This window comes from Poecilia mexicana, unplaced genomic scaffold (assembly GCF_051168715.1).
Source record: "Poecilia mexicana isolate PSO_F unplaced genomic scaffold, ASM5116871v1 scaffold_20, whole genome shotgun sequence".
NCBI lineage: Eukaryota > Metazoa > Chordata > Actinopteri > Cyprinodontiformes > Poeciliidae > Poecilia > Poecilia mexicana.
This window is the reverse complement of record NW_028263389.1, coordinates 9,634,073-9,695,020: the sequence shown is the minus strand read 5'-3', so window position 1 is coordinate 9,695,020 and position 60,948 is coordinate 9,634,073. Positions and strand designations below refer to the sequence as shown.

The 60,948-nt window shown below is 41.0% G+C and overlaps 5 protein-coding genes and 3 long non-coding RNA genes across 8 annotated transcripts in view; 3 read left to right on the top strand and 5 right to left on the bottom strand.

The window, feature by feature from the left end:
- Window positions 1-230: 230 nt before the first annotated feature.
- On the bottom strand, window positions 231-8,369 carry arxa (aristaless related homeobox a). Its single transcript, XM_014983513.2, has 5 exons — window positions 7,926-8,369; window positions 7,057-7,627; window positions 5,743-5,788; window positions 3,991-4,322; window positions 231-2,003 (listed from the first exon to the last, which is right to left on the bottom strand). Exons 1-5 carry the CDS (start codon window positions 8,113-8,115, stop codon window positions 1,733-1,735), a joined length of 1,410 nt encoding a protein of 469 aa, XP_014838999.1. The 5' UTR covers window positions 8,116-8,369; the 3' UTR covers window positions 231-1,732.
- An 11,164-nt stretch (window positions 8,370-19,533) lies between these two features.
- LOC148153372 (uncharacterized) lies at window positions 19,534-20,007 on the bottom strand. The gene is made up of 2 exons (XR_015761636.1): window positions 19,862-20,007; window positions 19,534-19,783 (listed from the first exon to the last, which is right to left on the bottom strand). It is a non-coding gene; the product is annotated as an uncharacterized LOC148153372 (long non-coding RNA).
- A 575-nt stretch (window positions 20,008-20,582) lies between these two features.
- LOC148153370 (uncharacterized) lies at window positions 20,583-24,853 on the top strand. Its single transcript, XR_015761634.1, has 3 exons — window positions 20,583-23,008; window positions 23,158-23,329; window positions 24,155-24,853. It is a non-coding gene; the product is annotated as an uncharacterized LOC148153370 (long non-coding RNA).
- On the bottom strand, window positions 23,557-24,001 carry LOC148153371 (uncharacterized). Its single transcript, XR_015761635.1, has 2 exons — window positions 23,879-24,001; window positions 23,557-23,800 (listed from the first exon to the last, which is right to left on the bottom strand). It is a non-coding gene; the product is annotated as an uncharacterized LOC148153371 (long non-coding RNA).
- Window positions 24,854-28,801: 3,948 nt separating the features above from the next.
- Window positions 28,802-37,668, top strand: hgd (homogentisate 1,2-dioxygenase). The gene is made up of 14 exons (XM_014983514.2): window positions 28,802-28,955; window positions 30,005-30,076; window positions 30,413-30,501; window positions 31,002-31,107; window positions 31,263-31,322; window positions 31,590-31,681; window positions 31,809-31,843; window positions 31,925-32,004; window positions 32,310-32,409; window positions 34,071-34,195; window positions 35,963-36,067; window positions 36,154-36,280; window positions 36,642-36,823; window positions 37,405-37,668. The coding sequence occupies exons 1-14, from the start codon at window positions 28,941-28,943 to the stop codon at window positions 37,546-37,548; spliced, it is 1,332 nt and encodes a 443-aa protein (XP_014839000.1). The 5' UTR covers window positions 28,802-28,940; the 3' UTR covers window positions 37,549-37,668.
- Window positions 37,669-37,973: 305 nt separating this feature from the next.
- ndufb4 (NADH:ubiquinone oxidoreductase subunit B4) lies at window positions 37,974-41,794 on the bottom strand. The gene is made up of 3 exons (XM_014983516.2): window positions 41,583-41,794; window positions 39,097-39,240; window positions 37,974-38,127 (listed from the first exon to the last, which is right to left on the bottom strand). The coding sequence occupies exons 1-3, from the start codon at window positions 41,757-41,759 to the stop codon at window positions 38,065-38,067; spliced, it is 384 nt and encodes a 127-aa protein (XP_014839002.2). The 5' UTR covers window positions 41,760-41,794; the 3' UTR covers window positions 37,974-38,064.
- A 3-nt stretch (window positions 41,795-41,797) lies between these two features.
- Window positions 41,798-43,352, top strand: LOC106915725 (sperm-associated antigen 16 protein-like). Its single transcript, XM_014983515.2, has one exon. The coding sequence runs from the start codon at window positions 41,879-41,881 to the stop codon at window positions 42,602-42,604; it is 726 nt and encodes a 241-aa protein (XP_014839001.1). The 5' UTR covers window positions 41,798-41,878; the 3' UTR covers window positions 42,605-43,352.
- A 17,193-nt stretch (window positions 43,353-60,545) lies between these two features.
- Window positions 60,546-60,948, bottom strand: part of LOC148153369 (uncharacterized) — a 5,027-nt gene continuing 4,624 nt past the window's right edge. Inside the window, exon 6 of the mRNA XM_088001380.1 lies at window positions 60,546-60,948. This exon is cut by the window's right edge and continues 90 nt beyond it. The gene's annotated coding sequence lies outside the window, so the exon portion shown is untranslated.

Here is a 60,948-nt window from a genome sequence, read left to right as displayed (position 1 = left end):
ATATGGTTAGTATTTTGTCAACTGAACTGCGGCGGATTAAACACCTACTAATATATTTTGGCTTTTGGGAAAATATTCCTCTTTTGAGCACCTGTCATTGCAAGGTAAGACAGAAAGCACATATTTTTTCTTTGCACCTTTTATTAATTGTTTTATATACTTTTAAAATATTTTTTTTCCCTGGAAGTAAGCCTCTAATTATCGAGGGAATTTAAAATAATAATACTAACTCATTTTACCAATGTCATTTATTCAAATTAATGTTATTAAGCCAGGAAATTACAATCACTTAATATGAAAAACAAATATCCTTCACTCATTTCCTCTGGGAAAAGTTTTGACATAAATAATTATCTAAAAACCTAATAATTCATAAACACAGGTGGAAATCTACACAGGGCGACATTCATTACACACTACACCGAGTGCAAATTGATCAAAACAGGGTCTCTTAAAATATACACGACCTTGTTTTGAAAATGATCCTTTTTCTCTTACCTTTCAAGATTTTTCTCTCTCTCTCTCACTTTTTTTTTTTTTTTTTTTTTTTAACACAATATTTACAATTTTTCTCTCACACAGTCAGATCTCGTTGCTCGTATGTCCTGGAGTGTCAGAGTCAGCTGAAATGCCACTGCTGTAAAAATCTAATTTAACCAAATACAGAAACGTAGATGATCTAGAAGGTAAATTTTAATTAGATATACATTCGCAGTGGTGCGGCTGAGTGTGACAGATGGACAAGCGAGCAGTGGAGAGGAGTCAGGCTTGCAGAGAAGGCTATGGAAGGTCTATGGACAAGTTTTCCTTTGGTTCAGGGTGTGTGTGTGTGTGTGTGTGTGGGTGTGTGTGGGTGTGTGTGGGTGAGGGTGTGGGGGGTGGTGGGGTGGACCTCCTCCGACTTGCCTTTGTTAAACATGCAGACTGGCTCAGCCCACATAATAATGCATACAGATTAAGCAGAGTTAATGTCGAGCACTCGTGTTGTCCACATCCGAGGAACTCTGTTCTATAAAAGTCTGGGTTCCCCTGCCGGTTTTTCAGCTCTGTTCCAGGGGTGAGTGTGTGTGTCTCGACTTCAGGAAAGGAAATGAAACCATGAAAAAAAAAAAAGTCCTGGTTGTTAAACGTAAACCACCAAAAAGCTGTTTGTATACCTCATGTTTGAAAGATTATAAACTGTTTTTTTTTTTTATTAAAAGCTCATTTATTTGTTACATTCCGCCTCTAGTGACTTGTTTGCTTTATATTTTATTAAGCATATATGTATATGTATGCACTGTAAACAATCCACAATGCACTTTTGAGTGACTGTGGAAGGAGCAATAAGTATTTGAAATAGATAGCTATATAAATGTATTTAATCTTTGGATGTTTTACAAAATATTCTTTTTAACCCAAAGCTCTCATGATAGTGAGTTTAATGTTATGTGTTTCTGGAAACTACGTGAAAGAATGGCAACGATCCTTATCAGAGACACACAGACACCCATTCTCAGCCAGTGCTCTTCTGCATTTGGTCGTGCTATTTTGTTGGGGAAACATGAGGTAACTGGGAAGGTTTAACAAGGGGCATCGGGGGTTCATCATCAGGACGACAGCCTCCAGAGGTATGAATGTTTTGCTTTTCTTGTTTTTTTTTGTTGTTTTGTTTTTTTCTCAGAGGGTGCGGGGTGTCATGGAATGGGGCGTAAGCCCAGGACGGGGAGGGGCGAGAGCTGCTGCTGAGTGTTCAGCACACCTCCTTCCCCGCGGCTCCCGCTGGCAGGATGTTAAGTTGGGTGAGCTGAGCCGAGTGTTCCTTGGCCTTGAGGCGCAGCGCGGCAATACTTGAGGCCCTGCGGTCCGCTGCCGCCGCCGAGGAGGATGAGGAAGAGGAAGAAGAGGAAGGGTCGGGCAGGACAGAGCCTGCGTGGGAGGGGTTCTCCACTGGGGGCGCGGGCTGACGGAGGAGGGCTGCAGCAGTGGAAGCACTTGTCAGGGGACCCATACTGGAGAACAGCCTGAAGGAAGACCAGAGTTCAACCATCTAAATTAAGATAAACATGTTTAGGTTGATTTATGCATTGTCAGATAGCACATCAGGGTGGTTATTTTGAAGCTAAAGGTGTTTGGCTCTTATATTAGAGTGAAGTGTGACAGTTGCAGAAGAGGAACTCTCTTTTACACTCTCAGAGAAATGATCAATGATGGGACTAGATCTTCAGAATTTAGATCCTGGCAATATATTTGTACATTGTAATATTATTTTTTTAACTGTAGTACTATTTGATTAATCCAGTGTAAAAGTTTAAAATATATCGAGTTGCCTGTGCATTTGATATTTTTTAATTTATTCCACCTTAATACGTGTTTTCATTTGCATAAAAAAGATATGTAGAATAAATAATTGAATATAAATATTTAAATTATTTCTTATTTCTAACCTTACTGTGTTCAGAGGAAGTATAAATGCAGCGAACACGGTTCTTAGCATTCTATATCGGTAAAGCTAATTGTGTCACACGGTGTTGGGGTGGGGGGCATCACCCACTCCTCACAGCTTGATTTCCAGGTTCACACATTTGGTTAATTTATTAACACATTTAACAGGTTGATTAGGCCAAACTGTGAATGGCTAGCAGTGTAGCACATTTATAATCAGACACTGAGATAAACATAGACAAGAGTGTGACTGAAGACCACCTCCCATTAGAGCTGCACTGTGCAGTGGGAGTTTATCCTAAGCCGACTTGCTGCTGGGGTCTTTTCTGCACAATGGTTGTGATTTACTTTAAAATACAGGGATGAATGTGAGGGTCGTATTTTATGGGAGGCCTGCTGCAAAGATAGGCAGCTTGGGACGTAAACAGGAGCAAATAGCAAATATTAGAGCTGCGGGAGGTGCTGTGCATCAGATCAACTGGGGCTTAGCAATTACTTTATCTTTTGGTGTTATTGTTTAAAAAATTTATCATGACAAGAATTAATCACACTATGATAATGACAACACAAACTACTCGAGGATGTTTGCAAAAACCAGAAATAAGTAGCAATGTTGGAATCAGTCGTCAATTTGTGTCATTATGGCTCACTGTCCAGGGTGGCACAACATATGGGGTACCATGTTAGTTGCCCTGTGAGGTTTTTTTTTATTGCTTATTTATAAGCCCAATCAATGGGGAATGGGCACGCACCTGTACTGTGTACAGCATACACTGTAAGAAAATATTATCATAAATTGCAGGTGGTAAAGTTAATGTCTAATTCTCAAGATCTAGTTCGGAGCCAAATCAAAGAAATGTCTCACTGGTTTTACTGAATCAAGCCTGCATTTGATAATCTCCAGTTTAAATTACAAAATACTGAGACCAAACAGACCAGAACTGGATTTAAAGAAATTTTCAAAGCACAATGTAAGATTCATGAAACCTTTTTCTCTTTGTAAAAAAAAAAATTAAAAAAAAATGGCATCACAAATACACTTTAGATTTAGACAAATGTTAAAAACACAATATGAAGACTGGCTAAGCCTGAACTGAATTTTTCTATGGTGGGTGTTTTGATGATTTATGATTTATGAAACATCATTCAGTTTATTAAAACGGACTAAAAGTAATGTCATTGCTAGGTTGCTCTTTCGTTCTGGTTAAACAGATGGAAGGGCTGCTGCACCCAGATTGGTATTTATACCATAACAGCCAGTAAAAAAAACAGTTGGTATTTACTTTCTCTGTTTTCTAATTTGTTTCAGAGTTGGTTCTAGAAGAGTTTCAGCAATCACTGCATTTATGTTTCAAAAATATGTCTGAATATAATTAGTACTACTGGATGATAAAGTCTTTTTCATCATGGACAACTTTTATCTTGGGTTATGACTGTATGCAGTTTACACAATACATGAATGAAGTTATACTTTGAATTGTTACCATTTCAATAAATGTCATTACAATAAACGCCTCAAATGGAGATTAACTCTTAAAAGTTCATATCCCTACAGGAGCAACTCACCTGCCAAAAGTGGGTCCGATAAAGGCAGGGTGGCGAAACATGGCAGCAGTGCCCAGGAAGGTGCCCAGTCCCAGAGGGGTAGCCAAGGGTGGAGCAGAGCTGTTATGAGGCGGTGGGGCCAGGCCTGGGAAGGCAGCGGCTGCAGCTGCAGCAGCTGTCCAGGCGGACTCCAAGGCTGGATGCGGGTGAGGAGGGAATGGCCCTCCTTCTAGGTAGTGGCTGAGAGGATGGCCTGCAGCAAGGGGGCCTGGGAAAGGCAGGCCTGATGGGTGGGCCTGCACCCCTGCCTTCTCACGCTTCCTCCACTTGGCCCTGCGGTTCTGAAACCAAACCTAAAGACGGAAAGGCTGATGAAGGTCTTCCACAGTATGAAATCATTACAGGGATTAGTAATTTAGCTTTACTGTCATCAACGCGACGAGTCTCTGTTGCACTGTCAGTGCTGTCTAGTGGCCAACAGGCGGAAAGTCAGCAATAATTACATGCACGGTAAACCCCGCCGCTCACGGCTCCTTAAATCTACTTTCTGTCTAATTAAACTCCCTCCCTTTTAGACGGGCTTCTGGGGGGTGGAGGGGAGGAGATAATTAAGAGCGTTGATAACAAAAGATCCAGAAAATTACCGCTGAACTGGCTCCAATAACAATTAATGCGCTTTAAATTAAATTCTTAAGAGCCGCAGAACTTCCACGCAGGAGAGTATTTAACTTTCCCACGCATCCGCCGCTGCACAGTTTGCTCTGCAGACGCTGCAGAGGAACCTCTCTCACAATGAGCAAAATGTCAACATGTGGAAAGTGACAGGGACGTAACGTGCATTATTCCCCGAGGGGGCTGTTTAGCATTACACAGCCCCTCGGGAATTTATGAGTTTTTATCACCTCCTGATGGCGCCCGTTAAGTGATTTGTTCACCTACAGCCCTCCCCACCACCCTCAACCCCTCCACCACCACCCCTCTTCGCCTCCCCTTAAAGAGACATCTGTTGTTTTACCGTCGGCCATAACCTCTTGGAGTTTCCATCGTGTTTGAACTGTCTCTGTGGTTATGAGTCCGGCCTTTGGACATGCAAGACACGCTTTCAGAGCCAAACCGTGGACAGGCGGGGAGAGTGGGGAGGGGGTGCAAACACCTTTAATGGTCTCTCATTCGCTCCCAAGTGCAAAGCATCGGATCAATGCAGGTCTATTGCAATCACATAATGGGAAATCAAATAGCATTATCCCTCCCCTCTTTTTCTCCCTCGCTCTCTCTCTCTCTCTCACACACACACACCCCCACACGCACGCACGCACACCCACACACACATTCCGGCCTCGCCCCCCTCTATCTGCCCCCATCTGATGGGAATTCAAACACCAACTCATCCCGGGAATACAGACACTGTTTGCTCCTGCACTAAGTGAGTCTTTTATGAATCGCCGGCGTCGGCTTAATTGCCACTAAAACGTTCCCCAGTTCGCGTGTAATAACATTCAATAACAGGAAGGACCTTCCCCGCACAGCGACTGGGGGCCATTTAACACATTTTACTGTAATAAATTATTGCCTCAAATTGGCCCATAATAGTTGATCCTCAATCAGTGACGCATATCAGCAGGTTATTATCCAGGGGACATTTCACAGAGGACTGATAAAGCATTAGAGGATGTTGTTCTCCCCCCTCCTCCTCCCCCCCACACACTCTCCCCCTCCCTCTCTTTCGATTTGCATTACTGCATGATTCACTTTATAGATGAAGGAAGCACTCACCTGAACGCGGGCCTCGGTGAGATCCAGACGCATTGCGAGCTCCTCTCTGCAAAGAATAATAATAAAAAAATAATAGGAAGAAAGAGTGGAAAGGAAGGAGTCGAGGTTACAGGCCATCGTTTGGAAGCACATAGAATTGCTGTTTTGTCCCCTCCTGTTGTTAACTGTCAACAATAGACGACCAAAATAGGTTGGATAATTTTTTTTTTGTGTGTGCAAAAAGACGCCATACCCATATTCTATTTTCCCCTGTCACGCGTGGGTAGAAATAGGCCTAGTGATTGTTAGATTTTTCTTAGCCAAGGCCTGTCACTGTAACAACATAATGGTTGGAATAATGACATCTAAACTAGCCTGACACAAAGCAATTGGCGCTCCCTCCAGATTTAGCAGCGAGATGGGGGCCCGCAGTCCAAATTAGACCGACTCTCTTTAAAGTAAATCGACTGGAAAATATGAATAATCCTGCGCCGATAGAGGAAATGTGGAAATACATAGGGTAAAGAAAAGACTTTATAGAAAGAATATCCTTAAGACCGTATAATTCTTTTTGAGTTTGTTTCGTTTTGCACGTAAGTGCTGATCTTGTAAATCCAAAATAACGAAAAACAAAAACAAATAAAATGCAACGTTGCTCTTCTTTCCAATAATTCAGACATGTGCCTGAATTGGTCTGTAAGCCCATCGGTTCTTTAGTCTGATCCAATTTCTCCTCCTGACAGTAACACGTTTTACGGGTTCGGGTTTTCATCAAACGTCCCGAAACGAGCAGCAAAGACAGGGCTAAACATGCAAGAAACCTGTTTACTATGGGCAGTTTTATGACGTGATCCGCACAGAAAAGTAGGATGGATTTTTTTAAAAAATTGCTTTGTTAGAAAGTGATGATTTTTTTAATGAATAAATGCAATTAATTAAAAACTTTAGTTAATAAAAATATAAACATAAATTCCAGAGATTTTCTGTGGGTTTTTACGTAATAGGAAAATGTTTTAATACATTAATAATAATAATAATAATAATAATAATAATAATAATAATAATAATAATATATTATTATTATTATTATTATATTATAAAGTTAAATTGTAATATTTTATAATTAATAATATTAGTAATGCTACTACTGTTGATTCTTTTAGATTTTTTTAAATAGCAGGCAGTACCCTATACCGTGGAGCTGGAAAAATTAAGTAAAATTTTTAATTTACAGATATTAAACACGTACTGCTATATAGATTATCCTCTTTAAATTTTGCATTTTTTTAACCATTAATTAATTGAATTAATATTTATTCGTTTGTATTTTCTAACCTTGTGAACACGTCGGGGTAGTGCGTCTTCTGGAAAGCCCTCTCCAGCTCCTCCAGCTGGTAGCTAGTGAACGTAGTCCTGTATCTTCTCTGCTTCCTTTTCAGCATCCCCTCCTCGGAGTCGCTGCCCGCCGACAGACACACGCTGTCCTCCCCGTCCCTCACGTCCCCGTCTCCGGCGTTCAAGCTCTCCTCCCTCTCCTCGTCCTTCGGGGACAGCGCGGCCGCGTCCGCGCAGCTCCCCTCCTCCTCCTTTCCGCCGTCCTCCTCGAACTTGAGGGGCCCGAGCTCCACCAGTCCGAGTGCGCCGTCCTCCGAGGCCTCCCCTGGACTCTGCTCGCCCTCTCCCCGGTGAAGTGAGGCGTTCTCCCTGTAGGACTTGCTGCGGCTGATGCTCACCTGCGGCGCCTGGCTGATTTTGAGGCTCTCGCTGGCCTGCTCCAGGAGCAGCCTCTCTCTTTCCAGCTTCTCTGCGTGGTCATGTAGGTATTTCCCCCCCGGTCCATACAGCCGACGGAGTTTGGGAGGCAGGTGCAAGTCAGCGCCGAGAGAAAGGGGCTCTTTCGTTGGCCCTGAAGAAATTGGAGTGCGGGAAACATAGTAGAAGAAAAAAAATATTTACACAAAACTGTATCCAGGCAGGAATTCATTTGTTAATACCTCGTTAGGAACATAAAATCGAATAATTTCACAGGGGAGTAAGCAATTCGTCCTGCTTAGTAGAAACAACTCAAATTTAATCATGTAACATGCGCACTTACCTGATACAATTTAACAACTTAAGCAGACATATGGGCTTACTGTTTACACAAGTCACCAATTCCACCCTGACTCTCCAAAGTATCTTGTTAAAGTTTAGATTCAGCTTACCGTCAGTCGTCTTGTCAAACTCTCCTCTGCCGGGCAGACCGGTCAAACTTTGCGCCCCAATCAGTCTGACCTTACAGGGACTGCGGCGGCCCAGAATGCTGTCTATGCAGTAAGAAGAAAGCAACGTCGGGGATTTACTGCTCTTTCTCTCACCCCGGTCTAGAATATCTTCCTCAAACTGAGCGCTCATGTTGACGCCTGGCTTCTGTCAGTCTCCCACTTCTCTCGGGGTGCTTCTGCTCCCTCTTCCCCTGTCCTCTCGCTCTGTGTGGGTGTGGGTGCGTGTCCTCTACTCCTCTCTTCTCTCTGTCGCTGCTCTGTCACTCTCTGAGCTAATGACAGGCAGCGGTTCGTCCGTCTCGCGCTGCACTCTGCTCCTGTACCGCGCGCTCATTCAACATGCGTGGAGGCTGTAACCGCGCGCCTGATTGGCTCGTGTGTGTGTCCGCCTGAAGAGAGACAGCACGGAGCTGCTTTATATATTTTACGATTAAAGTTAATTTGAGGGAAAGGTGACAAAACCCGACATGGAATACGCAGTTTTCCTCCGCGGAACGAACTCGGCGAATGAACATGCAGAAGGGAAGAGCATTTTACAGTCAGCGGGATTTCAGTTTGATCAAAAATAACACTTATTTATTTAACAGATTTTCACCAACGCGCAGGATAAAGGTAAACATCATTGTTGAAGTTCTACAATGTCAGGAAAACACAATGACTTAATCAGTAATGCCTGCTGGCATAAGAGTTCATAACAGGTGTAAACAACAACCATTGTGCCTGAACTCCACTCAGCTCTCTCAACGCTATTATTTACGTTATAAAGAACACCTGTGCTTTTAGTCTAATTACCACAGCCCAAAATACCCGACTTATTGGGCCTGTTCAGTTTGAGAGCTCCTGTAATAAACATGTGCTTTGAGATATGTTTTCTTCTTGTTAATGTTTCAAATGTGAATCATAAGTAGATTGTTTCTGAAATGCTAAAACGTCAGATACTATGTTACAAAAGTCAATTGGAAGTTGATTCATATTTTTGATTCACACAATTAGTGGAAATAGCAAGGCTGTAGTAACCACAGCACTGTTGCAGAAGACCTGAAGATGTTTTAAAAAGTTTCCAAAAGAATAGAAATGTCCCTATAAGCTAATGAAATGCCTTATTTATTTATTTATTTATATATTTATTTATTTATTTATTTATTTATTTATTTCAGGTTTTTGTTTTCCATAGCATACTATTTTTGTCCACCTCTCCATATAACAGCAGCAACATAACACTCCCAGTAGCACTGATGTTGCATACCAGCAGGCATTATCTTCTGGTAACCCCTTTTTCATAACATTTTGGAGTCACCCCTACTTCAAAACCCCTACAAGTACCACACAATGCCTGTACAAAGATGTTGAGCTAGCTAAGCCGTTTCAGTGTTATTTCAGTGCATATGCTCTGCTTAAAAATATAAATATTTGACATTTGAGTTTTACAGTGTGTATGAATTCATTTATTTATTTCACATATATGTAGACCATACTAATCCATGGACATCAATCTATAAGAATGTATGCTTTTTTTTTTTTTTTTTTTTTTTTTAAAGAGAGGATATGCATGATTTCCTCCAGCTCTCATTGAACTAATGGTCTGACTGTAAATGAATGCAGAGAAACACCATGAATTTTTAAATGAAAAAAAAAAATCATATTGGACACATAAGTGATTTCTTGCAGAAATACAGCAAGTGGGTTGTATGTATATATATATATCTATATATATATATATATATATATATATATATATATATATATATATATATATATATATATATATATATATATATATATATATATATATATATATATAGATAGATAGATAGATAGATAGATAGATAGATAGATAGATAGATAGATAGATAGATAGATAGATAGATAGATAGATTCAAAAATCAGCTTTATTCAAAAAGGTTGAACATAACTATTTTTTCTTTGAATCCTTGTGCCAATTGCATTAAAATTCTGGAACGGAGTTTATGTTCAACCTCAGAAAAGCACCTGCAAAAAAGCCATGTTGGCCACATAGAAATAGAAACATCTATCTATCTATCTATCTATCTATCTATCTATCTATCTATCTATCTATCTATCTATCTATCTATCTATCTATCTATCTATCTATCTATCTATCTATCTATCTATCTATCTATCTATCTATCTATCTATCTATCTATCTATGTTTTTGCTTTCTTTCCATCTGCCTGAGCCCTGCTGGAGCCTGGGATTGGGGGTGAGGGTGGCGGTGATGAGACAGCGCACGGGGTGGCCGGGGGGATAGAGCGCAGGGACTCCGCTGTGGAGAGGAGGGAGAGACGGAGAGATGGACCGAGAATGTAATTTTAAATGAAAGTCTATTTAACCCGCTGTGAATGGCATGACCCCCATCCTCGCCTCAGAGCCCATCACTGTTAAAAGGATCATTTTCAGAATTCAATCCAAAAACTTCAGCAAGCTGCAATTTACACTCTCCTCTCCTGTCTTCGCTCTCTCTCTCTCTCTCTCTCTCTCTCTCTCTCTCCTCTGTTCTCTCCGTTATGTATCAGCCCAGAGGTTCGCAGCAAAAGCGAACAATAACAATGAAATATATCTCCAGAAAAATTGCACAAGTTGTCCCCTTATCCCTTTCGTTTCTTCTATTTTAAAGAAACACTGTAGCTGGAATCGTTGCTTGATTGATCTCCAAAGTTTAGTTAAAACGAGGATGTTCCAGTAATATTGGCGCCACATTTTTAGATTAACATTTGGTGCTTTATCATTAAAAAAAAAAAGCAATAACATCTTTATTTATAACATCTCACACTTCCTCCAAGACCTTTTCCGCATTTGTAACAGTTCTATCACAGTATCACCTCCACAAATGGTGTCAGGTTGAATCCGTCCTTAACTTTTTTTTTCCTTTGTGGTGCCACAAACTTCCCAAACTTGTTTATTTGCGCGCAAATCAGCACTATAATGAGAGTAATAACAATATAAAATGTTATGCCTTTTTTTCCCCCTGCACGGTCACAAACAGACGCGCGTAATACAGACGGGTATTTAGAGTCGCTCTGTAATTTGGGGGCCACAATTTGATTCATTTATCCGCACTCTGTTATTAACCCCGCGAAAAAAGAGATGTCAGCCGCCATTTCAGCCAGCAGGACATCCGCGCTTTGTTTAAATGCACTAATTACGCGCATACATTACGGGAGGGAGGAGATAGCCATGAGCGCAATTTTCACATTTCCAATTTTCCGTCTGTTTGACGTGCAGGTGAAGAGATGGCGCTTTTCGTTGCAGCACCATCATCAGCGCCTTCTTTGTATTTTCATAACATCATAACTTGATAATATCCAGGGGAAACACCGGGCTGTGGAGAGTTCATTATTTGTTCTAGGCGCAGACTGTTGATAGCGGCCTTTCTCTGTTTTCTAATATTTTATTTTACTCTGGTCCTTTGTTTTTAGCATTTTACTATAAAAAATAATTTACTCACGGATCCACATATCTTGTGATACAGGTTGCATGCCGTATTTACAAGTATAGGTTATCATTTGCTGTAAAGGCCTTCAAGCCTTTAAGCTCCAATGAAGTTCATTATCAAGGACCAGCAGGATGGGCCTTAATGGCTTGGAGGTCATTCCACTGGCGCCATCTCCTGGACAGATAAGCACACTGCTCAAATAGATGCACAGACAGTTTTATACACTGACAGTGAACTAGTAACAATGTACCTCTTCCATCAACTGTAAGATTTCTTGAGCCAGGACCGGCTCAACATTGTTTTTAGCCTTGAGCAGAATTTGATTTGGGCCCCCATTTCAAGTGTTCTTAACCTCCCACCAGCCACCACAGCACCAGGTATTCAATACCTACCAGTCAAACAACGGTTTATTAGTAAGAAAACTCTTAAACTGACTTAAAGATATTGTTCAAGATCTTTTTTTTAAATGAAGCTCTGTTAAAAGTTTACAAACGGTTAATATCTTATGTGCGGTAGATAATGCTTAACATTCAGAATAGTTGGTTCCAACTACTCTGTTGATAGGCTGATAAGAGCCACAAACAAAATCATCTTAAAAAAATTACAATCTGAAAGTAATTTCATATTGTTTAGCACAAATGCTATTTTATGAGCTTTTAACCATTGTCAGTTGTTGCGTTATAGTTATTTGAAGAAAATTTGATAACTATTTACATTGACAAACAAGGTAAGATGCAAAGCAAACAATCTCTTCCACTATCAAACACATACTGGTATTAAGGCAATGTAAAAAATAAAAATATATTTTTTACGATTTAGGTGCACAGTGCTTTGTTGATTTTTACAGTCTTACTTTTGTATATGATTAAACATGACCCAGTGTTTTTGTTCTCAGTTGGTGTTTCAAGAGGAAGATTACTAGTGTAGCACCACCTCCAACCTCCATTTTCTCAATTTTTGTTTCTTTCTGAATTATATTGACTACTTTTTTGTCTTGAAATAAAGACTTTTAATTCAGATTTATCTAAATAACCCCCTAAAGCAAATATGATGATAGCTGAAAGGTTTATAAAATAGTTATTTTATGACATACATGTTGAAGCCAGCTTTGGTCTCGGCCCATCTCGGACTAGGTGTTAGCTTTATACTCCGGGACAAGCTAATCTGGATTCATACTGAAGAGTTACAAAGAAATTCAACTGATGTTACAATATTAACTGGCTGGAAACTTGTAAAAGAAATCCACTTTGAACTATTTCTGAACTATCACTTCAAATTATTTATTAAATAAGTAACACTAAGTGAACTGGGAAGACAAATTAATATCCGACTCACTCATTTGATCTGGCACTGGTGTCTGGAGTGCAACATGTCAATATTTATCTAATTTAATTATTTCCACAGCCAACAGTCAGAGGACAGCACTCAAACAAAAACAAGCCACATTAGCAACAATAATAAATAGATGCACATTATAACTTAGATATAGACTGAAAATAGGGAAACAAACATCACAAACTGCCATCCATGTTCTGACTGAGTGATATCTTTTGCAACTTTTGTCACTCTTGATCCCCACACCACCAGACACATGACTCAGATTTTGATGATCACAGAAATAAAATATAGAGTAAATACTAATCATTTCCAATTGACGTAATCATTGACATATTCAACAATGACATCATAATATGTGTTTGCCTATAATTGTGCAAGCCCTGTTTCAAATTTGCAATCCATAAGCCTTTCAAGCAGATTTAACCAATAACATTCATTCCTTGCTGATTTGAAGTTTCCACATCTGCGTTTAGCATGAGGAGCAGAGTGCTCTTGTGGGCCCTCTGCTGCTCTGGAGGTTGTAAGCAAGTGGCTTATTTCGCTTATTCCTACATCTGGCTATCTCATGAAGCGCCTGCTGCGTTGACCACAATTAACCGTAGCGTGAATACGGGCTCTGAAGAAATGTGACTTCGCGATAATCTGACGTTTAGCTAACAGTAAGGTTAAACTGACTATTTTGCCGAGTTCCTGTGTACCAAACTTAGTGGCCTTAATGGCCTATCCTGCATCCGTCCTCGCGCGCTGCCATAATTGGACACTTGCTTTGCTTGAGAGGCCAAGCAGCAGAATAATAAGAAGAAAGTGGGGAGAGAGAGAGGGAAGAAGAGGAGGGAAGCTTTTAAGGCGCGCGTAAGCAAAGTTAATTAGCGGTTATTAACAGCCGGCATAATGGGAGCGAGAGGGAGTCAATTTAATGACTTTGTTAGCGCGGGTTCAGAGCGACAGGCAATGATCGAAACAACAAAGGCGAGCGCGCACGCAGCCATCATCCGTAATTTCCAGCGGTAATACGGTCTGATCTGAAACAAAGGGTTCTAATTTCGTTCAACTGACTCGATAATTTGTCCTTATGTAAGGAAAATAATTAATGACTTAATGCTTCAGCAGAAGTAGCTTTTCTTTAAAGAGGGGAGGGGGGATTTCGGAGGCCGCGTTTTGCCGGAGAAGGTGGAAGCCTATAAGGAAATCAATTTTCCAACCCTGTAATTATTTGCATCATGAATTTAAAACGCGGACGTGCGCCCTTGCTCCCCGGTTAATGTGCAAACAAGTGAGTCTGTTAGGGAGAGGAGGAGTTCCAGATCTTCATCCTCCAGCCAGACTGGATGATCTGCGTAAACACACAAGACACAATATGCTGAATTAGAAACGTCAAGCCTGCAGTCAAATCCAACGACAATTAAATTTTTTTTAGGTAATTTCACATATCTGACAATACTTTGAATTTCACATCTTGACTATTTTCCCATTTTGTCCCGTTGAAGCAACAAACAAAGCGTTTTATTTGGATTTCACGTGATAGGCGGCACAAAGCAACACATTTGTGATGTAGATGAAAAAGAGACATCGATCTTTTCCCAATGAAAATCTGAAAAGTGTGCCTGGAATATGTATTCATTACCCATGAGTCAATACTTGGTAAAACCACATTTTGAGACTAAACTTTCTGTCAGTTCTTCTTTGTAAATTGCTCGACCTCAGAAAAAAATATGAAAATGTCTTTGAACAACACTTTTCATGTCTTGTTATATATGATTGGTTGGATTTGCGACTGGACTTTGACTAGACTCCTCCACCAAATGAATATATTTAATTGAAACTTCATCCTATTGTCTGTCCAGAGTTTAGAGTTGTTCTTGTACCTCAGCCTGCCCAAGGCATGGGTGAACAAAGCCGCTGTGTAGGGCCCGAAACATCTGTTTATTAAGAATGAGAACATTATTACATTTTATTTGATGGTTTCAGCACAGATAAACTAAAATATTTGGAATAAAAATATTCATTTTTGGTTGTGTTTAAATTACAATCTGATGCTTCAAGTTCAATGTCTTTGAGTTTGAACTAGATTTGTTCACTTGGCCCATTCTCCCAAATCCACCAACTCTGTATTCAAACTCTACCACTTTCCTTCTTGAAGGTGGAAGTCCTTAGAGTCTTAATCTATCTACAACCAGGTTTTTTTTGGTTTGTTTGTTTTTACTCAGGGTGTCCCTGGATGTAGCTCTACCCTACTTCTTCTTTTCCACAAAGACCAGATGTGTGAAATGCACAGCCAACCGAGTCTCCCACCTTAGATCGCTGTAGTTCCTCCAAGGTTAGCCCCTTGGCTGCAAGGTAGCCATGTCTTGGTTGGTTTGAATGATTTAAAGTTGTGCAATCCTCTCTCCGGTTATGTTTCTGAGCTATTCGAGGCAAAAAAATAAAATAAAATAAATAAATAAAAAAATACTGCTTCATAGCAAGACAACCTTTAAACTTGACATCTTTATCCCATAGTCTTTACTGTATTTTTCCTCTAAAGTTCTCCAATAAGCCTATGAAGTCTTCACAGAACACTTGTATTTATACTGAGATAAAAGAATAACTTTGCTATAATAAAACATTAAAACATTTCATTGGGGGTGCACTTAGTGTTCTTATTTTTTGTGACGGTCCCCGTGTATCCATTTATAGAAGCTGAAATGTGAAGTTATCCCTGAGACCATGCGGATCTTTACGCACGATTCCCTACATGGTTTTCGAGTCAAAAGATACTAAACGCGAGCGCTGCTATCGATTTAGAAGAGGTCGGCGGGGAGGCCTGAGACGCCTGTCGGCCACTCGTGGATTCATAACAGGTGGATAGGTCACCCACACAAGAGCGGCAATTTAACGGCCCCCATTGTCTCCTCTGATTACTGCCGCGATCACAGGAATCAAGAGCCCGGCACTCTTCGTGAAACCAACCGCAAGGTCCGGCTTTGGCTCCTGAGCTGAAGAGGTCATAATCATCATCACGGCCACCGCCATCTGCCGAATCATCACCACCATCATCTTCATCAGCGGTTGACCATTTATATATAGACACACACCAACCTGGAGTGCGGTTGTGTTCTCACCGCCGCGATGCCCTTTTATTGATTGCGTGCCTTAATTTTAATTCGATTGCGCGAGTGTCAAAAATCCCGCAAGAATCATCCTGGTAATGAGATAATCAAAGTAATATATGCTAATCAGTTATGTTGCCAGCTTATCAAAACCCGAGTGCCCCCCCCTTGAGTCTGAAGAAGTCCATTTATTCAGTTAGTGGCAATACCTTGCGCAAATGGCGCGATGCAAATGATAGTTGATTAGACTAAATTAAGAACCTCGTTTGTTCCTGACCTTGTCTGAGTTTTATGTAAATTCTTCTCTTTTTTTCCCTCCATGCTTTAATATCATAAAAATGCATTTTTCATTCTGGCCTTTGTAAACCTGAACAGCACTCCTGTTAAGGGGGGGAACAATGGTTCTCAGTGCAGCTCAGATGTTATTCGGGTTGGATGAGGCTCGTCTGTCTGTCACAGATCTCAGCTGACCCCGGCGCAGCTCCCACAGTGTTACAGAGTGAGCTGTTATAACTTCCTCGCTGTTAGGGGGAGTGCGCCTTCGAGATAGACTGGTGCCTCCGAGTGCGCCTTCATATGTGTGCGTGTGTGGGTATTACGCGATTATGTTGTACTCATCTGAGTCCCGTAACTCGCTGTCTGGGTGAGGGGGGACAGGGAGAGAGAAAGAGAGATAGATAGAGAGAGAGAGAGAGAGAGAGAGAGGAGTTAGGACTTCCTCTCTGTGGGGTTTGCGGGGCCTGTAGATGGGAAAGGAATAAATCCAATATAGATTGCAGGGCTGCGCTGCCTCCCGCTGGGGACCTGCAGACTTGGAGGGGCTGGATCGAAGTGCTTTTTCTGCACCTAAATTGGCCCAAGAGGCCGCTGGAGCGGCCGCGCTGCAGCCTCCCAAACAGCCGGGGCTGCCTGCGACCTAATGATGGTGCTCCACACGGACCAACATCTACACATGGATGCGCACTGAGAGGGATGTACGCGCATCAGAACCCACACGTAATCATTCCCAGATTGATATAACGCCAGTCACACTCCTGCAGCAGTCAAACACACTTTGATAAGAAAACCACACGGATATAAACACACCCTCCTTTTTTCCCCCTTTTCTCCTCTGATGCTGAACACACTTATTCTTTGTCCAGAGACCATTCACCTTAAGCCTCCTCTTCAAGCTTACCTCACCAAACTACAGCTCTGGAGGATGCAGTGCCTGTCCTCCAGAAAGAGGAGTGAATATTGTAACTGGCACCATATCAAGTATTTGAGCTGATATGCCTGCCTTTTGGTTCTTCTACATGGAAAGTACAGCAGCCCTCAAGTATCATTATATTTGGTTGCGGGGAAAGCAGGTGTTGGTATTTGTGTTCTGTCCAGGACGTTAATTATGTTTATCATGAGGTGATGTACAGATTTGGTCAGTAGCTCACATATCCTAAAGGTTTGGATAAGGTGGACCTTTTCCCCTAACACTATTCATGAGTTCAATGTTCAGTGTACTATGTGGATTTGGTACTATAGCCAAAACATCTTTAAAAAAGTGAAGGATTTTGTTTTAATTCTGTATTTAAAAAAGACAACAACTTCATAACGTACGGTAAGACTTTAATTGACTCAAACAACTTGTCCATTAAATATGAATTTTTATGACCAATTCTTTGTATTTTGCAAGTACAGGTGACTTCACCGAACATCACTTCCAAAAGTCTGAACGACTCACATGCATATAGAGTTACCATCTTACCATTTCTTGTTTCATCCCGTTGAAGAGGTTCAGTGAAGAGAATCCGACTGTAAAGCTCCAAATGGCAGCCTTAGAAGACTCCTTCTGGCCTTCTTTTCTCCAACCCAACAAAATGGCATTTTGTATTCCAGTGTTCTGTTAAGCTGCTCAACACTTTCCCTACCGTACAAAACCCAACATCTGGGTTACAGAAATATCGCAGTAGTTCTTAAGAGTGTATTGGTTTCAACTGTGAAGCTAATTTTCTTCTCATCTCCGTCCCGTCTGCCTTTGGTTCGCGCCCGTTCTCTTCACTCCTCCATCTTCGTGTTTTCCTTTGTGTATTAAATTATGTTTCATTCTTTCAACCTCATTCTCCGTGGGCATCTTTCACATTTCACTTAACAATGGCTGTACAAAAAAGCAACATCTGATTCAGAGCTCATCATTTATATGTGTAGGATCTCTTCAGCCATGATTTAGCGCAGCAGACACAATGCATACTAAATACCCACAATGCAAAGAGAAACCCAAGTAGCACATAAACATAGGCCACAAAACACATACACACACGCACAACAAAATCCTTTTGACATCAATAATTGGTAAATCCTCTGATTAACTTGTAAGAATTGTCCTTAGAGTGCTTAAGTAATTGTGTTTGTGTGTGTCCTTCTTTTTATTGCATGCACCCCCCTCTCTTTAAAGCACATCTTTATAACCAAGCAATTCCAAAGCAATTTTCTCTGTGGGAGGAGAGTGTAATTTTCTATTCTGTGACACTGTGATGTGTAAGAAACTGGGAGCTGGCGCTAAAAGGTGTCTGCAGTTGTGTGTCTTGGTGTGGGTGTGAGCTGCTTTAATGGCCAACGCGGGGCGGGCGGCGATGGCGCTGAGCGGGTGCATGTCAGGAAGGCCATCATTTAATGACTCCCAAATAGTGCCCTCCTCGTTAGAGCTATCGTCCTGGAAACAGGAGGCTGTGAACCAAGAGAGCGCCACACGCTGCAACAGTCTTTTATCTTCATATTAAACCATTTGCATAACATTACGGCGATAGATAAGATTCAGGAGATACTCAAGCTACTCAGGGGAGAGACAGAGAGAGAGTCGACGGAGGAGACACAGAGAGGGTATACTACATGTCCTTGCAAATCTAATCAGCGTTAAATGGAGCTGTCAAATTTGTGTGTGTGTGTAGGTGTGTGTGTGTGTGTGTGTGCTTGTGGCACTGGCTGGCTCATGTCAGGAGTCATTTAGCCTTAAACTGCAACTTACTGTGGAACAGGGTTGTAATTATAAAACACAAGAATCCAAGCCGCTGCTCGTTTGACGTGGCATATAAATGCAGCGGGTAGTAATGATGCAGGTGACATGCATGCTTGTAGATTCCCATCACATTTGCTTTATTTTAAATTTTTTTTCCTTAATGTGTTGTAATTTTTACACTTCTTCCAGCAGCTCTGCAGCACACAAAGCATTACCCAATTAGAGCAAATTACATTGGAGCCGTTTCTTGATGTATTTTTGCGCCAGTGTTTGGATCACTCTTACGATCTCACACCAACAAGAAGATCGATTTCACGTTTAAACACCAAAAACCATTTTACATGCCCTGTGTGATAAAGGGAAGTTTGAATTGCTCTCCCTAGAAACATGGCAATATTTTCATGCCGTAAGAAGCCTGTTGCGAGAACTGCACTCTGCAGAAATACAACAGCAAACAATGAGCAAGTGCATGCTAATTAGCTGTCACTTGATGCTACTGCCTGATTAATTTAATCAAAAAGTTGTTTTTTTAAATTATAATTTAGAAATGTTTAAAGTAATTTAATCAGTTTTAAACCTCCTAAAATATTTTTTTTCCAATGTAACATACATTCCTTTAATTTAGCAATATTAGATGTTTTTGACACGAGTAGGCACCGATGGACGCAGGGACTGAACAGAGAATACAAATCGGTTGTTTATTAAGGAGTACACCAGTTCTTAGTCAGACAGGCCGGGGTCAAAACCAGGGAATCCAAGTCGGGGTCGGGCGGTTCCAGATCTCAGGGTCAGACAGACAGGGGTCAGCGCCGGCGGGTCCAAATCCAGGTCAAAACAGGTACCAGATCTCAGAGTCAGACAGACGGGGGTCAAAGCCAGGAGGTCCAAATCCAGTGGAGAGGGTCAGGATCGGGGACAGGAGAGGCAACTGGGCAAAAGGAAGAGACAGACAGGTTAGTACTGGGCAATTTAGCTCAAGTCTTTACAGCAGGCCTGAAGGTGTTACCGCTGAGGGTTTAACAACAATCTGACGCCGTGCAGGGGGAAGATCCATCCTTATATGGCAGCAGCTGGAGATCAGGGAGATGATGTTCAGGTGTGAGTGGTCACAGCTCAGCCGCAGCTGTGACAGGTCCCCCCCCTTAAGGCGCCCCTCAGGACAGCCGACGGTCCCCTCGCCGACAATTGAAGTCACGGATGAGCTGAGGATCCAGGATGGCAGAACGCGCCACCCAGCTCCGCTCTTCAGGGCCATACCCTTCCCAGTCCACCAGGTACTGCAGTCCCCGCCCCCGGCGGCGCACATCCAGGAGACGGCGAACAGCGTAAACAGGGCCCCCGTCAACAATCCTAGGGGGAGGTGGAGGGGGGTCGGGTGGACAAAGGCGACTAGAGACAACAGGTTTAATCTGGGACACGTGAAATGAGGGGTGGATCTTCATATTTTGAGGAAGGTCAAGGCGAACAGTCACTGGATTGATAATCTTAGTAATTGTGAATGGGCCAATAAAACGAGGAGAGAGTTTCTTACAGTCTGTTTTTAGAGGAATGTTCCTTGTGGACAACCAAACCTCTTGACCAGGTTGGTAACTGGGAGCTGGGGTTCTGTGACGATCAGCCAGTAGACGATTGCGGTCGGCCGTCCGGGAGAGGGCTGCACGAGTCCGTCGCCACAACCGATGACATCGACGAAGGTGATGCTGCACCGATGGTACAGAGTCTCCGGTTCAAACTGACGAGAGAGTGCGTCGGGTTTGCAGTTCTTGGAGCCAGGTCTGTAAGTTAAGACAAAGTTGAATCTTGAGAAAAACAATGACCACCTAGCATGGCGTGGAGTTAACCTCTTTGCAGACTGAATGTAGGATAGGTTTTTGTGATCAGTCCAGACTATAAATGGTTGAGTGGACCCCTCCAGCCAATGACGCCACTCCTCCAGAGCCAGCTTAACTGCTAGCAGCTCCCGGTCCCCCACACAGTAGTTTAGTTCCGGAGGGCTGAGTCTCCTGGAAAAGAAGGCACAAGGCAGTAGCTTGTGTGCAGGGCCCGAATGCTGGGACAGAACTGCCCCTACCCCAGTGGCTGACGCATCCACTTCTACAACAAACTGTTTCTCAGGATCAGGGTGAATGAGAACTGGTGGGGAGGAAAACAGTTGTTTGAGCTCCTTAAAGGCCACTGCTGCTTCTGGTGGCCATGAGAAGGGCTGCTTAATGGAAGTGAGGCGAGTTAATGGCTGGGCAACAATGCTGTAGTTCTTAATGAACTTACGATAAAAGTTTGCAAAACCCAGGAAACGCTGAAGTTGCTTACGGGTACTGGGTTCTGGCCACTCCACCACTGCCTTAGTCTTGGCAGGATCAGCTCTGATCTGTCCATTCTCAATGACAAACCCCAGGAAGTCAACTGTGGAAAGATGAAAACGGCACTTTTCAGCTTTAACAAACAGTTTGTTCTCCAGCAGCCTCTGGAGAACCTGACGAACATGGCTGACATGCTCCTCCTTGGTCCGTGAGAAAATAAGTATGTCATCCAAATAAACGAATACAAAATGATTTAAGAAATCCCTCAGAACGTCATTAACGAAGGCCTGGAAAACAGCAGGGGCATTGGTTAGGCCAAAAGGCATCACCAAGTATTCGAAGTGGCCGATAGAGGTCTTAAAAGCCGTCTTCCATTCATCTCCCTCCCTTATCCTGACTAGATGATAGGCATTTCGTAAATCCAATTTGGAGAAAATGGTTGCCCCTTGCAGCAGTTCAAAAGCTGTGGACATCAGGGGTAATGGGTATTTATTCCTGATGGTGATTTCATTTAACCCCCGATAGTCAATGCATGGGCGTAATGTACCATCCTTTTTTCCTACAAAGAAGAAACTGGCACTTAGTGGGGATGACGAGCGGCGGATGATACCAGCTGCTACAGAGTCATTGATGTAGGCCTCCATGGCCTCATGTTCCTGCTTGGACAGGCTGAACAAGCGACTGTTAGGCAGCGGAGCATCAGGCAGGAGCTCTATCGCACAGTCGTACGGTCGATGAGGGGGGAGTGAGAGGGCTCGGGACTTACTGAAAACGGCAGCTAGGTTGTGGTACTCAGGAGGAACCAATGACAGATCAGGGGGGTCCGGGCTGTCACAAAGACTCCCGCAGTTAGGCTGGGCAGCACGAAGACAGTTATTAGAACAGGACAGACTCCAGCTAACTATCCTTCCTGTGACCCAATCAATATGGGGATTATGAAGTCTCAACCATGGATGACCCAACACCATGGAAAAACTGGAGGATGGGATAACCTTAAATTGGAGAACCTCCCTGTGGTTACCTGATGTGATCAGCAGAGGGGGTGTCTGACATGTGACTGAAAACAAGAGAGCACCATTAAGACCATTAGCAGATAACGGTGAGCTGAGGGGTTCACTGGGAATGTTCAGTTCTTTAATCAAGCCTTCATCAATAAAGTTATCCTCAGCCCCAGAATCAATCAAGGCAGTTAATGAGTGGGAAGTAGACTGGTGACAAAGCTTAACATCAATTAGTAGGCGACTAGTAGAGAGTTGGGGACTTCCCGTGCTGCTCACTAGAGTCCCCACCTCTAATGAGCTTTGTCTTTTGGCCGAACAGGGCAGTTGGAGATTCTGTGCCCAGGCTTACCGCAATAGAGGCAGTCACCAGTTTGGAGACGCCTCTGTCTTTCTGTGGCAGTCAGGTGTGTTCTACCTATTTGCATGGGTTCGTCATCAGGGGGCGCTGGAGCCTGTGACTGGACCGGCGGAAAAACAGGGGTGGCGCTGCTGCGCTCCACAGCAGGCGGAAACAGCCGAGGAAGCGCTGAGGCAGGCTGGCCGGGCCGCTCCCGGCGTCGCTCACGAAGCCTGTTGTCAAGACGGATAGACATTGTGATTAGTGAGTTCAAGTCCTTGGCATCATCACTGACGGACAGGCCGTCCTTTAAGGTTTCATTTAAGGCGTGATAATACACTCCTTTGAGCGCTTCGTCGTTCCATTTTGTGTCAGCAGCCAGTGTGCGAAACTCCACTGAGAACTCGGCTGCACTACGGGAGCCTTGGCGAAGTTTCAGCAGGCGTTTGGAGGCATCCCCAACATGATCCGGGTGATCAAACACAGTGCTTAATTCTTCAGAGAACCGTTTAAAGGTAAGGGAGGTTAACGGTGTAGTTGTGTCAAACGCCAGCGCCCAGGCTAAAGCCTGGTCCCTCAGCAATCCCATGACATAATATATCTTGGATAAATCGGAGGCAAAAGCCCTAGGTTGCTGATTAAATACCATCCGACATTGTAACAGGAAACCCCGGCATTTAGACAGTTCACCTGAGAATGGAGGAGGATCAGGAACATACGGACCTCGAGAATTTACCGGAGCGGGGAGAGCCGGAGGTTCGGCCGGTGAGACGGGTGGAGGAGCAGCAGCAGCCGTTGAGGCGTCTGACGGTCCTTGACTGGGGGAAAGCATTGAGGTTAGTTTGTCTACCTGTGCGGACAACTGGGCGATTTCCTGATGGAGAGTTTGGCTGGCCGCTTCTAGTCCAGTGAGCCGATGAACGCTTTGCCCTAACACCACTCCTTGTCGGCTTAAGACGTCCCTCAAGGCTGCAGCGGGGTCCTGTTCAGTCGGGTCCATGTTGTATGGTCAGATTGTTCTGACACGAGTAGGCACCGATGGACGCAGGGACTGAACAGAGAATACAAATCGGTTGTTTATTAAGGAGTACACCAGTTCTTAGTCAGACAGGCCGGGGTCAAAACCAGGGAATCCAAGTCGGGGTCGGGCGGTTCCAGATCTCAGGGTCAGACAGACAGGGGTCAGCGCCGGCGGGTCCAAATCCAGGTCAAAACAGGTACCAGATCTCAGAGTCAGACAGACGGGGGTCAAAGCCAGGAGGTCCAAATCCAGTGGAGAGGGTCAGGATCGGGGACAGGAGAGGCAACTGGGCAAAAGGAAGAGACAGACAGGTTAGTACTGGGCAATTTAGCTCAAGTCTTTACAGCAGGCCTGAAGGTGTTACCGCTGAGGGTTTAACAACAATCTGACGCCGTGCAGGGGGAAGATCCATCCTTATATGGCAGCAGCTGGAGATCAGGGAGATGATGTTCAGGTGTGAGTGGTCACAGCTCAGCCGCAGCTGTGACAGTTTTAGGACAGGATTATTTTGACATTATGTTGCATCAACTTTCACTAACTAAGTCATTTGCAATAGAAGAGACCAGCTGCTTGAGACGAGAGGAATATTTTTTTTATTCTCACTTGACTTCGGTTTTTTTTTTTTTTTTTTGCCTTTCAGAGCTGGATCTCCCTTCTTGTTGCCTCATTCAAGGGACTGCCCGTGATGATATCAGAGCACGGACAAATTCAAGCTTACTCTCAATGAAAAGTAAATCAAAGCTCAGCATCAACCATCGCAGTCCTTTTCGAAACCAGTTTTCAGATCATTGCCCAACTGGTGTCCAAGTGTCGCTCATCTGACCCAAATTGCCCCTCTCAGATGAAAGAAGAAATGGATTTAATGTTCAAGAACAATAAACGGGTTCAAAGAGGCTGTCATAAACTAGACAATGCTAGTGTAACGGTGTCACTATCCTCAGCGAAGTTTACATCAGCATGAGAATTAAGGGAACCAAGCAAAAAAAAAAAAAAAAGAATGCCTTGTTCCAAAACCAACACTTAAAAAAGCAGAACAAGCTGCACACAAGCCAAATGCTTTTGGACAAATATGTTAACATTTTAACCGAGAATTAATTAAAGGAATTGTTTGGTTGCAATGAAAAGAATCATGTCTTCACACACACACACACACACACACACACACACACACACACACACGCACGCACACACACACACACACACACACACAGTCAAGCATGGTGGTGGTATCATCATAATAGGGAGAATAATTGTTAGGTAGGATGATGATAAATGTTGTGAATATGTTCAACATGAAAAAAATGCATGCTAGGAGTTAAAATAAAGTTTTCACACCTGACTCCTTGCAAAGTAGCTCCATCATGTTCAGGGACTGTTTCATGTTGGATGACTTCCTCCAACGTCTTCACTTCAAGTCAGCTGAGCGAACAAATCCGCCGAACGGTGGAAACGTGGACAAAACCTGTAGTGTCTATAAATCCGAACAGGCTTTTGAATAAATAAGACAATTTAACTTGAAGTTAGGTCAAAAGAAAATGTGAGATAAAAGTCTGGAGACGCCGAATTTCCTTAATTTAATCAAACTTATGGCAATGTACAGTACATGCATGACGATGACTTGAGGAGAGCGCCAAGGTTAGCCAAATAAAAGAAAAATAAATAAATAGTTGAAAACAAAGTGCATTAAGGAAGATCTGAAAGGGACATAACCTGCTAAGTGAAGCAGATAATGAGGGTTTAAGAGAGTTGAGTGCCCTCACTTGATTTGTACTATTTCAGAGTGGTGTGGATGTGGACCTGATACTTTTTAACCTCGCTGATGGCTGATGGTGAGGGGGGGGGGGGCAGAGAGAAAATGTCGTTAGCATGGTAACATTGGTCTATTGCTAAATTCAACCCAGGGTTTAGCGTTAGCGTTGACCCTGATGTCGGTAAGCTATAGGTCAGAAATTGTTGATGCAAATTTTATTTTGAGTTCAAATATTCAGAGTGGTTGTTGAGCTCTAGAAATGTAAACAAGGTATTTGTTAAAAAAAACACAAATTATATCTGTTTCCCTCTGACGTGACAGGAGAAAATAGTTTTAGTTTGGCCCAATAATACCACTAAAGTCTACACAGCTCTGATGTTTGTAATTTCCAACCGTTGTCCGTGTAGTGAGTAACGGAATGAAATGGAAAGAAAATGACACGTGGCTTTCACATTAGTTTTTTTTTTTATACCAACATTTTTAATTTTTCGGGTCGATCTTTGCAGACCTACACTGTTTACCCATTTCACTTTGTAATACAGCACAAGCTCAGTCAGACTGAAGAGAGAGCTTCTGTAAATATCAATGATCAAATCTCGTCTGAGATTCAGGTGAATTTAAGTCTGGACTTTAACTGGGCCATATTAACTCATGATTTGATCATACATTCTGGGCATATGTTTATTTATCCATTTTAACTGCACAACATTTGTGTGTCTCTTACATAAACTAGCACCTGTCATCCTCTTCCTGATTATCTATCTTATCAATACCAGCTAGAGGGATTTTTGTTTTTGTGTTAATGTTGAGCCACGTTTCACTGCTAACCAACAAATTCAATTTTCGGCTGAACTCGATTCTCCTTTGAAAGAAATGTTCCGCATATTTAAATTGCCTCCCAAAAAAATCCTTCAAGCTTAAAGTTGTTAGCCCACGTTGCGTTAGCATGATTCACACTTTGGAAATACCTGCAGTGAATTGTTTTACTTTGTTGCGTACGCTGCAGTCAGAAGCCATCTCGAGTTTCATTGTTGATTCCTTTATATTCCTGCCACTGCTGGGTGTTTGGAAATGTTAAAGCCCTTCACAACTACAACCAGCTTTGCGTTGGCCTATTGCACAAATGAAGTTTGTGGATGCAAACTGACAAAATGTGAGAAAGTTTAAAAGAAATAGAAATAATTATTACATAAGGCTGCGGTGATATTCTTCAAAGCAGGACTGGATTCTAGATCTTATTTTGACATAATCGTCCTGTAATGATGAGGATTAGTCGGCGCAAACATGCGGCGGTGTCTGCACATGCATGTTGGATACAACCATAGATGCTATCAGAGCTGTGAACGTTTCCTTAACTGTGTGTTTGGAGGAAATATTGCTTTTTTTTTTTTAATGCACATGGGGATAAACTGAGCCAGGTGTGTGTATCATTTGCCATCAAGACATTGAATTCAGCAGGTACCTAATAACAAAGCATTTATGGCTCACTTAGACATGCATAGATATAAATAGGCAACAACTCTTCAGTCTCAAGCTATTTCCTCCTCTCTTATAACACTGAGGCACCATCCAGGTTGGGCCCCAAATACTCCAGAATTCTATCAGAGGACTCGGGGGGACGAAATTAAAATCTCTCATTTTCTTTCTCCATACAAGGAGCAGATCAATTTCCAGAGATGGGATGGGATATTTTCCTGCCATTGGGCTTCCTCGTCTTTGGCACAGCACCCTGACTGCCTCCCAGCGGGGGGGCCGGGTCTGACTGCACGCATCGCCGGAGAACAGTTACTTCTGCCGCGGCGAGTTTATTTGCGTCTCGCTATGAGAATTGCCATCATTTACCCTTCCCAACATCTCCCAAAACAGAGAAGAGAAATAGACAACCAGGGGAAGCGAGGCAAGCAACAGTAGAGGCGAAATTGATTCTTTTTGATACATGCTGCATGGGGGACATTAGGCACACCTCGTTTGACCAACCTATTTTGAGAAATGAACTGAATAAATTTAGCTTGATGTAATGTATAGGCCTTTTAGAGGCCATCTGCTGCTGTTGTTCTGTGGTTCAACCAAAAAAAATGACTTTGCCCTCAGCAACACAGAGACCAAACAGACACAACAACATTCCTCTTTGCGAGTCAGTAAATTAAAATAAAATAAAATATTGGGCTCATAACTCATTTTGCATAAACACAAAATATGTTAAACATGGCATCAGTCAGAGACCGTTTGAGTCATGAGAGGATGGTTAGAACCTCCAAAACATCAGGAGAACACCTACTGAGCATAGATCCCAACATTTTATATTTGTTTATCAAGATATACGACATCTTCCTTCAAGTCTTCAGAATCCATAATTTAAAAATATTTCAGATTTAGCTTAAAATTTTAATTTGTACTTACTGCTTTCTTAAGTTTGCTTTGCACTGTTTGAGCTGGGGAAAGCTGGTCGGTAGATTTCATTGAATACTCAACGTTTTTCAGTGATTGCTTCTTTACCCAGTCAGTTAAATTTGACCTGTTCCTTCTGATCCAACCAAATCTGGACCGAAACAGCGGTAATGGTGGAAGTGGCCCCACAATTCACAATTTGAGACCCCATGCAACTCGGGGCTTACCCTGATTGGATATCTGAAAGGATTGCTGATCAGTTTGTGCACAATAAACCATAAAATGCACATTAAGTAAAAACAATCTGCTTATTTGTCACATTTGACACTTTGCTCTTAAAAGTACATGACCTTGTGTTAATAAATCTGCTTTGTCGAGATTTTATGTGATAGACCGACACAGGGCATTGAATAATTGTGACATCGGATGAAAAAATACTTTTTTTTTCTTTTTTAGAAATAAATGATTTGCTAAGTTAAGAGCAATATACAACTTTTTGGCCCAAACATAGTGTTGGGAGTATCCTGCTGTGGGGACTTGGTCATAATTGATGGAAAGATGGATGGGGCTAAAACAGGGCACTACGGAAAGAAAACGACGTGTTAGAGGCCGAAAAAGACTTCAGTCTGGGGAGGACTCCATTGATCATGTCAATCGATCAAAAACATTTTCATGTCGACTCCAGGAGGCTAATTATAAATACGTAGCATATTCTTAAGATTTGTATTTGTGTAGTTGAAGGTGTGATTCTTGCATGAAGCCATAAATGTTTTTTTTTTAACTAAATGTTGACCTTACAGGACGTGGCGATGCACATGACAACATTATTTGCACAAGCAGTGCACCAGAGGTCAACACGGGTGTTTATTCAAAGGTTTTTCTGCACAGACAGTCAGTCACTTCATGACAAATGATTCATCTGCAATCATTTTTTTCATGTAAGTTTAAAATCCTAAGACATAATGTACAAATCCATTTTCATGATTCTGTGCCAGTCGGTCAGTTTTCATGCTGACTTCGGTTTGCACACATTTTGATCCGTCTAACCCGTCCTCTTTCTGTTTTGGGCCCCCAGCCTGTTGCGTCACAGAGCCAGTCGGGACGTAATTAAAGCCACATTGACAAAGAGTATAAATCCAGCCCCCTGAGTGCAGCTCGGTCCACACACAGGCATGTGCTAGTCCTGAGGTGGATTTTTAAGCCAAGGGGTAAGACAGGGGGAGCTGGAAGTTAAACTGTGACCACTGCAACACTCAGCAAACGCAACCTTAAAACAAAAGTTGGCACAATGGCAGGATTAAAGGTAAGCCACCATTCAGTTACATAAAATGTTTTATTTCTAAATGCACTTTTTCCGTGTTGGGCATTAGTGCTGTGTGCAAGAAAGATTGTGAAATTGGACAACTTAGTTTTCGTGTTGCCCTAAAATTAAAAATATTTAAGTGTCATCATTTCTGTGACAGCAGCCGTCTGAAGGGAGGCGTTCCCTCCAGCCAATCAGAGGGCTGCATTCAGCAGCTGCCCAGATGTGGTCTGAGAGACGCCTTAACAATCTTAACACAAATACAGCTACTATTACCAGTTTTATTTGTATTTGTAAAAAGAAAAAGTTTCAGCTTGTTTAAAAGTGATACGAATTATGTGGACGCCGGTTAAATGATGTTACTTCCTAATCTCCAAAAGTTAATATGTAAGGCACAGTCGAAAGTGCAAAAAACACTCATTTACTTTATTTGGTTATTGAGTAAATTAGAACTTCTTTTTTTTTTACATAAAACAAGTGGAGCTTCGACCATTTGCCAGTTTTTGACTCGAAGGCAAAATGAATATTTCTGATAGACACAAAGCTACTTTATAAAACAGCAGCGATGTTCCTGAAACAACACCAGGCTTCAGGCACACAAACGCGCACATATGGAAACCATCGCTGTTGCGGAGCAGCAGTGACTCAGCAATAAGCGGTTCACATCATACCAAGTTAGTTTTTTTTTAATTCAATATGATGTTGATCAGAAGATAAGGTAAAAGTTATTGTTTTAGGGAAAGTTCTGGAGGTTGATTTGCAGGAGGTATAAAGTAAAACAATACTTTTTTTTTCTTGTATTGTGTATAATTTGTTTTATTTTTCATCTCCGATCAACTGGGCAAAAGTCCAGGTGGTCCTCTTACTCTCACAGCTGTTAAGGGTTTTTTTTTTTAAGCAGCAACACTGGAGCTAAGTATTAAAAATATTTCCACACAAAATATACATATTCCTTCCTTCATCATTAAAGAAGTCTCAACATTTAGTTTTTATATAGTATCTCTTCAATTACTCTTTCTTGATCATTTCCTGTTTGTCTTCTCTGTCAGTATTTGACGGGTTTTGGGAATGAGTTCTCCTCTGAAGATCCACGATGTCCTGGATCCTTACCCGAAGGACAGGTACCGCAAACGTTCGGTCTGTTCCTTTAAGATGGCGATCTTAAAGGAGACAAAGCCACAGTTTTTTTGTTCGTCCAGTCATTCGTCTGCTAAATGACACAGTATGATATCTTCCCACCAAACATACCATGAGTCAAAAATAATAATAGCCTCTACCTTTCCTGCAATTTGTGATTCTGTGTAATGACTTTTTTTTAAACCCCATCTAAGCTGTTAAAATGTTAATTAGCAAAAAAAAAAAAAAAATCTCAGGTTAAACTTTAGCTCCTGTTTTAGAGAAAACAGTCAATCCTATGCTGACATATTTAACAAAGCGGTTACATTGTGTCCATACAGAACAGTCCTCAGGTCTGTCCTTACGGCCTGTATGCTGAGCAGCTCTCCGGCTCGGCCTTCACCTGTCCTCGTCCAGCCAACAAGAGGAGGTATTTATCAACTTAGCACATTAAATACACTGTAAGAAACATATAAAACATGATTCCCAGGCATCGTGATCAGAGGGGGGCCTTGGACAAATGATGTCTTGAACAAGTGTCATTGTTTTTTCATAAGGAGCAATGAAGAACCTAACAAGAACCTCCAAAAAGTTTCTAATGCCGGCATGTTGTTATGTTTTCACAAGTGTAACTAGCGATTCGTGTAGCTCAGACAGTGTTTTGAAGAGTCTACGAGTAGTAAATCAGATTTTTGGAATAGTTGAGAGTCAATTGTGAAAACAGTTTACCGCCGAATAGGAATTAGCTGCAGTATACGGCCATATTTACAATTCTTACATGCATAGAAGCAACAGAAAACCCGTTCAAGGTGCAAGTGCGTTTTGTGTATTCTGGTAACCCCCTGCCCCTGCTGTACTGGGCTAAGAGTCATCTCAACTTTAACCTCAACAAAACTGCTGGTATTCTCTTACCCTCCTTTTCTTCTACAGCTGGTTGTACCGGATCCTCCCGTCTGTTAAACACAAGCCTTTCACTGCTGTGCCATGTGGGAATCTGACTGAAAACTGGAACGAAGTGGAGCCTGATCCGAACCAGGTACGTCAACTTTAAGCACTTAGAATTTGAACGGAGAATAATTTCATCATCTACAAGACGATCACAGTCATTGAAACAGATTTTTTTTTTTTAAATGCTCAAAACAACATTGAATTTTAAAAGAGAACTTTCTGACCTTGAGGTTCCTTTTACAGCTGCGTTGGCTGCCGTTCATCATCCCCAAATCGACAGAGAAGAAAGTGGACTTTGTAGCTGTGAGTCTCGTGTTTTTTTTTCTCAATACGGATTTATTTGCTTATTAATTATTAATATTTTTATTAGGAGGGAAGGGGATATTACAAGAGAAATTTTAAACTGCCAATGACACAGTATGCCACAGTACACAGCTTAAATAATAAAGATAGGTGTGGGGGGAGGAGAGGTAGAGGCATCACTCAGTCCGGGAAAAGAGACACGGATTTATCTTCATCGCAGGGAACTTCTCTTCATCAGTAAATCCCTGCTTTTCCTGGATTCTTCAGGGACTTCATACAATCTGCGGCGCAGGAGACGCCAAAACCCGCAACGGCATCGGCATCCACGTGTACACCTGCAACACCTCCATGGTCGACAGGTTAATGAACGAATAACTTTCACACAGATCTTTTAAACAGATCTGTTTTAGATCACAAAAAGTATCCAGTCAAGGGGTTTTATTCATATTTCAGATCTCCATATATATATTTTTTTGTCTGCTTCAGGTGCTTCAACAACTCAGATGGAGACTTTCTGATTGGTGAGGAAAAAGCTAAGTTTCCTTTTGCTTCAAATTGTATTTTCTCAGTACTTCTCCTCATCGGCCTCTCTCTCTCTCCAGTCCCGCAGCAGGGCGAGGTCTTGATCACCACAGAGTTCGGGAAGATGATGGTCGAGCCCAACGAGATCTGTGTCATCCAGGTGGGCTTTGAGTTCTCCAGTGCTTTTCCATCTGCTACTGTATTTGCCCCCACTCTCCTCTTACCATATTTAGAAAGCTGTGGTTTGGCACTTTTCAAGAGTGACCTTAAAAGTAGATAATAGTGGAAAGAGGTTTCAGGCTTTGGACGTCAGGATTGTGACTGCGGCACATGTGGGTTTTTTTTTTGTTTTTTATTTCCAAACGCAGACGATTAGTCCCCCTCAGCACTGATACAGCCCACATTTGCCACACAACAGCACCGAATCTCCTCTAACTGCCACTTTTCTTGTTTTTATTTTTCCAGCAAGGGATGCGCTTCAGCGTGGATGTGTTCGGAGAAACCAGAGGCTACATCCTTGAGGTGTATGGGGCCCACTTTGAGCTCCCTGACCTGGGGCCTATAGGTTTGTGTTTGGATGATACTCCTAAGTGTAGATAAGGAAGGATGAAAACATACCATATGTGTTCATTCTTCTTTTAAAACCACACACCGGCCACTTTGCCTCGGCTTCCTGAAACGTGCTATTGTTATCTAAATTGTTGACACTTATCTCTTGAAATCATGCTAGCGCAGCAGCTCAGGCTGAACCGCCACAAACTTGGCCATCGGTTAGCTGCTTTCGCCTCAGGCTTTTTGGGGGTTCACGTGCAAATGTATGCGAGCGTCGTTGTGTTTCCTGTACTGTGTACAGGTATTAATGTAAATGTATAGCAATATTCTAATTCTATATAAACAGAATAGCAAAAAAACAACAACAAAAAAACAACTAGCTCTCACTATAGCAAGAGCTCTTTGACTTGAAAGCAGAAATCAATGCCCACTTTGTACAATTCCCTTTTTGCTGACAGGTCTGCACTCACTCATCCACCTTTTACTAGGTTAGAGCGCACAGAGAGAGGGATATCGGAGCGTTCTTCTTCTCTTATTTTCTTCAACTCAGCCTACAAGTTTTCTATAAGATTTAGGTTTGGGTATTAGGCTGATTTTGTGTCTGGCGAACTGTTTCCTTGTTGATTTGGCTGTGTTATTCTGTTAAGATGACCCGTTTTCAGGGAGTCGAACAGATTTATTTAGATTTAACAGCCCTGGTATTTCAAAGAAACAAGTATCATTAGATCCCAAAGTCTTTTGGAAACAAAACAGACCCACATCATCATACAGCCTCCACTATGCTTAGTTTCATATTCATAATGTTTTTTTGTTGTTGTTTTTTTGCAATGCTTGTTCAGAAAGAGCTTTTAAGGGTTCTAAGCATCTAAGGGTTGGTAATGAAACTTACTGAAACCAAGATATAAGTTATTATTTCACCGGCAGTTTAATCTTGAAATCCCATCCGGTCTTGTTTTTTCCACTCCTGATTGCTTTAAACTTAAATAATCACCCTGGCTATAGAAACAATATGAGGAAGTTAAGAAAGCATCCATCTTCTTGCCACCGACAAGAACAATAACATTCTTAAGGTAAATCCACATCTGCTTAGCCTGACTGTTGTACTGTCTTGTCAGGGATACAAATTTAAAGTTTGTAGATACTATTATCAAATTAAACCATTGCTACATTTATTTTTTTGCAACAATTAATCGGGCTGCCAGCAATCAAAGCAACACATTTGAAGAGGAAAACAAGAGAACGACATGCAGAAAATAACTGAAACAAGTGGGGTCCTTTACAAATAAAGATTGGGTTTATTGTACTCTAAAAGACTGCAGTGTGTCGTTCAAACAATTGAGTTAATTTTGACAGTACGATCTATAATTCCAAATAAATATCACAGAATAAATAAGCGTTGCACAGTTTGATGTTTTTCTCTGTAAATGTATTTCTAATGAACCAACTGATATACAATTTGTAGATGCAATCCACACGTACAACATAAACCTTTGAATTTCCTTTACGGCTGCTGGTGTGCCACTCCAAGATCACCAGCCGCCCCTTAGCAACTTTCTAGAGACACCTATATTTCCCCTATTTCTCAGTAAACATTGACTTGATCTGCAAAACACTGGCATGCTTTTTCTATTTTGTATAGCCTGTCTAATGCAGTCATGTATGCATGCCTTGCAGGAGCCAATGGTCTGGCGAACCCAAGAGACTTCCTGTGTCCGGCTGCTTGGTTCGAGGACCGCAAAGTGCCCTCTGGCTACAGCGTCATCAACAAGTATCAAGGGAAACTGTTTGCCTGCCAGCAGGTGCTTATTGTCACATGCGATTCTCCGTGTGCCGCGGCAAGAATTGCCCACGTACACACCGTCTGAGAGCGGACAATTGCTCGTGTTGAACACTTTGCCCTATTACCCTATTTAGGTTTGAGTTTGCTTCAGTAAACACCATCAAAGTGCCACTGTGACTAACAGGAAACGGTCCAAGTGAAGCATGTGATCCATTAGCTGCTCCTGCCGGCTGAATTGCCATCCCTGATGATTTAATATCCAAGCGTTAGCTGTTATCCTTTCACTCGGTTTCCGCCTCGACTCCCTTATGAGTCTTAATCACTTGTAATTAGTTAAGGCATTCTGGTGCCGCAGACGGCGTACCTGCGAGGCTTTGCTTCGCAGGAAAAACCTTTTCGCAAGTAAAGCATTAATTTCACCATATTTCACTCAGGAAATGATCCTCCCTCTCCTGAATTTCCCGTTGGGCGAATAATTGGATCGACACATAATGTCTGACAGGACTTTTTTGTTTTGTTTTGTGTGTGTGTTTTTCTTATTTTAGAGGAAAAGGATCTGGGGCTATAATCATGTCAAGCCACTCGGTAATTACCTATACAAACAATATACAAGAGCATGATACTATCTTCTTTTTTTTTTTGAAGCAAAACAGAGCTTTCCTAATTTTTGGAGCCCTTCTCTTCTTCTTGGGGGATTATGTTCTGGGGGTGAGTGAGTGGTGACACTCTGCTCCCAGTTCATTGAAACTGGAGAGTGAGGCTGGAAAACCAAGACGTGGTTGACAGAGGGCCTCATCTCAGGGGAAGATGCTGCCGCTCCTGTCTGGTCCTGCTGTTTTGTTCACCCGCAGAGTGCTAAAATTGCTCAAATTAACTTATTATTTGCTTGACTGGGCCAATATGTTTGTGTTCTGTGTGCATGTGTGTGTGCGAAGTTGTTCTCCTTCATTTTTCCTCCTTCCCTCCTCTCCCTCCTTCCTCCCCCCATCTTTATTTTAATCGAATGTAGGGGAGTTTTCGCAGATGAATGTCCGAGAAATTACCTGCACCAGGGTTTCTCAAAATGCCATTTTCCATGATAACTGGAGACAATTGGTTGCATAAAGTAACACCTTTTTCTGTTTTTTTTATATATCTCTTTAGCTATTGTTAGCTACTTATTCTAACTTTTAATTGATTTTGTTTTATTTCAATTTCTTAATTAGAAAAAAAGAAAAACCCCGGTGTATGTGTAGAAACGCCCCGGTGCACACGCAGGAGCATGGAGGTCAGCCTGGCAGCAGCTTCAGTTGTAATGAACTATATTGATTTCAGAGCTTCTGTTGAATGTCTTTTTCGCAGTGACATTATCAGAACAGAGAAACTATATAAAATTGCTGTGCTTTTAACAATCAAGATAAAGAAATATCTCTACACCCCCACTTGCCGAAGCCCACCCTTCTCCTCCAATAACTGCACCGCGGCGAGCGTCAAAATGCTCAAAGTTTGGGAAAGTTTGATTGTGAAGCCAATTACCCCATAATACCTGGTGCCTCGTTTCACAAAGAACCGGGAGGGGAATGAAAGAGAAGAAAGATTGAAAGAAGCAACACCCTCTTACAATTTTCATTATGGCCATTTTTTTTCCCTCTCTTTATGTCAAGAAGTACTTTTCTTGGAATTTAAGATTACAAAGACATTATTCATTGTTCCCCCCTTTCCCTGTGAAAAGCTCAATTTAACGTCTTTTGTGTTGGTTGCTCAGGTAGGCTTCTCTTATTTTTTTGTTTTGTGCTTTTACACGCAGGATTTCTCTCCATTCAATGTCGTTGCCTGGCACGGGAACTACACACCGTACAAATACAACTTGAAGAACTTCATGGCGATCAACTGTGTGGCCTTTGACCATGCGGTATGTTGGTGACTCAAACAGAGCCCTGGCACTCCGTTTGGGTTTATCCCATTTCCTGACAGAAACATGTATACACTCCTCTCTAGGATCCATCTATCTTCACCGTGCTGACCGCCAAATCCACAAAACCAGGTGTGGCCATTGCCGACTTTGTCATCTTCCCCCCAAGGTGGGGAGTGGCTGACAACACCTTCCGTCCGCCGTATTACCACCGTAAGAACTCAGCACCCACACTTGGTCTGATTGTTTGCGATAACAAATGCTTCCTTCATGAATTATGTACGCCTGCTTTAGCGCGGCAGGGTCACATTTTGCAAATGAATTCGGATGGAAATGTCACAATGTGCTCTTTCCGAGATATTTTGTGGATTTAAGCAACCCAGCTAGAAGCTAACACATTCATTTACCAGCTAGTGACACACACAGTGTTCCTACCTGGCTGAATGACTCACTTCACACGCCAGGATCTTTTGTCTGCTTTCACCACAGATCTTTAAGGCCATCTAGTGGGGAACCCCGCTCTGTGTTCCTCAACGAGGAGCTGTGTTACACTGCCTCCTGCTTGTTATTTCAGGTAACTGCATGAGTGAGTTCATGGGGCTGATCAAAGGCCATTATGAGGCCAAAGAGGAAGGTTTCCTGCCTGGGGGAGGCAGCCTGCACAGCATGATGACCCCTCACGGCCCGGACGCTGACTGCTTTGAGAAGAACAGCACTGCTGAGCTGAAACCAGAGCGGGTTGCTGAAGGAACCATGGTAAAACTGCATACAGAGGAATTTATATGCATTCAAGATGGGTGGTGATCCTTATGTTGATTAATGTCTTTATTTATTCTGGACTTTCTTTAATCCTTAAATAATGTCCTTTAGCAAGTTAAACATTTTCTAAGCAAATTCCTGGCATAATTCTGTTTGGTTATTTGATAAAAATGGAATAGCTCAGATGAATTTGTGGTTTCTTAGGACAAAGCCTGTTTGAGGTCAGGGCCATTACAGAAGGTTAATGTCCGCCTGCTTTATCCACTGCAGACCCAGGTTAAATATGTAATTGGGGTCTTTTCTGTTGTTCGGAACAATAATTTCCTATAGTTTTAACCATCTGGCCCTTAATCTCAGATGGCAGCGTCATGGGGGCTACGTTTATCCACAGTCCATATCAACATGAACTGAGAGGATACCATCAAGACAAAGTGTGTCGTTCATACGCAACTTGTTTAGGAATATTTAATCAAGTATTTTTAAGTAGTGCATGCATGTATTTGAATATCCATGAACTGATCAGTACATATTCAGTATGATTAATTTGATCATATACTGGTGTTCTCTACTCCTTTCAGGCTTTCATGTTTGAGTCCTCCTTCAGCATGGCTGTGACCAAGTGGGGTCTGCAAACGTGCCAGAGACTGGACAAGACTTACTACCAGTGCTGGGAGCCACTGCGCAGCCACTTTAACCCAAACTGGAAGCCAAGGAAGCAGTAGTAAAAAAAAAAAAAACCCAGCAACTTATACAAAAATTTAGATCAAAATACAGAAGGAGATGATTTAAAAAAAAACATTAAAAAGTGGTTTGTGCAACAACCGAAACATTTTAAATCACAATTTGCAGTCCATGGTGTCGTTTTTACTTCTTAAAGTTACAAATTAAAATCATTTGGTGTCATAATACATGCTGGGTAAATGTGCAGAACAATGGGCTTCCAGCAAAAATGCCTTTTTTTAACAAAAACTGTTTGTCACTTTCCCTTATTGTTACAGGTTACTTGCAATATGAATTTGATAATATTGCTGATAAACAGCTCTTATTAATGAAACTGTTGATTCACTTCTTGTGTTTTTGACTTGTAGAACCTTTTTTTTTAACTTTTCACCACACCACTTCTCCTTTGAAATCAAAGCCACGTAACTGTTGAACAATAACATTTTATTTTATTTTTTTAATTATAATTACACACAACATTTCGGGGATGTCACAGGAGGAACTTTCTGTACTGAAGCTCAATACGATAAACTGAACTTGCGATTGAGGGTTCCAGCCTTAATCATCTCCTCCTTCTTGTCCTGTAAAACAGACGACAAACAGATGACTGGCTGGTAGTTTCCATAGCAACAAAGACACATAATTCCCCCACCACTCCACCCCTTCACCTTCTGGACATTTTCTCAACGATGTGCTTTATGAATGAGCATTTTGTGAGTTCAAAGCAGTTTTCTTTTTCCCCTCCACCCAGCAGAGATGAGGGGGAAGAGGCGAGCATGATGGCTCCGGCACAGTGAGACAACGACAGCAAATTTTCACTGGAACTTCAATTGACTAAGATTTACAGGGTAAATCTCCATGACAATGGGGAGAGAAATGGAAGCGGGGAGATTTCGAACTAAGCATTTATTTTGAATGTAGTGCGATCTGTGTCTCAGAAGGAACATTGATTCCGATCGCTTTTTGGTTTGTCTAAAAATATAATTCCCGTGTAGAAATTCAAATTCTACAAAAGGTATTTAGGCAGCAGTAGTGTTCATGTAAACTGTCCGGATGATGGATTTGATTCGTCAGACGTTCTTAGTACGGTAACGTACACAACAAAGTCTCATGCCAACAAAGATAACCAAACTGGTAAAGTAACATGGCAATTAAACATAAATATCAACGGCAAATAAAGTTTGCACAGCACAAATACTTCATCTTTATATACTGTCCAAGTTATTTTATTCCTTACTTTAAACTCAATATTTTGTTTAACATATGGCATAAATACATCTTGTATTCATGCATATATCGCATTTCTATTTTAGGAATTTATGTGACAGAAAGCTAAAATAAATAATATGGTAAAAATATGTTAATGAAATTAATCATAAATTAAACCAATTTCTATATGTATATCTACAATATTTAAATGAAGCAGTTAACCTTAAAGAATTATGCAGATTATGTTAATATCTAATAAACATTAGACACTTTGGTCCATGGTTGAACTTGTCCGTAAAACATAAAGCAAAGAGAAGGCAGAGGGGCCTCTTGTCTCATACCCTGTCTGTCTTGAAGATGTAGTAGAGGGCAAACAGAGGCACCACTCCAAACATTACACCAAGCAGAGAAGTCTTCTTTGTGGGTCTGAAGTGAGGGTACGGATTGGTTCGTGCGTACACCCACCTCGTCAGGGCAGGGTCTTCCTACAAACACAGACATTTGCAGTGATAAATCAGTTAAAAGAAACATCAGAGTAGGATTTACTTAGTCATTTATTTAGTAAACAACAGCTTGACTGGTGATAAATTGTAATCAATAAAGTATTTTTTTTTAACATGAATGGCAGTAGTCGGAATTATGGGCTCATTTCCCGAATGATTTTGAAACGAAAATTTGTTCTTTTAATATATTATTGTGGGGAAAAAAATTGTTTCATGACAACTCCAACTTTTTTAGGCCTGTTTTATTTCTGCTGAAAGAAAAATAGGAATCAACACATAAAAACTCAGAGTAAACTTTCTTCAAACGTAAAAACAATAATAATAATAATTCTAAACAAAATGTGCTTCAACTGAAATAATAATAATAAAAAAAAGAAAATCAAAGATCTTCTTATCAATGTGTTTACAGTCTAAGAATATTTCCAGCTAACTTTCTTCACATTCTTTTTGTAATTTACACACAGGAAATAAATAGTTGGAACCCTTCTGCTACTAATTATGAAGCCCATAAAGGTCACTGAAATAACTTGAAACTAGCAATAAATAAATAAATAAATAAATAAATAAATAAATAAATAAATAAATAAATAAAAATGACTGAAAATTAACTCATAAATATCAGATGTTGGTTTTAAAATGTGGTTACATAAGCCTAGAAAAAAGTAAAGAAAAAAAATGAAAAAGAAGGAGGCCTGGATAAAAGTAATGCAACCTCTAGAAAAGACTGAAAATAATTTCAAAATATAACTGGGATATGTTAAACTGAGGTGTGTCCTATAATTACCAACTTATAGCCACATGTAATGCTAATAAGTCGGTCTGCCAGTGACAAGTAGTCACTATATTTCTTAGTGACATGTCGTTTATAACATTAAGAATGGGCCACTGGAAGCGAAGGCTCCAGGAGATTAGAAAGAAAAACTTTCTGAAGAAAATTAAACGGGGCCTGCCAAAATGTGCCCTCAGTTGGAACCCAGCGTTCTGAGGCTAAAAATTAGCATCAATTCTCAGCTTAGCTAACATATAAGAAATAGCATGTGGTTTACTGTCACTGTTATGTTGACCAACGTGAACTGAATCTATTTAGTATGTAAACATAAGTGTGTAAAAACACTTTTGTTTACAGATATTTCATAATTCCTTTTGTTTCTATTGCTTTGTTTATTCATTTTTGATATTTAATTGCTCTTTTCAGTGTTTGATGTTCATTAGAATTTAAAGTTTATCGATCTTTGACAATGATGTGTTCTTGCATTATCAAGCCATTACCATTATGTTACTTGAAAATGGTCTCAAAATAACAACATTATCATTTATCGCAATAACTTTTGGTAAAATGTAACGGCCAGCAAAATTTGTTGTTATGACAGGATGGTATGAGAGAGATAATCTGTGAAAAAGACCTAGCTTCTTTACCTTTGCCCGTGCTAACTAGAAACAACCAATCAGAGCTAGGAGGCGGGTTTTAGCGCCGTCAATCACAATATATATGTTGCTGCTCATCATTGTCCCCCACTTCATCTCTGCTATGCTGCTGTAGCTAACAGAGAATGTCATGTATGCGCAGGCTAGTTAGCATCACCATCAATGAGAGCGGATAAAACAGTATCCTGTAGCAGTAAGTTATTCGTCACATTTAGCAGCATTGATTAAACATGCTTAGAGCTTCATTTAGGCTCTGATTGGTTGGACTTGGTCGGGAGCAGTGCTTTTCTTCAGACTGAAATAGTAGCTCAGGGAGGAGTTGGAGGAAATCAATCTTTTCACAAATTACCTGCCACATAATGTACTGTCACGACATGGTGACAGTTTTAACAAATATGTTAAACAAAAACCAAACAACAACAACAAACAAACTGATATATATATATATATATATATATATATATATATATATATATATCAAAGTTACATACTGCAGCTTTAAATCAGTTAATTTATGGATCTCGTTCTTTTTCCATTCTATATGGTTGTCTATCGCACGAGAGAAAATGACAATAGTCAAATAACCCATATAAACCCATTGAAAATGTTTTTATTTATTTATCTCTGCTCATAATAAATATCTGGTCATACCTCCTTTTCTAACGACGGCCCTCTGAATTATGGCTAGCTTGAAGTTGCTTGGGAAACTTCAACATTCAAACATAATCGTTAGAGCTGCCTTTATAACCATATATAGCAATAGGAAATAAAGACAAAATTAACTCGATACTGAGCACTGTTTGTACAGGTTCGGTCATAACATTTAACAGTCAGTAGCATTTAGCTCTCCTTAAATCAGGGGTGACTTTGGTTGCTAATATGCTAACTTAGCCACTTACAATGAGCTCGGTCCTGTGCGGGTTGTTCAGCTGCAACTGGTACTGCCTCTTTAGGTTGGCCCGCAGTGCTGCCCGCTCCTCCTCTGCACGCCTGTAGTCCGGAGAAAGATTGAAATATTCATTTGGGTCCAGTGTTTTTGGCCGAGTAGCCAAGGGCGCCTCTCGGTAGTCCGCCATGATTGTTTGGTGACGGACGAGAAACGAGAGTATGTAAAATCTCGCGTTGCTAGTCTCGCGTCGTAACCACGACAACGTTCAAAACACCTTTTTTTCCCTCACAACGTTCAAGTGAGAGGATGAACTCTCCTGAGAAAAATGGAAAAGTACATCTCAAAGAGTCAACGGAGGATGGAGATGGCCTGGAGTGTGCGGACGTTCTAAAAGATGATCAGGGCGTAAAAGAAGGACACGAAGAAGACTTGGAAGCGACAGAGAAAGCCATCCAGGACCGAGCAGAGGCGGTCGCTTCACTTAATCGGAGGCCCAGCATCACTCACCAACAGCTTTCTGTGTTCGATTTTTTACTGAATTTCCTTTTCCAACACGGCATGATGGGGACTTTGGCGTGTTTTGAAGCGGAATGGTCTGAGCTACTGCAGAAAGGAGAGGTGGATGCGAAGCACATCGACCTGATCCCGAAAGTGTACACTCAGAACCAGCATTTGGCCGGAGAGCTGAAAAACGCTTGGCAGGAGAAGGAGGAGTACAGGCAGGCGGCCGCTGTCGCAGCCGAGGCCCTGCAGAGGGCCAAGAAAGCCAAAGATGCCCACCGGCTGGAGCATCAACGGTTGGTCAGAGAGAAAAACAAACTCATTGAGGACATAAAAAAGCTGAAACTGCAGTGTGAGGGCTACCAGCCTGAAGTAAAGAGGATGAGCGACAAATACCAGGCGTTGTCAAAGCAGGTCCTGCAGGTGGCGCTGGAGAGGGACAAAGCGCTACTCCAGGGGGACAATCAGGCTGCCGGACTGGATGCCGCCTCATCTCAGACCACCAATGAAAGCAATGGTTCATTGAAATAAATCTAACTTCATAACAATGTGCTTTATTCATTATTGGACTTTTTTTTTTTGCATAGGTGACATATAAAGTCGTTGTCGGTTAAAGTTTTCCAATACAGAATATACAATAAATGTAATTATTAATGCAATGTTTAGAGGAATAATTTTGTTGTCCATCTTGATGCCATGGTTAAAGGTTTACAATCAAAACTTTAAGTTGAAAAAGTTAGAAGAAAACTGTTAGCATTTTCATTTGGTAAGACTTTCAGGTTAATAGTCTGAGAGGAGTTATGCTACAACAAGCTTCTACTGTTTTTTGTTTTGTTTTGTTTTGTTTGTTTTTTGTTTTGTTTTTTAATAACTACAATCTTTAAAAACCCACGTTAGCAGTAACAGGAACACCATTTCACGAACCTTTACACAATCGCCACACTTTCGCTTACTCAAATAACCTCACAACGACAATAACTAGGAAATGTATTAAACAACTTATCGCAAATAAAAGAAAGTATGAATCATGGCCTCTTAAATTTTAACATTAACCAAACACTAAAAAGACATTCACCAAACAAAAAAAAAACGGAAACAATTACAGGGAACAAAGTTTTGACAAAATAAAAAGCTAAATTTTGCTTTAAAGAAAAAGTTACGTTTTTTGATTTCCTGTATGTAAATCAAGATTAACTGTGTCCATCGTTTCTTTTTATGTTTCACAAACATATTTTGTCTTGTTTTAACAAGTTGAAAAGTTCTGTTTTTAACCACAAGAGGGCGGTCTACATCAAGCTCTGCCTTTTTTTTTTTTACACAGTTGAAAACTCATTCAGAAGTTGCAGCAGCAGAAAAAAAAGAGTACATGTAGATTTCAAATGTGATTTCTCTCACATCACTGATGCCTGTAAGACTGTGTGGCTTTGAGTAGAAATAAGACTCTGCACAAATACTTTTCAGCTAATATTCCAAAAACAGATCTAAATTACTTTGAGAGGTTTATGAATTTGTTATGAGAATGTTTAACACGGTGTAGTATTCTCCTCCCTGCAGGAGGACCAGGAATTTCTAGCGTTTCCATCGGTGTGCTGTTGTTTTACTGTAGTCTTTTATAATGTGCCGTGCATAGCGAGACTCAATCAACCTAAAACCTTTTTAAATATCTGTTGAAGGTGAATAAATGTAAAGTTAAAACACGTTACGGTGTCTGATGTTTTCACACTTTGTCATTACAACCACAAACGTCAATATATTTTATTGTGTTTTTATGTTACAGATACATAGAAACAAGCGTCTTTGTGAGGTGGAAAATGAAGGACGCAGTTTTCAATAAAAAAGAAAATCTTGCACAAATTTGTTTTTAGCCCAATTGAACTAATACATCAAATAATCACTTTTCACTGCAGGTACAGTCTTAGGAGGTATGTCTCTACCTGCTTCTCACATCTACAGACAAAAAAAAAGTGTCCATTGTTTCTTGCTAGATTGCTCAAGCTTAAGTTCTGTGAAAATCAACTTTCAAGTCTTACCATACATCCTCAATCAGATTTAGGTCTGGACTTTGACTGGACCATTGTGACACGTTGATATACTTTGGGTCTTAATACAAACAGACACTTGACCTTTCAGATTTATATTTCATGTCATTTCTTCTTTCATTTCACAATGACATGCTACTGTGCTTCAATTTACTGTAAAAATGTTAAAATAATACAATAACGTCTTCATTTATAATGGGGTCAGATGTGCAGCGAGAAGAATATTTTTCTAAGGCCCCTTAATACCTGTCTTTGGGATGAATGCTCAACTGAAAAACTAATGATCATTCAAAACACAAAGCAGCGCATGTTCTCTCTCTCAGTTCTTGCAGCCGCTCTTAATTTTGAACTTCATTCTTGGGCAGCGGAGTGGTGCAGAGATGCAGAGAAAACTCTTTGATCCGGGGACTGGGGCACCGCTGCAGTACGTATGACCAAATGATTTATTGTCCTCTCGGGAACGCCAAAGTGCCAGCTTGCTCTGCTGCCCTGAAAGATCTATTTATGACTCTGAAATAAAAATTCAATGTGAGACTACAGTCCGTTCCAGGGACAGATTTAGGATCAGAAAATGAAACGTTAATGTGTTTCTGCCCCGGCCGGTCCTCTTCAACCTCATGGTCGAGAAGCTGAACGGAGAGCTTTTGAGCTTCGGGAGCAATTAATCACTGTGTGGTTTATCCCCTCCCTTTTCATCCTCCTCTTCTTCCTCACCTTGTATGTCTTCTCTGCAGAGGATGGGTGTTTAGTTCTTTATCTGTGATTCTGACTGACATTTATTGCCGACGCAGTTATTGTGCAAACTCAACAGAGATAGGGATGTTACTCTGTCTAAGAGATAAGGGAACGAAAAAGCCCCATGTGATTCCAATCTCCGTTCTGTGTCCCTCCGTCAGACTTAATCATACTCTGTAATCTGAGGTTATTTTGTGTTGCTTTGGTTGCTAGTTTTCTTTTTTCAAATGAGCGCATGCAAAACTGACTCAAAAAGGACAAACCAGTTACTTTTTCCAACCACATATTACAGCTACTACTCTACTCGAAGTTCACTGAAGTGGTTGCTCATAGACAATGACCTAATGTGTACCAGTACGATGCTCTTTGAGGCTCAATCTTCGAAGGCTGCAGTCTGATTGCAATTCATCCCCCGCCTGCCCGACTCTCTGCGTGTTCCTCTCGGCTTCCCTCCCCTGACAGCTCTGTCCACTTTAAAGCTTGCGGTGACCTTTTTATCAATCTGAAGGGAAAAGAGAACAAGGAAGCACTTTTTCTCCTCAACCTTGGCTCGGGCTCATGCAGATGTAGGAAACGTCCCTGCCTTGGCGCACGGTTTCTACCCTTAATCCCATCTATGCAGGCTGTAAATTGTAACTTCCGTTAATTATCTCCCCTCATTTTCCAATCTTTATTTATGCAGTCATTTTATGCCAGTGAGCACCCGTCTTCAAACAAATCAGTTTTTTGCTACGGATACGGGGGCAGCGAGTTTAACTGTGTTGTATTTTCTGCTTTAACAATGTATGCAGGACACTGTGGCTCGTCGATGTTATTCAGAGACATCAATCATTTTCAAGGAGAGCTACAGAGAAATACTGCTTGGAGACAGAACTGACAAAATCCTGCAAATTTTACTCGGCTCTGCTCACCTTAGCACAAAGACTGTACATCCGTTACCTGTCTGTGTAATGTCAAGGATAAGAATAACTTTGAAGATTACCAACAAAAAACGTTTCCATATTACTGTAGTACGTTGGGCAATGAAAGTAATTGTCAGAGACAAAGTAATTGTTTGACTACACAATCAAATCTTTTAAGTCTAGTTGTTTTAGGCTGCAACAAAATCAAAAATTGGCAGAACATCTACAGAATAAGGAAATATGCCCGTCACTTTGCTAAATACAATCTTTACTCTAGAGAAATGTTTGCTTGGTCCTTTAAAAAATAACTAATTTTAGCCACACCCTTATTGAAGCTTGCGAATGTATTGCAATCAAAACTGTGGCTATGTATGTTTTTAAAAACTGTGACTTAACAGTGTTAAAGTTATTTTAAACAATGTCATAGAACTTTTTGTTGTACATAACAAAAATAACTGCTACATGGAGTTCCACATGGTTCAGTGCTTGAGGTGATACTTTTTAACTGGTGCATTCAAGTAGAATCAATCCCCAGCATTAACATTTGCATGCTGGTGAGAAAGCTTCATCAGTCTGTGAGGTTACCTGACATCTACTATTTACCAACAGCACAACTGAACATGAAGGCCTGAAATATCCATAACTATGGAATAAACAGAAATGATTATTTCCGACCTTCTAGAACATTATATTAACATACTATTCTTAGTTTCTGTTCATGGTACAGTCTTGGCTTCAAGTTCAATTGTAGGAAATACTTTTGACTAACATATTTCCATCACCCAACAGAACCTCCGGACCTCAAAGTCTTACTTCCGGCTTTCTTCCGCCTACGCAACATTACTAAAATCTGAAGCGCTGTTGTGTTGTGTAATACTACTCCACTCCATTAGGTGGAGCCGCTGACATGAATGAATGAGAAACGGTTGGAAGAGTAAGAGATAGAAAGTATAACGGCATTGTGCTCGTTCGGTGAGTTGTATTTGCTGTGCTACGTTAAATAAATGCGCCGAGTTGTTCGAGAACGTGTCTTGTTTCCATTTAGTTGACTCTTTGCACCTCAGCTTCTGCGTACGGGGAAAAGCGGCTCGATTGTTTCCGATATATTGAAAATGGCCTTTTACACTAGGTGCTTGCAGGACTTAGCCAAGGTTTGTACATCGATCCAAAGCCCCAACAAGTAAACTGGAGAAAGGTTTTAAGACGTACGCCTCGTTATACATTCACTGATACGAAGGTGAGTTTTACTTAAACGTTGTGGCTAACATTAACCTTAGCTAATCGACTCTAGTTTAAAATCTACTACACCTAGAGACTTGAAACTTGGACTGGATTATTCTCCGCTTCAAGCTGAATGAATAAAACCATGTTTGGGATTTGTGAAACCCTTTTCTGATTTGTGAAACTTCAATAAAAGTTGATTTTCACAATTTTTTGGCATCTGGATCGCCTTAGATCTGCTCTAATAAAAAAACTACAACTCCTAGACACTTCAAACCTGGACTAAATTATTCTGCTCTAACAGCAGAATATTTATAACCATGTTTGCGATTTGTGAAACATTTTCCTGATTTGTGAAAACTCAATAAAGTTCGATAATCACCATTTTGTGGCATCTCTTTCATACTAGAACTGCTCTAATGAAAAAAATACAATTCCTAGGCACTTGAAACTTGGACTGGATTATTCTCTTCAAGCTGGATATTTAAAACCATGTTTAGTATTTGTGAAACCCTTTTCTGATTTGTGAAACTTCAAAAGAGGGTGATTTCACCACTTTTTTTTTTATCTTGGTCACACGAGAACTGCTCTATTTCCAAAACTACGACAGCTAGACTCTTCAAACCTCAACTGGATTATTCTCAACTAAGAACAGAATATTTAGAGCCATGTTTGGGAGTTGTGAAACTTTTATCTGATTTGTGAAAACTCAGTAAAGTTCGATTTTCACCATTTTTTGGCATCTGGATCACACTATAACTGCTCTAATTAAAAATAGACAACTCATAGACTCTTCAAACTTGGACAAGATTATTCTGCTCTAACAGCAGAATATTTAGAACCATGTATGCGATTTGTGAAACCTTTTTCTGATTTGTGAAAACTTAAAGTTCGATTATTACCATTTTTGTTGAACTTTTTCATACTAGAACTTCTCTACTTAAAAAACTACAACATCTAGACACTTAAAACCTGCACTGGATTTTTCTGCTCTAGTAGAAGAATATTTGAAACCATGACTGTGGGAGTTTCACAACTCCCAAACATGGTTCTAAATATTCTGTTCTTAGTTGAGAATAATCGAGTTGAAGTTTGGAGAGTCTAGCTGTCGTAGTTTTGGAAATAGATCAGTTCTTGTGTGACCAAGATAAAAAAAAAGTGGTGAAATCACCCTTTTTTAAAGTTTCACAAATCAGAAAAAAGTTTCACAAATACTAAACATGGTTTTAAATATCCAGCTTGAAGAGAAGAATAATTTGGTACAGGTTTGAAGTGTCTAGGAGTTGTATTTTTTTAATTAGAGCAGTTCTAGTATGAAAGAGATGCCAAAAAATGGTGACAATCGAACTTTATTGAGTTTTCACAAATCAGATAAAGGTTTCACAAATCCCAAACATGGTTATAAATATTCTGCTATTAGAGCAGAATAATCTGGTATAGGTTTGAAGTGTCTAGGAGTTGTATTTTTTTAATTAGAGCAGTTCTAGTATGAAAGAGATGCCAAAAAATGGTGATAATCAAACTTTATTGAGTTTTCACAAATCAGAAAAAGGTTTCTCAAATCCCAAACACGGTTTTAAATATTCTGCTATTAGAGCAGAATAATCTAGTCCAGGTTTGAAGTGTCTAGGTATAGTAGATTTTAAACTACAGTCGATTAATGATGCAGAAGGTAGTGAAAAATTAAGTGGAATCGCCCTTTAGCTATTGGAAGCTAGAAATGGAAACCAACTTCAGCGAGCGACGTAAACGTCATACGCTGTGACGTCAGCTCCAAAGCTTTATTGCAATAAATGGATCCAAGCAGTGTCTGAACTGGTAACTTATTTACATATTGTAATTAAATCATATGTGGGGATTTATTGACCACAGCTTTATTTTTATAATACTATCATGAAAGATAAGAGTACCGTCTTTGTGCTGACAAGAAAACAACCTGCTGAATACTATTAATCAATCATTAATCATTTTTGTCTAGATTAATGTCAAGTTGTCAAAACAAAGACATTTTCAATAATGCCAACTTTGTATTAAAAGTGTCATGATTTACCGAATGACGCTTTATGACAACATTCATAAATATTCATGAAGACTTATTCATGTTCATGACAGATGTTTATGACGGTGTCATGTCAGTCTTATTCACCCGCCTTCAAATAAAGTGTTATCGGCTGGGTTTATGTAGCATTTGATTTTTTACAAAATATTTATACTTTCGGCATTTGTTGGTCTTGTTTACAACTATGATTTTCATGTTCAAAAGCAATTTTTTATGTTCCATCTTATAGTATAATAACTGAACAAAATTGTTTATTTGACTTCAAAGATTAGAGTCAAGACTGCTTTACATTTAATTTAGATGTTGAAAATTTGTATAATGTACAGAAGATAAACATTAGCAAACTCAAGAATATGTTGAGCTCTTAATATATAATAGTAAAGGTTAGTTATAAAAACTAGATGACATGTCAATTTATGGTCTTAAATTGCAAAATAAGGTCTGCAAATTGATTGTAGAATGGTTTCATTTTTACATCACTTTGCATGAGATCAAACTAAGTGTTTTGTGTTCTACAACTACATTTCCTGTGGACTTAGAATTAAATTTTGTTTCAAAATAATGTTAAGAATATATTAAATACATAAAATTCAATATATTTTACACTATAATTAACATGGTATAGAATACAGACTTCAATGGTTTGGAGGACAAAAGTATTTGGAAAAGTCTAAGGTTTTTTAAAAAAGTTTGTGACTAAATCACAAAAGACAGACTAAATAGAGAGAGAATTTCAGTTTTTGGTTAACAAAATATTGGTAAATTTGACATAAAAACTGTTAAATTATGGAAAATATTTTGATGGAAATTCTGAAAAAAAAAAAAAAAATTAAAAATACAGTAAATGTCCTGGTAAATCTCTGCCAGGATATTTTCAGTGTTTTTTACAGAATTTCCGTCAGCAGTTTCCCGTAATTTAACAATATTTTATTTCAATTTTTCCATTAAAAAACAGGGAAATGTCCTGGTAATTTTCTGCCAATACATTTTCTCATTTTTTACGGAATTTCAACAGAATTATTCCATAATTTAACAGTTTTTTTTTACCCTTAATTTAAAATATACAAACTGTTAAATTATGGCCCACCACCACCACCACTACCACTTCAGGCGACATTTCCCATATTCTCAAACTCAAAGCTTGATATGTATGGGGCAACATGACAGTTCATCTGACTGACTACATAAACTAAAAGCTGGATCATAGACATTTTTAATAAGCATATTTGTGAGCCTGCCTCTTTTTATTAAATTGAAATTAATTTTAGATTTTTGTATAACTTTTTTCAGGTTAACTTAGAAAGCGAGTTGTTATTACAGGTTAGTTTTCTAAACTACAAAAAAGTAGCTGTTAGGGAAGCTCAAAAATGAAAAATTGGACTGATATTGATATCCGATAGTAACACTGCTGTTATGCCAGATTTACCAGTACTTTATTTTGTCAATTTTTTTTAAATGATTACTCGATTAATCGTAAGAATAATCGATAGATTACGCTATTACTAAAATATTTGTTTACAATAGCCCTAAATATATAAATAAAATAGCATTTATAGGGGGATCGGGATCGCCCCCACCCTCTTCGACCCCTCACATCTACCTCTACATTGAGGGGGGCTAGTGTACCTCTCATGGTTCACTAGCCCCCCTCAATGTCTCTCCTTCGCCCCCCTCCTTCTACAGCCAGACCTCCTCCCCCTTCTTGCAATACGCCGTCCATCCGCCCCCCCACCACTCAATGGTACGGTAGATCGCCCCCCACCCTCTTTGACCCCTCACATCTACCTCTACATTGAGGGGGGCCTAGTGTACCTTTAATGGTACACTAGGCCCCCCTCAATGTCTCTCCTTCGTTCCCTCCTTCTTTGCTTCCTCCACCCCCCACCTCTCTAAGGATACGTCAGTCCCGCACCTTCTCTCCTTCTTCTTCGAACCTCTTCTAGCCTTCCAGTCCGCCACCGTTCCCTCGGCCTCCCATTCTGACTCTTCGGTACATCCTACCCACCTTGCTCTGACTGTAACAATGGATGACTAACGGTTTTCGGTATTCTCAGATTGAAAACTTGTACGCACTCTTAAGGCCATAATCATCCACTCTGGTAGGTTGCGAAGTTCTGCTGAGGAAACGCATCCAGTTTTGGCACTTCTGACACAGTGTCACCCTGTTGGTGAGAAAAAATCCTGAAAACACCATTAGACATGAGGACTCAGAGGTCTGTCGTGAGTCGGAGACAGGTCCTGCTCAGACATCTGTCCAGACTCGTAAACTGGTCCTGACTCAGAGATCTGTCCAGACTCGAGGCAGGTCCTGACTCTGAGACAAGTCCTAACTCTGAGACAGGTGCTGACTTTGAGACGGGTCCTCACTCGGAGGCGGGTCCTGACTTGGAGACATGTCCTGACTCTGAGACTGGTCCTGACTCGGAGGTGGGTCCTGACTCTCAGACAGGTCCTAACTCTGAGACAGGTCCTAACTCTGAGACAGGTCCTGACTTTGAGACGGGTCCTCACTCGGAGGTGGGTCCTGACTCTCAGACAGGTCCTGACTCTGAGACAGGTCCTAACTCTGAGACAGGTCCTGACTTTGAGACGGGTCCTCACTCGGAGGCGGGTCCTGACTCTGAGACTGGTCCTGACTCGGAGGTGGGTCCTGACTCAGACATCTGTCCAGACTCGAGGCAGGTCCTGACTCTCAGACAGGTCCTAACTCTGAGACGGGTCCTGACTCTGAGACGGGTCCTGACTCTGAGGCGGGTCCTGACTCGGAGGCTGGTCCTGACTCGGAGGCTGGTCCTGACTCGGAGGCTGGTCCTGACTCTGAGGCGGGTCCTGACTCTGAGGCGGGTCCTGACTCGGAGGCTGGTCCTGACTCGGAGACTGGTCCTGACTCGGAGGCGGGTCCTGACTCGGAGGCGGGTCCTGACTCGGAGGCGGGTCCTGACTCGGAGACTGGTCCTGACTCGGAGGCTGGTCCTGACTCGGAGGCTGGTCCTGACTCGGAGGCTGGTCCTGACTCTGAGGCGGGTCCTGACTCTGAGGCGGGTCCTGACTCGGAGGCTGGTCCTGACTCGGAGACTGGTCCTGACTCGGAGGCGGGTCCTGACTCGGAGGCGGGTCCTGACTCGGAGACTGGTCCTGACTCGGAGACTGGTCCTGACTCTGAGGCGGGTCCTGACTCGGAGGCTGGTCCTGACTCTGAGGCGGGTCCTGACTCTGAGGCGGGTCCTGACTCTGAGGCGGGTCCTGACTCGGAGGCTGGTCCTGACTCGGAGACTGGTCCTGACTCGGAGGCGGGTCCTGACTCGGAGACTGGTCCTGACTCGGAGACTGGTCCTGACTCGGAGACTGGTCCTGACTCTGAGGCGGGTCCTGACTCTGAGGCGGGTCCTGACTCTGAGGCGGGTCCTGACTCGGAGGCGGGTCCTGACTCGGAGGCGGGTCCTGACTCGGAGACTGGTCCTGACTCTGAGGCGGGTCCTGACTCGGAGACGGGTCCTGACTCTGAGACGGGTCCTGACTCTGAGACGGGTTCTGACTCTGAGACGGGTCCTGACTCTGAGGCGGGTCCTGACTCTGAGACGGGTCCTGACTCTGAGGCGGGTCCTGACTCGGAGACTGGTCCCGACTCTGAGGCGGGTCCCGACTCGGAGACGGGTCCCGACTCTGACACGGGTCCCGACTCGGAGGTCTGTCCCGACTCTGAGACGTGTCCCGACTCTGAGACGTGTCCCGACTCTGAGACGTGTCCCGACTCTGAGGCAGGTCCTGAATCGGAGACCGGTCCTGACTCGGAGGTGTGTCCTGAATCGGAGACCGGTCCTGACTCCTCCGAGTCAGTACCGATCTCTGGGTTGACCAAATTTACAGGCCCAGCTAAGCGTGGACTAAACTCAACGTTTGGTCCACTCTTGGTGGGTTCTTGCCTCTCTTCTTCGTCAGAATCGTCTCCACCACAAGCAGCCTTTTTGATGAGCCCCCATGCCTTCTGAAGAAAGGTGTCTCGGAGATTGATTTTCCGCGGTCGCGCCAGGGTTCTTTTGAAGCACTCTACAACCTTGTGAATCACAATTGGGTTGTCGCTTTTGATCATTTTGAAGAGCAGTTCTCTAACTACATCTTCATTGCCACATAGAAGCTGTAAGATGTCTCTGCAGACTTTTTTTTGCATTTTCTCAAAAAACACAAAATCAATGTCTTTGACTTCTTTCCATATTTCTGGAGCAAGCTTTCTGTGGACCGGTTCAGTGTCCTTCTGTTTGTATGCCCCATAGCTAGATCTATTACTGGACTTGTAAATCAATCTCCATAGGATCTTTTGCACCATAACTCTCCTTTCGTCTTCTGTTCCTCGCCTGAAGCCCATCCTGTTTGCGTCCCTCAAAAATTGTTCAGGGTCCATGGTTGCCTGAGTATAATCTTCACTCAGGCAGTTTTCATCTGCGTACAAGTCCTCGGTAGGAAACAACGTCTTTCGGATCTTTCTTTTTGTGGATGTTAACATCTTCTTTGGACGAACGGGATTCTCCAGGTGCTTTTTGAATTTCTCCACAATGACCTCGTGTCCTTCTGGGTAATCAAGCATTGCGATTAAATGCAGTCCACTGGCAAAGTGGAATGCATCTCTCGCAACACTTTGGAAAATCCTTTCAGCGAGCTCTCCTGACACCTCAGAGAGTACGTCCACATTGATATCTCCAGTTTTTCTCAATAGCAAAATCAAAATTTTGCTATGTTGTTCCTCAAATGTGGGTCGGACAAGATGCAGAGTTGGTTCATCTGCAACCTTCTCAATTACCTCCCACAGAAGTTCGCTGAGAAACTTCCTCTTCTTGTAATCTGGGCTTCTTTGGCCAGGATGGACTTTGTTGGAGAATGTCTTTTTGACTTTTGTCCAAAAAGAGACCTTAGGCCTCAGATCCATTTCCCTCTGTGGGCTTTCGTCAGTCATCTTTATTGTGGTGAGCTAAAACGTTCAAATGAATCTTGTGTCGACTGATTTGTGGTAACTGATCAGAGAATTAACTGATCAGTTGGTTATGTCATAGACTCTATGACATCATAAAGTCATCTTCAGAAGGGCCTCATGACACAGACATCATTTGAAGTCATGCTGATGACATCATTGTCAGAAGCATGGCAACTGTTGCTAAGGGTAAAAATAGCACGCAGTGAGCATGCGCTATGAAAAAAAAATTAATCTGTGAATGCATTATTCCCTCAAGTCTGAACTGGCAGTGATGTGCGCAGCTTAACAGGAGGGGTCAGGGAACCATTGGACCCTCCACTTTACCACCCTACCCATTTTTATTTGTTGGGTTCCATCTCCTAACAGGCATAGAGCAAAGTGTCAATGGAACAACTACACGACCTGGGTCGGTCTATCAGTCTTGTGATGCTAACTGGTGTGTGCCCACAAAAGTGAAAAAAGAGCATGCATTTCTTTAAATGTTTATGGGGTTATGATAAGATATTTTATTTGTTAACAGGGGTTAAACACGATGGGTAAAGTAACGGTGTTTCACCGGTAGGTGGTGTATTGTTTGAAGAGTCTAGGTGTTGTAAATTTGGAATTACAGCAGTTCTCGTGTGACTGAGGTAAAAAAAAGTGGTGATATCGCACTTTTTGGAAGTTTCACAAATCAGAAAAAAGCTTCATTGAAATTGAAAATAATCTGATCCAGGTTTGAAGTGTCTAGGTGTTGTAGATTTGGAAGTAGACCAGTTCACGTGTGATCCAGATGCAAAAAAAGTGGTAAAATCAACATTTGTTGAAGTTTCACAAATCGGATAAAAGTTTCACAAATCACAAACATGGTTCTAAATATTCTTCTATTAGATAAGAATAATCTAGTCCAGATTTGAAGTGTCTAGCTGTAGTAGTTTTTTAATTAGAGCAGATGATCCAGATGGACAAAAATATGGTGAAAATTGAACTTCATTGAGTTTTCACAAATCAGAAAAAGGTTTCACAAATCCCAAACATGGTTCTAAATATTCTGTTCTTAGTTGAGAATAATCCAGTCGAGGTTTGGAGAGTCTAGGTGTCGTAGTTTTGGAAATCGAGCAGTTCTTGTGTGACCAAGATAAAAAAAAGTGGTGAAATCACCCTTTTTTGAAGTTTCACAAATCAGGAAAAATGTTTCACAAATCACAAACTTGGTTTTAAATATTCTGCTATTAGAGCAGAATAATCTAGTCCAAGTTTGGAGAGTCTAGGAGTTGTGTTTTTTTTTTATTAGAGCAGTTTTAATATGAAAGAGATGCCAAAAATGGTGAAAATCTAACTTTATTGAGTTTTCACAAATCAGAAAAAGGTTTCACAAATCACAAACAATGTTTTAAATATTCAGCTTGAAGAAGAGAATAATCCAGTCCAAGTTTCAAGTGTCTAGGTGTAGTAGTTTTTAAACTAGAGTTGATTAAAGATGCGGAAAGTAGTGAAATATTTAGTGGAATCGCCCTTTAGCTATTGGAAGCTGGAATTGGAAACCAACTTCAGCTTCGTGTTCAGCTGACCGTTCAGGTTCAAAGTTGCTGCTTTTAGAAAAATATAACCATGTCCCATAAGGTCTCCGTGTTATTTTGTTTTATTACCTTTGCAAGTTTCTTGTGAAGAGCTCGAATAGGACGGTGTTTACATCAGTATGTACAGGTGGATCAGTTGTTCGGCTGTCTGGCTCTGGTCTGCTCTCTCGTTCCCATAAACTCTTTCAGGCTGAATATAGAAGTGATTCCATGGAAATAACTCAGGGAGGGTCCTTTATTTACCATCCGTATCCCCGGTATTTTTAGGCTGATCCGAGTGAAGTGAAGGCTGCAAACTTTGTGTTGTGCAGCGTTAGCTTTAACTGGTAGTGGCAAATATTTGCAAGCCACCTTCTTCTTAATTCAGGATCGCTTGGAAATTAATGAAAACTTAAAAGCCCATTACATTAGGAAGACAACAACGTTCATAGTATTGCTTGTTTTGCATCTGAAATACAACTTAGTCTTTTCTAGCAGTCATGGTAACTCAAAGTGGAAACAAGTGAGCCGCATTAGCTCCTGGAGATGTGACGTCAACGCCGTAGGTGCAAAGAGCCCATTACAACTATGTTTCATAATGAGGCTAAAAACTTACCTAAATAAATGACATTATCTGGATGATCCAAATAGTTCTTTATGAAAACTTTCATTCAAACAGCTGCAGCTGGAGTGCAGATAAAGACGAGTAAAAGATGCCATATTTCTCCTGTATTCAAATCTCTGCACCGGTGTTCCCAGCACAGTTTAATTCAAAATTTATCTTTTCACCTACAAATCTGTCAACAACCAGCCTTCATCGTTTTTTAAACATTTCCTCGCTGCGTTCTCAGAATGCAGAAATGTGTGAGATTTCATCTCGTTTCAGTAGCCTCCAGCTGTCAGGGCCACATATTGTGAAGCAAACTGACTAAGTAGTGCTATTTCCAAGTCTAACCATATATCACTACACTATTTTAATATATTTGTTTTGTTTTTACTTCTTCTTTTTGGTCTCAAACGCAGATTTTGTTTTGCAGCTGGTTTTTCCTCACTGGATTTAAAAAAAATTTTTTTATTACATCTTGCTTTTTTTGTTGTCTGTATAGTTTTTGAATTTTTATTTTACTTTAAGGTAAATTTTAATGTGCAGCTCATACTATTTTCTTCTTTCCTCATCGTTGTTAGAGTGATGTGACAGAGGGGGACCGCTGAGACAGGAAGTTTTGACAGATTTCAGAGAGAGCTCCTCAGAGTGACAAGACCACGGGAGGAGACAGCCAACGCCCCGTTTGTGATCTAATGGGAGGTGGCAGGACATGTCCACAAGGAGCCAAGTTGAGTCTGAAAGGGAGGCTATACAGTCTGAGGTCAGATGAGAAACACTTCAGGAATATTGAGCGGGGAGAGTACCTCATCTCAACTTCCATTCACACTGGAATCACACACCTCAGGGGAAATCTGACATCAAACACCGTGTTTAATTTTAAACCTTTACAGGCGGGTAAATTAAACCAACACATATTTTTGGGACAAATACGCAGTTACTTATTTTAATTTGTCTCAAAGTTTCACTGCTCTGACGTGGGAGTGCGGTTTGTCTGATGAAGGCAACGTGTTGCACAAGCTGTTTTTTTAAAGACTAACTTAAATTTTGAAAAGCAAACTAAAGATACACTTGTTAAGTATGGCTTTTAGTTGAAGCTTAAAGTACTTATCTCTTATCATTTGTTTATTTCAGTTTTTGCAGTTCATGTTTTTAATGACGCTTGCAAGTACTGTTGCAGATTATAAGAATGCTGCTCTTTGTCATTCTATATTTTATTCATATTTATTGTATTATTTACAGTCTTTACTTAATTTTACTTCTCTTCTTCTACAATACAAATACATCTCCAGCATCTCTGAATTTAAATTAAAATTTCATACCGGTGGACCCTGGGGTGCCTCTAGTGGTAGAGCTCAGAGGAAATTTTAGCTTCAGTTGTTTACCAGCTAAACATGAAGCAAATTCGTTGTAATATATAAGGAATAAGCATATGCAGAAGATAAGTAGCTTTGAACATTTATTTTTGGTTTAATTACATACTACTCAAAGGGAAAGTGCCTTGGAGAGTACTTTGAAAAGCCTGTATTAAAAACCACTCACAAGTTAGAGAACAGTTTCCAATTGTTTTAGTCAGTGACTACAGGCTAATTACAACTAGCTAAACATGTTATCAACAATTTGGGTAATGACAGTGCATTTTGCAGTCAACAACTAAAGCAGCATGTACATAAAGATGCGTTTGCGTATGAAAAACCTGTAATGAGATACAAACGGAAGAGTAACTGAACTGTTTATTATTTATCAGCCATTATTGTGGCTGATCAATGCAGCCATGTTTGAGTTTTAGATTAAAGGTTTGTAGGAAACCTTCTACCCTGAACCCTCAGTGAGACACGATCTATCCAAAATGATGTGAGATTAAAGTGACATTTTTATAGGATTGGTATATTTAGTTGTTCCATTTATTCATCCATCAAATAATGTAACAGCTAAGTTCTTAATAAGCTGTGTCGACAAAACACATTTTTACTCAATTTCACAATCAACTTTGACCCATGGATAATATTCCTTATCGTCTCTTTTGTACTAAAAAATATCAACGGAGCTATAAAATTGCAAAGGTTTTTAATAATTATTTATTATTATCTGTGGTGTACACATAATTCGTTGTCGCGACCAAAGACTCAATCAAAAGTGCGAAAAACTGTATAAATCTCAAAGGTTCCGGAAGGACAAATTTATCCCCTGCTGCTCTCATCAGACATGTTTATCGCTATGTTTTCCCACATTGCGTGTTGTTCGGGATGAGATGGTCAATGTGAAACTATCACTTATAACGTGGCTTCTAGGGCTTGGTGAAATTGACTGCAAAAGCCACTAACTACACATGAACCTGACTGGGCTTTTTATGGGAAAGTCTGAGATGCCACCCCCGCCTGCATCACTTCCTACCACAGAACCTCCAGATTAATAGCTTCCAGATTATTCGGTCAGTCGTCACTGTGATCAGTTTTGCTCCGGGGAGAAAGATTTGAGCCGAGGCAGAGCGGAAACAAAGCCGCACGCCATGACAACACCGCAGTGCACAACAACAGCCGTTCCGTCTTGCTTTGGTCACACTTGTTGACGTACTCAGACTCACACTTAGATTCAAAGATTTTCAAAAACAAACGCTCAGGAACGATTTACATCTATTTTTACGTAGTCTGAGAATTACCAATGGCTTTAAAGGTGAGGTGTTGGGTCCACTTTTACTTTTACAAATACAGACAAGGAATACCCTGATGGATTTTTTATCGTTGAAAACTACATGTGGTCGTGTCTCTTGTCCTCCTTGTAAGGTCTCTCTTTTTTTTTTTTGTTTTTTTTTTTCCATCAGTGAGTCAGAGAAATCAGATTTCCATTTCCCATGATGGATTGTCGCCAGGATGACTGAGACTGATCGCATCCTGCTAATTCAGGCTGCGTGATGCCTGAATGACAACATCAGGGCTTTATGCTCGTCTATTTTCTCCCAGAGCGAGCTGCTGAAGCATGTTTTGCACCAATTATGTGCTTTGGGGGAAAATGCCAGGTTTATAAATAGCATTTTTTTGTTGTTGTGATTCTGTCTGTGCCTGGAAAAAGCACAAAAATGGGATCATAAGCACTCCTCGTCTTACATCAGTGAGGGTCGAGGCTTTGATCAGAAAATGAGGAGTGAATTAGTCACTCCATGGTCTTTTAAACTCATTTAGTTATATAGCGTTTTTCAAGCGTATTTTTTGCTATTTGAAGATCAAGGAGCACAACTGACTGGTCGTGAATGAAGTTGTGGAGACATTTAAAGAGATGTGTCGTGAAACAACATTATGATCGTGTCACGTAGCGCTCTCCAATCCATCATCCAAAAGATGGAAAGCGTACGGAAAGACTGCAAACCTTATAAAGACGCTGCCGTAAATTTAACCGACAGAGTGATCAGAGAAGAAGCAATGAAGCCCACAGTGGCTGTGGAGGAGCTGCAAAGCTCCACAGATAAGGTGAAAGAAGTGTTAGATAAAGAAGATGTCCAAAATGCAACCTTTTAGTCAACATGCACAACATTTCATATGATAAAATCTTGACATTACACATCATTATGAACACATAAACCCCAAAGTGAAGAATGGTGGAGGTGGCAGACTTGAGAATGGTGCGGAGTTTCACCTTCCAGCAGAGTAAAAGGCCTCAACATACAGCCAGCGCTACAGAGGGAAGCAAGTTGGAAAATCCCAGTCATGTCCAGACATAAACACAGGTGAGAATCTGTGGAAAGTTGACTTTCAAAGACGTTATTTCTCCAGCCTGACTAATTGGATTGCGAAGCCTGACTTATTCTGAACAACGAACAAACATTTGGGAAACTGGTGGAGGCATAGGAAAATAACAAATCAAGCAATGTGTTTTTAACAAGACAAGAACATTTGTTCAAAGTAAACCCTTGGACAGGTTGCGTTGTTTTCGAAGAAATGGAAACAGGGTAAGCTTTGTTCTTCAATCTTGCATTCATCTCAGCGATGCACAGGTGGTTTTTCCACATAAGCCCAAACCTCATAGCCGTGCACAAAGATCTCATTCTGAGCACACATACTTTCCCATGTGTAATGCTGAAAGTAATCTTTCTATCTAGACTAAACTGCATTTCCATTTCTGGCCGAAAATAATTAAAATGGCACTAGATTGTTATTTTTTTAAATAGTCCAGCTCCTGCAACAGATGGTCTGGACTTGATTTAGATTTTTTTTTCTCTCTCTCTCTCTTACATGGAAGCTTTTTGCCATTGGCTGCAGTAATTTGAACGGATTAATGGGTCTCTTGTAAGCTCCTTCTGGGCCCATCCCGTTGCCACCAGTGCCAGTCATGCAGTACACCTGCAATGTCTGTTAAGTCACAGTTAAAGAAAAATGTAACTTATTCTAGAGTGAAGAGCAAGAAATTCACTTAATAAAAGTGTACAAAATGTTTAATTAATAAAGACTTGTTAATTATAACTCTCCGCTTAAGTTTACCGAAACCTGATACGACAGCAAGAAAAAAAAAAAAAGGATTGTGCAAAAATATACTCCAAACATTTAGATGTGATTAAATATGTGACAGAAATATGGCAAAGTAAAATAGTACTACAAGATCTCATGCAGACACATAGAATAGAACTGAATATACAATAGAGTATGTCTGATTAGTGTAAGCCAGCTTCCTGTTGAAATAATTATGGTGGACACTTAAAAATCACCTGATGAAATACTAAATAAGAACAGTTAGGGCTTTAATGCGAATGTTAGATTTTCATAGCCTTTCCCTTCTATACTGCTAAAAATCTCCCATTTAGTTGCACTGAGCGCATCCTT

Coding starts and splice junctions, on each gene's coding strand:
- ndufb4 (XM_014983516.2), bottom strand. CDS start 41,759: ATGGCGGACTACCGAGAGGCGCCCTTGGCTACTCGGCCAAAAACACTG. Junction 39,241..41,582: donor CGCACAGGACCGAGCTCATT/GTAAGTGGCTAA, acceptor CTGTGTTTGTAG/GAAGACCCTGCCCTGACGAG. Junction 38,128..39,096: donor ACATCTTCAAGACAGACAGG/GTATGAGACAAG, acceptor TCTGTTTTACAG/GACAAGAAGGAGGAGATGAT.
- hgd (XM_014983514.2), top strand. Junction 30,502..31,001: donor CGTCCAGCCAACAAGAGGAG/GTATTTATCAAC, acceptor TTTCTTCTACAG/CTGGTTGTACCGGATCCTCC. Junction 32,005..32,309: donor ACGAGATCTGTGTCATCCAG/GTGGGCTTTGAG, acceptor TTATTTTTCCAG/CAAGGGATGCGCTTCAGCGT.
- arxa (XM_014983513.2), bottom strand. CDS start 8,115: ATGAGCGCTCAGTTTGAGGAAGATATTCTAGACCGGGGTGAGAGAAAG. Junction 5,789..7,056: donor TACCCCGACGTGTTCACAAG/GTTAGAAAATAC, acceptor TATTCTTTGCAG/AGAGGAGCTCGCAATGCGTC. Junction 2,004..3,990: donor ATCGGACCCACTTTTGGCAG/GTGAGTTGCTCC, acceptor GTCTTCCTTCAG/GCTGTTCTCCAGTATGGGTC.
- LOC106915725 (XM_014983515.2), top strand. CDS start 41,879: ATGAACTCTCCTGAGAAAAATGGAAAAGTACATCTCAAAGAGTCAACG.